Below are 68269 nucleotides of genomic sequence, written 5' to 3'. Positions count from 1 at the left end.
GCGCCAAAACACATAAGGTCTTCATACCCCATCCGGTATGAGAGACCACAATCCCGGTAGGGTTCCCTACGGACCTGATCCGTCCACCATCTCCCAGGATATCTAGTCAGGCTGACCCCATTATACAATTACCAATTTACATAATCTTTCATTCTCCTTTTCCTCAGTCAGCATCATCGATTCACATACAAATAAGCAAAACAGTAATTTATGCCAAACAGGCAACATGCAGCATCAGTATCTCAGTCATTCAATCCATAATCAATAAAACGGTCAAATATGCACACGAAATCATAAAATGAAAACATCAAACCTCATACTGCATTTAAAACTGTAAAATAGGCCAAATAACAGTTAACCGACAAACACACTAGACTCGGGCTCCATTAGCGACCTTAAGCAATTTCACACATTCGTTGATTCAAGAAATACCATTTTATAATTATTGAACTTTAATACCGTGATAGAAAATAGGGTGAGGGGTCCTTACACGTTTCGGGGTCCGAACACGGCTTCACAGTGCACCTACAGGCTGTCCCTAATTTTCCCTGAATTTTTCTCGGGGAACTGAAACGCTTGCGGCGGCGATTCGCCTCGGTTTGGCCGTTTTAGGCCGTTTCCGGCCGAATTCGGCCACACTTGCATTGGTCCTTACGATAAAACAACCCTAGGGCCCTCGGGGGGCCAAAAAATTATGGAAAATCGAAGCTTACCAGCGGCGGTGCACTCGGGTGCGGCGGCTCTCCGGTGAAGTTCGTGTTTTGGTGATTTTGCTCCGATCAACTTGTAAAAAAAAGAATGGTGATCACGGTGATATAAAAATTGCATCAAACGGAGGCCGGGAAGGGCCTCATCGGAGGCAAAAACCGAGAAGGGACGCGGCGGCGCCGCTGGGTTTCAGCCGTGTTTTCCGGCCGTTTGGCCGGGATTTTGGCTCCGATTTGGCCACAGAGGAAATCATTGTAGAAAAACGAGTCGGGGGTATGAAATTTACCTCGATCGGCGGTCGGAAATCTCCCCGGTGCGGCGGCGGGTGGCGGCGGCCGGCGTCTCCGGCGTCTGGTTCGTCTTCTCCGGCGAGGGCAGGCGGCTAGGGTTTTTGTGGTCAGGTGTGGGGGTTCTATTTATACCCTTTTGCCTTTTGATCTCAGCCGTCCATTTTGTTTTAATCTGGGCCGTCCGATCGCGCGTACGCGGATCGCCAACGTGGCCCGTTCTCGGTCGACGTGGTTTTGCCACGTGGCAGGTCCTGGTTGGCCAGGACTGCTGACTGGGTCTGCTAACGTGGTTTTTTTTTTAACCTAATTAAAATATTTAAAATAAAATAATAAATTTTCTTTTTTTTTTTTCATATTTTCCGAGTGTTACAAAAATTTTTCTATTTAAGTATTTAAAAATAAAAAAATGTCTCAAAATTTTTTTAAACATGCTACACACATAATATAATTTTAATAAATAAAAATATAAATGTTATTTATATGAGCAAATTTTTCTTTAAAAGTAAAAATAAATTTTATTAATTGAAAAAACGTGAATAGTGAACGATACAAGAACATGAAAATGATAATTCGAATAAAAATTATGTTAAAATAAAAAGTTATTACCTTTAAATTTAGTAAAATAATCTCAATACTATATATTTTGTAAAGGCCCAAAACTTTCAGAAAATGAATACATATTGTATTAGTAAAAGATTGACGGAAGCAATTAAGAATTTATGGTTTACATTTTTTACATAGTAAATCAAAATATGTAAAAATCCGAAACCTTAAAAAAAATGAAGTTATTATCTTTAATGCGGAAACGAACAATAAAGTTATGGTTTAAATTCTTTACACAGTAAATTGGGATACCCAATTGGGTTACGTAATGTCTCTTCTATATTAGTTCATAAAAAGACAAACGATAATAAAAATAAATAAATAAATATTTTAAGGGTTAACCTCCACTAGCACTTGAAGGAAGTTTGGGAGGTGAACTACTCACAATTCTTTTACTGATCGGAATCTGGATCTTGATCTTCTTGATATGAAATTATTAATAAAAATGTGAATTATATTAGCGCAGTAAGAATATCACATTAATCACTTATACAGAAAATCGAATGTTGTTAAAAGTTAAAAAATAACTAATGGAGTTCTTATTTTAAGTAAATACATTTAATTTTAAAACGTTTTATTCGATACTTACCAGTATGATTTTTTTCCAAAATCAATTTATGAAGACAAATAACCAAATTACATTTCAATTTCACGCATAGGATCAATAATTTTCTTTTTTTAACCTACTTACTTGGACCCCTGGTAGTCCATAGGGATATCTATCTACTCGTGGACTCAGTATCAAGATTTGACAAGTAACTCGGTCGTTCTCATACCCCGTCTGATAATGGGAGCCAAAAACACTATCGCCCCGATACCCCGTCTAGTTTGAGGGTGAACCATCTCTCAAAAAACCTTTCTAGTATGAGACTTCTCAACTCCATCTGACTGAGGTAATATCCACGGTAGAGTGTTCTATATATCAAGTCCGTCTACCATTTCCCATGATACCCAGTAAGCTTTCATTTATTTAGATTTTTATCATCTAAACAATTACCAAAACATACCAACATCTCATTTCATATTCACTGATCAATTTAAACAGCATTTAAGGAAGCAATATAGTTTATCATAACCAATAGTCGAGTAACTGGATAACCAAATAAACAATGCAGGAGGAATTAAATAAATCAGATAATCGAAAAGACTATAAAAATTATAAATTTAAACATGCACAATATAATAGTAAGCAATTTAGGCAGTACAGAAAAATAAACAGGGAATCAGGACAAATATGAACTATCCAATTCTGACTCCACTAGTGACTTGTAATATTTTTAAAATTTTTTTAATTTATCACAAAATACACAATTATTGATTATTAACTCTTAATTTATCATAACAGAGAATAGGGTGAGGGATCCTTATCCAGATCGGTGTTTTGAAATACCGTGCTATCTACTATGCCTCCTAATGGGTCCCGATTTCTTGAATTTTTAATGCGGGAATCAAAATACTTGTTATGTACCTAAAAATACCTCAAAAACCTAAAATCAGCGTTGAAAACTCCTTCCTGCCAATTTTATAGTTTTGGCACGGTGGCGTCGGCTCTATCGGCCACAACAGCGGTTCGCCTCGACCTGCTCGATTTTGACCAATTTTGGACAGTTTTACATAAGTCCCTGCAGAAAAATACATTAGGGGGTCTCGATTGGTTAGAAAATCAAAAGAAATCAAACCTATCGGCAAGGGGAGGGGTCTCCGGGTGCAACGACTCCATCAGTTCTCCTTCGTGGATGGGGTTTCTCATTCGGCTAACCTTCACATAAAAGGATAGTGAACACAATGGTCAGAAAATTATATGAAACAGGAAATGAAAAGGGGCTCATCGAAGGGGTTTTAAGATTTCAGCCACGGCACCTCTGTTGGACTTTGCCTGCAGTTTTTAACTCACCTGTCATCTTTTTTGTTCCGATATGGCCATAGAGAGACTCAGAATTAAATTCCGAGTATGAAGAAATTTTTTTTACCTTTTTTGGCAGTCGGTGGTGGCCCCAGTGCGACGGCAGACAGGGATCGATCTTCGTCTCTGACGGCTGGTTCTTCTTCTGCGGAAAGGGCATGTGCGGTTAGGGTTAGGGTTCTCATGTGACACGATGTTTAAATACTCATCCCGTGTCAATCTGGACCATCCGTTCGAGTACGCGTGACCCTCTCTCGTTTGTTGGATCTATCCTATTCAAGGAATGAATCTGAACCATATGATCGGATTAAATCTGACCGTTCGATCGTATTTGAAGAGAGAACACATATGGATCGTTCATGCACACAAAATTAAATCTGGGTCGTCCGATTCTTGGGCATGCGGATCGCCCATATGGCCTCCCGCATGGTGCCGATATCAACATGTTTTGCCACGCGGCATGCTTTGATTCACTGTAATTGCTGACCGGGTTATCCCACATTGTCGATTTTCCTCTTTTTGCATTTTAACCTAATGTTATTAATTTTTCTTTCAAAAACACAATCCGAACTCAAAATTTCACTAATTTCCCCTAAAATTGCTTTCAATTTCGTTTTTAATTTATTTTTCTCAAAAAATTCAATAAAACTAAATTAAAATAATATTTTTAATTATTTATATATTTTTTATAAACAAAAAAATTTATCCCAGACCAAATTCAGGAACTGGGTATTATAGGATACCCAATAAAGTTACGAAAATATCTCTTTAAGGAAATTCAAATAATGGAATAAATAAATAAAATAAAACGTAACTAAAAATTCTATACGATTAACCTCGGGTAGGCAAATCTTATGGGATTCAGGAAACAACTTTTATTCACAACCTTCATGTTATTCAGGATCAGGATCTGTGTCTTCCTCATATGAAATGGTTAAATAAGATGGATGAACTACACTAGTCTAATAAGAATATCACACTTAACATCAATACGGAAAACTAAATGTTGGTAAAAATTATCAAACAACCAATGAAGCCATTATTTCTTTTTAAATAAATTTGTTTAACTTAAAAACTGTTATTTCACACTTACTCTTATGAGTTTTCAAAATCGACCTATGAAGACAATAACCCGAATAATATTTTTATTTTAGACTTAAGGGAACAATAGCAATAAACTTACCTCCTTACATGCTTACTAGTACCTCTGGGATCTATAGGGATATTCCCATATGTGTGAACCTAATATCTAATTATCAATCAACCGGTCGTCCCCATACCCCGTCCGATAATGGGTGCCAAATCTACCACTATCTCAATACCCCGTCCTGTATGATGGTGAATCTATACCTCCCAACCCCTTCTGGTATGAGACTTTTCAGCCCCGTTTGACTGAGATACCGTTCATAGTAAGGTTTCTCTATACATCGAGTTCATAGACCCATATCCAGGGTACCCGATAAGCCCTTTAACATACATATTCACATCATTCTATTTACACAAGCAACTCATTTGATATTTACAGAATAATATAGTGATAACTACACAAACAATATAAATTAATTGTAGCAGCCCCGGTAATTCAAAAAATGGAAATTATATTATAAATATTAAATGCGGAAGCGAGATCAAAATTTCAGTTAACATCCCTTACACGAAAACCCAAAAACGTACTTAAAGTATAAAAGATTAAACTAACTAAGAGAGAAACTCGAAAATAAAACTATGAGTATGACTACAGAGTCTCTAGGCATCCCCTTCGTCGTCCTCCTGCGGAACGGGCTCGGGAACCATGTCTTCCCGATCTGAAATGGTTAAATAAGGAGTGAGCTACACTAGCCCAGTAAGAACATCACGATATCTCACCGTCACGGAGGTAAAGGTGGGTAGAAAAACACAAAAGACCAATGGAGCATGATTTACAACAAATCCTTTTTATTTATGATAAAACCTTTACCATCCACTTACCTCGGTGGAATTCATGAAGCAATATAAGAAAACAATAACATTATCACAAACACGGAATAATATAAGCTGTAAAACATAGCACTTATCACGCCTTTTATAATTCAATCATTATACAACATATCCTTTTCTCATTTACCAGCCTACTAGTATCCATGGGGGTCCATAGGGGTCCCGCTACCCGTTAACCTTTAACATTCATAATCAGTTTCCAGGGCCGTCCCCATACCCCGTCCGGTATGGGCGCCAAAACAATAAACCTCAATACCCCGTCCGATATGAGGGTGAAACGGGCCGTCCCCATACCCCGTCCGGTATGGGCGCCAAAACCATAAACCTCAATACCCCGTCCGGTATGAGGGTGAAACGGGCCGTCCCCATACCCCGTCCGGTCGGTATGGGCGCCAAAACCATAAGATCTCCATACCCCGTCCGGCATGTGAGACCACAATCCCGGTAGGGTTCCCTACGGACCCGGTCCGTCCACCATCACCAAGGATATCTAGTCAGGCTAACCCCATCATACAATTATCAGTCTACACAATCTTTCATTTTCCTTTTCCTCAATAAGCATCATCAATTCACATTTAAACAAGCAAATCGTAATTCATGCCAAACAGACAACATACAGTATCAGTTCTTCAGTCTTTCAACCCATAATTAATAAAACAGTAATATATGCACTCGAAACTATAAAATGAACACATCAAACCTCATAATGCATTTAAAGCTGTAAAACAGGCCAAATAACAGTAAATAATAAATCACACTAGACTCGGGCTCCATTAGCAACCTTAAGCAATTTCACACATGCGTTAATTCAAGAAATACCGTTTTATCATTTTGAACTTTAATACCGTGATAGGAAATAGGGTGAGGGGTCCTTACTTGTTTTTGGGATCCAAATACGATTCACAGTGCGCCTACAGGCCGTCCCTAATTTTCCCTGAATTTTTCCCGGGGAACTGAAACACACTAACGGTACCTGCACGTGTTCCAAAAAAAACCCAAATTAGGCCCAGGGCCTCTTTCGGCCCAAATCGCAACTCCGGCACGGCGGCTCCGCCCTGCTCCGGCGACGGCGGCTCCGCCGTGCTCCGGCGACGGCGGCTCCCCCGTGCTCCGGCGACGGCGGCTCCCCCGTGCTCCGGCGACGGCGGCTCCGCCGTGCTCCGGCGGCGGCGAGTCGCCTCGGGTTGGCTATTTTCGGCCGTTTTCGGCCGAATTCGGCCACACTCGCATCGGTCCCTGTGAGAAAACAACCCTAGGGCCCTCGGGGGGCAAAAAAATCACGGAAAAACGGAACTTACCGGCGGCGGCGCTCTCGGGTGCGGCAGCTCTCCGGCGAGGTTCGTGTTTTGGTGATTCGGCTCCGGTCAACCTGTAGAGAAAAGAATAGTGATCACGTTGATATAAAAATTGCATCAAACGGAGGCCGGGAAGGGCCTCGTCGGAGGCAAAAACCGAGAGGGGGCGCGGCTGCGCCGCTGGTGTCCGGCCGCGTATTCCGGCCGTTTGGCCGAGATTTTGGCTTCGATTTGGCCATAGGAGGAATCAGCGTGGAAAAACGAGTCGGGGGTATGAAATTTACCTCGATCGGCGGTCAGAAATTTCCCCGGTGCGGCGGCGGGTGGCGGCGGTTGACCTCTGGTTCGTCTTCTCCGGCGAGCGGCAGGCGGCTAGGGTTTGTGATCTGGTGTGGGGGTTCTATTTATAACCCCTTGCCCTTTGATCTCAGCCGTCCATTTTGTTTTAATATGGGCCGTCCGTTTTTGATTAAATCTGGGCCGTCCGGGCGATTAAATCTGGGCCGTCCGATTGCGCCCACGCGGATCGCCAACGTTGCCCGTTCAGGAGCGACGTGGTCTTGCCACGTGGCAGGCCCCGGTTGGCCGGGACTGCTGACCGGGCCTGCTGACGTGGCTTCTTTTTTTTTTTTTTTTTTTCCCCTCGGTCCGGGCGCTACAACTCTCCCCCCCATAAAGAAATTTGGTCCCCAAATTTGCCTCATTACTCTTGATCAAACAGATGGGGATATTGGGCCCTAAATTCTGATTTCAGTTCCCAAGTCGCCTCCCTGGGCATGTGGTTCTGCCACATGACTTTTACAAATGATATTTCCCGGTTGCGGAGTATTCTGCTTTCTCGGTCCGTGATACTGACCGGTATTTCTTCATAAGACAAGTCCTCTCGGAGTGGAAGCGGTTCGTGAGCCAAGACATGAGAAGGGTCCGGATTGTACTTACGTAGCGTAGATACATGAAACACATTATGAACCCGGGAGAGCTCAGGAGGCAGTGCAAGTCTGTAGGCAGTGGTACCAATCTTGTCTAAGATTTCAAAGGGTCCAATATATCTGGAGTTTAATTTTCCCCTCCTGCCGAACCTGCTAATTCCCTTGAAGGGGGTGACTTTAAGGAACACCCGGTCGCCTTTCTCAAAGGCCAGGTCCCTTCTCCTGGTATCGGCATAACTCTTCTGCCTACTCTGAGCTGTCTGGATGTTCTTCTTGATCTTAACTATCTTGGACGTGGTTTCTTCTACCAAATCCGGGCCAAACAATTTTCTATCGCCCACTTCCTCCCAACAGATCGGCGACCTGCACGGACGCCCGTATAGCGCCTCGTATGGGGCCATGCCGATGCTCGCTTGGTAGCTGTTGTTGTAAGCAAACTCTATCAGGGGTAGGTGGTCGTCCCAATGGCCCCCGGAGTCAAGGACACAAGCTCGGAGCATATCCTCCAGCGTACGAATTGTCCTCTCTGATTGTCCATCGGTTTGGGGGTGGAATGCAGTACTAAGAGACAGCTTTGTTCACATAGCTTGCTGGAAACTATTCCAAAACCGAGAAGTGAATCTGGGATCCCTGTCGGATACCACTGTTACTGGAACTCCATGTAGTCTGACTACCTCCCGGATATACATCCTTGCCAACTTGTCCAAGGGATCAGTCATTTTGATGGCCAGGAAGTGGGAAGACTTAGTGAGTCAGTCAACAATTACCCATATAGCATCATGTCCCGATCGTGCCTTGGGTAGTCCCGATACGAAGTCCATGGTGATATGTTCCCACTTCCACTCTGGAATCGGTAAGGGCTGAAGTAACCCGCCCGAGCGTTGATGTTCTGCTTTGACCTGCTGACATACCAAACATTTAGATACAAAGTCGGCTATATCTCTCTTCATCCCATTCCACCAGAACCGAGGTCGCATAGTTTGGTACATTTTCGTACTTCCTGGATGCATGGCGAACCTTGAACTATGGGACTCTGTCATGATGTCTCTTCTTAACTCACTGTCGTCTGGGACACACACTCTGTCCCTGAAACGAATCAATCCGTCGGTAGAGATCTGAAATTCTGAGTTCACTCCCTGTTCTGCATCCTTCTTGCGGGTTACTAGGGCGGGGTCGATTGACTGGGCTTCCTTTATTCTTTGGATTAACTCGGGTTGGACTGCTAGATGGCTCAAACATGTGGCCCTCTTCAGATCTTGCAGTCGAACCTGCTGCGTGGCCCCAATGGACCTACATTCTGAAACCATTAGATGGGCCAGGGTGCCTGCACTTTTTCTGCTGAGGGCATCGGCTACTACGTTGCCCTTACCTGGATGGTATAGGATGTCACAATCATAGTTCTTGAGGAGTTCCATCCACCTTCTCTGACGCTTGTTGAGATCCTTCTGAGTGAAGATGTGCTTCAAACTCTTATGATCGGTGTAGATCTGAAAGGTCTCTCCATACAAATAATGGCGCCAGATTTTCAGGGCGTGTATGATTGCGGCAAGCTCCAAGTCATGGGTAGGATAGTTCTTCTCATGATTCTTTAGCTGTCTAGACCCATATGCTATAACCTTTCCATGCTGCATCAGGACACAACCCAGACCCAGATAGGAGGCATCGCTATAAACTATATACCCTCCTGATCCACTCGGTAGAGCCAGCACAGGTGCAGTAGTCAGTCGATTCTTCAATTCTGAAAAACTCCTTTCGCAGTTCTCATTCCAATCAAACCTTGCATTCTTCTTTGTGAGTCGGGTTAGAGGAGCCGCTAGGCTGGAGAACCCTTCGACAAACCGGCGGTAATAACCTGCCATCCCTAGGAAACTGCGGATTTCCTTAACTGTTGTCAGCCTTTCCCAACCAAGTACCGCTTCAACCTTTTCGGGGTTCACTGACACCCCTTCCTTCGATATAACATGTCCTAGGAAGGCGGTTTGCTCGAGCCAAAATCCACATTTGCTCAACTTTGCATACAACTTCTTTTCCCTGAGTACCTGTAGGACTTGGGCAAGATGACGAGCATGTTCTTCTCTACTTTTTGAGTAGACTAAGATATCATCGATGAACACGATGACAAATTGATCCAAGAACTCTCTGAAGATTCTGTTCATTAGATCCATAAAGATGGCCGGGGCGTTGGTTAGCCCAAACGGCATAACCAGGAACTCGTAGTGTCCGTACCTGGTTTGGAATGCCGTCTTGGGGATATCCTCCGCTCTTACCTTTACCTGATGGTAACCTGATCGTAGATCTATTTTAGAAAAGATCTGTGCACCCTGCAACTGATCGAAAAGGTCATCAATCCGAGGAAGAGGATATTTGTTCTTGATTGTTACCTTGTTTATCCTTCTGTAATCAACGCACAGTCTCAACGTTCCATCTCTCTTCCTTGCAAAAGTAACCCCGGCACTGTCTTGTAGCTCAGTGATCTGTTTCCTTAGTTCTTCCATCTCGATGCGACTCATTCGGTAAGGAGCTACTGAGATGGGCTGGGTACCTGGCTGTAAGTCTATGGTGAACTCGACCTCCCTGTCCCTTGGTAGACCGGGCAGTTCATCCGGAAATACGTCTGGAAAGTCTCGGACTACTGGAATCTCTTGGATACAAACTTCTTTCTTGGGTTTACCTAGTTAGAGAAAATACAAGATTAAGGCACTGGAAATCAAGAAAAACTTGCCATTCGGGAAACCAGTACTGGATAATTTTATTAACTTGCAAAAGGCTCCTCGTTGGGAGGATTAAATACAATCTTTTTATTAAAGCAGTCTATGGTGGCGTGATACGCCGCTAGCCAATCCATTCCTAGGATTACATCAAAATCGCCTGTGTCTAACCCTATAAGGTCTACCCTCAATTTCCTATCTGCTATCTCCACGGCACATGCCCTGTAGACAACCTCTCCTAGCAATGTCTCCCCCCCAGCGGTAGATACAAGCAATAATGAATCAAGTCTATCAGGTGATACACAAATTTTGGAAGCAAGAACATGTGAAATAAAAGAATGTGATGCACCAGTATCAAACAAAATATGAGCAATGTGGCCAGAGATAGTATACATACCATGTACCACGTCCGGGTCTGCGTCGGCATCCTTCTGGGTAAGATTGTAAACTCTGCCCTGGATTGGAGGCCTCCCTTGATTCTGGTTTCTAGGGCACTCCCTCGCATAGTGCTGGGCACTGCCGCATATGCGACAGGTGTTGTTGAGGCGGTAGCAGGGTCGGTCCCCATGATCCCTGCCGCAGTACTGGCAGATCTTTCCACGTGCTGCCCCCATAGCCTGAGGAGGGGCCTGAACAGCAGGCCTGGGTCTCTTACTAGGTTGGATAGGCATGGTAGGCGCTGGCCTGCGGAGCGGGGCTGAGGGTCGGGAACTTCCTGCTAGCTGAGGGCGGGTGTCGAAGCTCCTTTCTATGATCTGCGCCTTTGTCAGGACTGCCGAATATGTCTCGAGCTCCATCACCAATAAGTGCTGTCTGATCGCCGGGCGGAGGCCCCACTGGAATTTCCTGGCCTTTCGGCCCTTCCGGTATGAGGGTGAAACGGGCCGTCCCCATACCCCGTCTGGTATGGGCGCCAAAACCATAAGATCTCCATACCCCGTCCGGCATGTGAGACCACAATTCCGGTAGGGTTCCCTACGGACCCGGTCCGTCCACCATCTCCTAGGATATCTAGTCAGGCTAGCCCCATCATACAATTATCAGTCTACACAATCTTTCATTTTCCTTTTCCTCAATAAGCATCATCAATTCACATTTAAACAAGTAAATCGTAATTCATGCCAAACAGACAACATACAGTATCAGTTTTTCAGTCTTTCAACCCATAATTAATAAAAAAGTAATATATGCACTCGAAACTATAAAATGAACACATCAAACCTCATAATGCATTTAAAGCTGTAAAACAGGCCAAATAACAGTAAATCATAAATCACACTAGACTCGGGCTCCATTAGCAACCTTAAGCAATTTCACACATGCGTTAATTCAAGAAATACTGTTTTATCATTTTGAACTTTAATACCGTGATAGGAAATAGGGTGAGGGGTCCTTACTTGTTTTTGGGATCCAAATACGATTCACAGTGCGCCTACAGGCCGTCCCTAATTTTCCCTGAATTTTTCCCGGGGAACTGAAACACACTAACGGTACCTGCACGTGTTCCAAAAAAACCCAAATTAGGCCCAGGGCCTCTTTTGGCCCAAATCGCAACTCCGGCACGGCGGCTCCGCCGTGCTCCGGCGACGGCACCGCCGCTGGCGGCGGCGAGTCGCCTCAGGTTGGATGTTTTCGGCCGTTTTCGGCCGAATTCGGCCACACTCGCATCGGTCCCTGTGAGAAAACAACCCTAGGGCCCTCGGGGGGCCAAAAAATCACGGAAAAACGGAGCTTACCGGCGGCGGCGCTCTCGGGTGCGGCGGCTCTCCGGCGAGGTTCGTGTTTTGGTGATTCGGCTCCGGTCAACCTGTAGAGAAAAGAATGGTGATCACGTTGATATAAAAATTGCATCAAACGGAGGCCGGGAAGGGCCTCGTCGGAGGCAAAAACCGAGAGGGGGCGCGGCGGCGCCGCTGGTCTTCGGCCGCGTATTCCGGCCGTTTGGCTGGGATTTTGGCTTCGATTTGGCTATAGGAGGAATCAGCGTGGAAAAACGAGTCGGGGGTATGAAATTTACCTCGATCGGCGGTCGAAAATTTCCCCGGTGCGGCGGCGGGTGGCGGCGGTCGGCCTCTGGTTCGTCTTCTCCAGCGAGCGGCAGGCGGCTAGGGTTTGTGGTCTGGTGTGGGGGTTCTATTTATAACCCCTTGCCCTTTGATCTCAGCCGTCCATTTTTTTTTAATCTGGGCCGTCCGATCGCGCCCACGCGGATCGCCAACGTGGCCCGTTCAGGAGCGACGTGGTCTTGCCACGTGGCAGGCCCCGGTTGGCCGGGACTGCTGACCGGGCCTGCTGACGTGGCTGCCGACGTGGCTTTTTTTTTTTCCCCTCGGTCCGGGCGCTACATTAATAGATTAACTGTAACGTTTCAAAACTTGAAAGGAAGTAAATTATAAAATTAAGTGCGGAAGCGAAATAATAGCGTTAGGGTTACATTCCTTAAACAATAATTCATAATACCAATAGTGCAACGAGAATGATCATTCTAAAAGAACAACTAATAATCAAATAAATAAATGAAAAGTAAACAAACTGAATGTCCTACTTGCAACCCTCATGTGGATTAGGACCTGGATTTTGGTCCTCTTAATCTGAAATGTTTAATGAAAGAGTGAGCTACACTAGCCCAGTAAGAATATCACATTACTCACCGATACAAAAATGAAGGTTAGTAAAAATCATGAAAATAACTAATGGAAATCTTATTTTAAGTAAATTCATTTATCATGAGTAAAATTATTTATTGTACATTTACCGTAGTGAAATTTTCAAAACTGACCTATAGAGGCAATGACACAAACAATCTCATAATCTCATGTACAATTAACCAGAATAACAACATTTCCTTTTTTATCTACCTACTAATATCCATGAGGGTTCATAGAGATGTCCCCACTACGTGTGAACCCTTATTCAATATTTTCAATTAACCGACTGTTCCCATATCCCGTCCGGTATGAACGTCAAATATCATCCCTTAATACCATATCCGGTATGAGGGTGAAACGAGCCATCCCTATACCTCGTCCGGTATGAGTGCCAAATTACCAATCCTCCATACCCCGTCCGGTATGAACGTTGGTTTACAGTAGGGTCTACGTACTCAGTCTATCCACCATCTCCCAGGATATCTAGTAAGGTTACCATTCATTCACTCACTTAATCAAATAATTTTCCATTTATATTTAATTTTCGGTTTCACAAGTTAATTGTAAATCACGTAAAACAAACAATACATGCATCAAGAAAATACAACTAAATCATCTTACCAACTCCTGCGCATTATCATGCATAAAAAACTATAAAATCAATCAAACAGGATAAACGGTGAATAATAACCGTTTATGACTTCATTAGTAACCTGTGATTAATTATTAAGATTTTCTAAATCATACAAAATACCACATTATTTATAATTAAACTTCAATTCCATAGCAAGTAATAGAGTGAATGATTCTTACTTGAATCGATATCCGAAATGTTAAGTTTTTAGTTGCGCCTACTGGGGTTCCCTGGTCTCCCTGAATTTTTTTCAGACATTAAAATACGCCCTAAGTACCTAGAAATACAAAAAAAAAAAACTCAAAATCGATGTTAGAAATCCTTTCTGGCCAATTTTGGGATTCCAGCACTGCGGTGTCGCCGTGCTCCGGCGATGGCATTGCCATCCGCGATGGTGGTTTGCCTTAGGTTGGGCAATTTTGGTCAGTTTAATACTCATTCTTGCAAGAAAATATATTAAGGGACATCAGTTGGCCGAAAAAAATTGAAAAACAGAAGCTTACTTGCGGCAGAGTTTTCTGGTGCGGTGGTTTTGCTGGCTCACCTTCGCGGTTGGACGTTTTTCTTCAGTCAACCTGTGAAAAACAAAATGGTGAATACAATAGTGAAAAAATTATACAACGGGAATCATAAAGGGTTTCATTGGAGGCGATTTTTAATTTTTTCTGTGGTGGCACCACCGGACTTTACATGTGGTTTCTGGCTCATCCGCCAGTCCTTTTGCTCCAATTTAGTCATGGGGGTGTTCAAAATCGAATTTCACGGGAATGAAATTTTTTTTACCTATTTTAGTGGTCGGACGATGCTCTGGCACAGCGGCTAACGTTAAAATTTGGTGTGAAGTGAGATATTTATATCTGTCTCCTTTTAATTTGGACCGTCCATCGCGTTTGATCTGAACCGTTCAATCACGTTTAAATAAGAAGTGAATTTGGACCGTTCATCGCGATTTGATATGAATCTTACGATATCTTTTCAAAAGAAGAATGGATCCGGACCATCCACACGTGCGGGAACAAATCCGGACCGTTCGATTGCGATCACATATATTGCTAGTGTGGCCTTCCGCATGGCACCACGTTAGCGTGTCTTGTCATGCGGCGTGCTCCGATTTGTCGAGACTGCTGACTGAGCGTCCTACATGACATATTTTTCTTAAATTACATTTTGACCTCCAGTTTATAATTTTTCTTTTAAAAACACTCCCAAAGACCAAATTTTCACCCCTTTTTCTATCCAAAATTGTTTTCAATTTCATCATCCACCTATTTTTTTCTCATTTTTAGATTAAATAAAAATTTAAAAATTTAAAAATAAATTTTTATACATTAATTTTAATTTTTTTAAAAAATTAATTAAGGGTATTACATTAACAATTAAGCGAGACATGATCAAGTCATTTAGTGTAAACCAATTAATATATGAGGACAAGACAAGTAGATAAACTAAATAAACGAGAAAGTAATTAAAATTAATAAATTAAAGCACACGATGTAACAGTAAATATATTAGCCATTATAGAAGAAAATAAACAATAAAGCTAGAGTAAATATCCACTGATCAATTCTGACTCCACTGGCAGCCTGTAATTAATTTAGTAATTTTTTTTTTAACAAAACACACCATTTATTAATATTAGACTTTAATTTATCGAAATGGGAGAAAATGGTGAGAGATTCTTATCCAAGATCGATGTTCAAAACATTGTTCTTTTCACTGCGCCTCCTGGCGGTTCTCTGGTTTCTTGAATTTTTCCTGCAAAAATTAAAAATATGCGTCACGTATTCAAAAATACTCCAAAAAGGCCAAAATAAGTGTTTTTAAACTTTTTCAGCCGGTTTAGGTTTCCGGCACGGCGGTGCCACTGTGCTCCGACGCCGACTCTATTGCCCACAGTGGTGGTTCCTCTCGGTCTGGCCATTTTTGGCCAGTTTTACATGGAAATTTGCAAAAAAAAAAAAGATTAGGGAGCTTCTATCGGCTGAAAAAAGAGAAAATCGAGACCCTACTAGCAGAGTGGTCTCCTGGTGCAGTGGCTCCGCCATTCCTCTTTTGCAGTCGGGATTTTTTTTTTGGCTAATCTGCACCAAAAAGAAACAAGGAACACGATGATAAAAAAATTGAGAAAAATAGATAACGGAAAAGGATTCATCGAAGGGGGTTTCGGGTTACAGCTACAGCAGCTCGGTCGAGCTCCAGTCATATTTTTCGAGTCACCCATCGACCTTTTAGCTCTGATATGGGTGTGGGGAGGTTCGGAATTCAATTCTGAGCAGAAGGGGAAAAAATTTACCTCTTCGGTGTCGGTGATGGCTCCGGTGTGGCGGCGACGATGTTCCTTTAGTAGTTGAGCTTTTCTCCGACCGCCCTTGTTCTTCTTCTCCAGTCAAGAGTGTCGGCTAGAGTTTTGGGGGTTGACTAAAGAAAAGTTTAAATACCTCTCTTCCCCTGATTTTGGTTATCTATTCGCGTCGACGTGGAGTAAGGAGAATCGTCAGATTTGAAGCTCGTTTAGGCTGATTCATTTGCAAATCTGGGTCATCCATTGCAATCAAATTCAGCCACCCGATCGCATCTAATGATGAAATAGATTTGGACCATTCGTGTGCACGAGATGCAATCTAGGCCGTTGGATATGTTGGCATTCGAATTACTCGTGTGGCCTCCGGCATGGACATGTATCCACGTGTCTGCCACATATCGCACGTAGACTAGTCGCGCTGCTAACGTTGCAGTCCATATGGCCAAACTTTTGAAAATTCTATTTTTGCATTAATTTTTTAGATTTTTTTAAATAGATCTTTCTTTATTTCTATTTTGACCATAATTTTCAAAAATATTTTTAAATGCCTCAAAAACTCAATTTTTATTAAAAATTCATGAAAAATTAAAATTAAAGTTATTTTAATTTATTTTTCTTATTAATATTAAATTATCCCGAGGTAAATTTTTGGTTCGGGTATTACACATTTGAAATGAAGTTTTTAAACAAAATTGCATATGTTATTATCTATAACCATCCAAGAAATGTTTATTGAAAAAGAATAATAATATAGTAAATTGAAAACTCACCAATTTAAAAGCATAAATTATATCTACATAGTACTATAGTAATTTTATAAAACCTTAAATTTTTTTTAGAAGATATGTAAGATGATCGAGATGCAAAGGAAAAAATAAATGACTAAGAGATTGTATATTACATAACTTAGAATTTATAATTAATTATTATCGGATTAATTTATTTTATTAGAAAACCCAAAAAGATAATTACTATTAGTTTATTAGAAATTAAATTTTATTTTTATATTTAGAAAATTTAAATTGATAATTATTTTGTATACTATTATCTTAATTTTAGTTTTATATCTAATAATATTTTATACTCAAATAAAAATTAAATGTTATTTTATATTTAAGACATTTAATAGATAACTATTATGTATATTATCATATTAATTTTATTTTAAAATCTAAAAATTATTTATTTTGCAATATGTATAACTAAAAATTAAGTTTTATTTTTTATTCAAAAAGTTCAAATGAATAACTAATATATATATATATATATGTTTACATTTTATATCTAAAAATTATCTTAAAAAATATGTTCAAATTTTATTTTAAATTAGTCTAATAAAATTTACTTAAAAAATGCCACATAATAATTTGCATTTTACTTGTATACATGCAATAGATAATAATTGGTGGTGTTAAGGTTTGAAAATATGTGATCCTCACTACTAAATAATTTAATTTTTTGGTAATAGATTAATTATGAGTGCGGTATCTAAAAAGCACTTTCCTATTTTAAAAAAGTTTAAAAATTGATCCATGTTAGCCCAAATTCTAACATAACATAACCCACGAGGGAAAAATTGGATTTTTTAAAGTTTTCAAAATAAAATTTAAAACTTTCAAAAATTAAAATTAATAAAAATGACTAATTTGTTTTAATTTAATTAATGTATGTGATAATAACAGATATTTTTATAGTTTTTGTCAAATAATTATTTTATCTTAATAAAGTAATAAGTAACTTTTTTATTTTTTAAAAAAGAAATATTAAAAAAAAAAATTCAGGAATGAATTTTATCAAAATAAATTTTTTGGATTAAATTCCTTCATGCCTAGCAGTAATAAAATACACCAACTACTAACTAATACTTTTTAATAAACCAAACGTCAAACCAGTAGTTCACCAATCCTCGGTTGCTTTCCACATCCAGTGAAGTAAGACATTCGATAAACGTTTTTCAAAGTCATCTAAATCGACGGTTTGTACTCTTTGAGTCAAATCAATACCATTCGTATGACGTCATCCAATACGTCATCATTCTGATCTAGCCCGGTATCGTGGTCCGCGAAACACATAATTGCCACCTCTCTCTTCTCCTTCCCGTACCAGACCACTTCCTTTCCAAATCTGGGTCCATTTTCGTTTTCCACGACAAAAAGCCGAAACAAGAAAAACCATTAGCAATAAATTCAGAAAAATAAAGGAAAATCTCAGTCACAATAGCTATCTAACAAGTAACCTGTCAATTTTGATCGAAATGAAGGATGATGATAATCTTCCGACTACGACGGCAACGGCGACGACAGCGGCAAATGTCAAGAAGGAAAGTGCAGATTCGAGTTTGTTCGCTAGAGGTCGATACAAATTTTGGGCGTTAGCTGCCATTTTGGTGCTCGCATTCTGGTCAATGTTCACCGGAACTGTTACTCTTCGTTGGTCCGCTGGCAATCTCAATCGTCTTTCTGACGATCTCGACACCCCCATCCACGACGACCTTGACGTTCTGGTTAGTCTCTCCTAATCCGAGCATGTTTTGACTCGTTTTGGGTAAAGATCTTGGATGATTGTTCAATTTTTTGGATGGGTTGCTCAGGAAATGGAGGAGAGGGAGAAGGTGGTGAAGCATATGTGGGATGTGTACACTAACAGCCGTCGGATCAGATTACCGAGGTTTTGGCAGGAGGCTTTTGAGGCTGCCTACGAGGATTTGACCAGTGATGTGCCTGGAGTTAGAGAAGCTGCCATCACTGAGATTGCTAAGATGTCTGTTCGCTCTTTCAATCTCGATCCGCCTCCTACCCAATCAACGGTGAGGGTTCCACGCTTTATCCTAACATTTCTGCCCTTTTTTCATCCTAGTTTAGTTTTCCCTAGTTTGAATCCAAGAAATTAATTTAGTTTTGAATAAGAAATCTACATAATTACTGTCATGGAGAAAAAGGAACCGTATGCAAAATCTGCTGATTCATTAATGCGTTACATATCCTACTAGCTACTTTAAGAGAGGCCGGGGAGCAATTAATCCACGCGGCAGGTTGTCTTTACATGTGAATTTGATGTGTTTGCCTTCATTTTTTGACTTTTGCTCGCTATGCTTTCTATTTAATTGGTTCTGAAGTTGTTATTTCTTTTGGTTACTAACCTCTGTCAACTCTCAAGGAATTTTTGGCCTACATCAGTCAAATTTTATACTAGTTCTTATGTTATTATTTTTGTTTGGTTTTTCATCTTTGCTGAATTTGAAGGCTCATGATTTGGTAATAACTTTAGTTAGATATCATTGTCTAATAATTACTATATTTTGCAATAAATGCTCGAGGACATTCTGGTTGGCTTAACTATGGATAATGATTTTCTCCTTTTCTCTCTTTCATTTTCCATTTCCGCCAGAAAAAAATTTGGTTTGTTTTTTAAAATCTTTTTCTTGCTTCCTAATGCTTCCTTTTGTGGGATGGGAACTGGGAACGAGTTTCCTGGCTAACTTTCAAGACAGTTTAAGTTCCATTTTGGTCTAGGCAGCAGTTTGTTTTACCTGAGAGACGATGCTCCCTTACTTGAAGAATTGACTGATGTATGATATCAGTGGACGCTACTCTTGCATCACTGTCTAGGAAATTTTTGGCTATCTTCTATGAGTAGTTTGAATCAATATTAGATTGTGGGCTTAAATATATAGATAAGCAGATATGGGTTAGTCTCCTAGATTGTAACTTGAGAAGGTTGTTGTTTAACTTTAAGAAGCTCCTGTTAGAATAGTTTTAACCTTTGAAATCTCCATGGTAACATGTGTGTGTAAAATTAGAACTAAGAACTTAATTTATATGATTTTTTATGCTTTTGGTGTGTATTCTTCCCACCTAACAGTTTGGCCAATTTCCAGCCGCTCAATAAGGTGAAAGTGCCATATTTGCATGAGAATCTGGGGTTTAGGTTCCTTTTTTAGTTGGGTTTCACAATACTGGGTATTGAATTAAGCAGGACTTGATTGCTCAATGGTTTTTAGGAAAAACATAGAACTTGTCAGTCTGGGGATTAAAACTGGCTATTTGTTTCCATTGTTTTGATGTTTAATTAAACACAGAAGTGTGCAGATCATCTTTTGTACATAAATATTACCAACTATAGTCATTTGATTCTTTTTCCTTTTTCCTCAAAGCAACTTTAATAATCGGATATTCTATTTGAACCTCATCAATTATATATTAGGTGCTGGTAACACAAAACATGGTGAGATAAAGATGCTTTAGGTGTGTTTTTCTCTGGAGTTAACATGATCATTATATTACAGGGTTCTCTGATGGTAAACCCTAAAGTCGAAATTTCTGTTGTGCTAAAACTGTAGGGGATCTTCTGATTCTGTGACCATCATTAGAAACCAAATATGTAGGTTTAGCATTTGGCATGTTTCCGCTGAAGAACTAATTGGAATGTAGTTTATTTTTACCAACTCGTCTTTGATAAATGAATGTTCTTGGTCTGGTTAGAGCTTATGTCAGTTTGGGCTCCTCAAATTTGCAGTTCAAACTGTTTAAATCAATCATTTGGTTTGATAGTAACTCTGTGTGCATGCCACATGCCAGCCCCCCAGAAAATATATTTTACTAATGTATATTTTTTCAACTTTTGTATAAATGGAACTGCAGATCTATGTCACTGTTTGTACAAATGAATCACGGGTTAGAATGCAGATAAGAAATAATGGAATTCAAAATACTTTCTATTCATAAATTTAAGGAACGATGATGGTCTTCATATGAAGCGGTCTTCATATGAAGCTCAGACCTCTTCTGCCTTTCCCACCCTTTAAATTTTGCATATGCCAAAGTCCTGCTAATTATTTTTATAAGATCCTTAAATGAACTGATGATCTGTCTTTTTTATTTGTTTAAAATTTAGAAAATTTTACTTTTTTTTTTTTCAAAAAATAAAATAAAAATTTTACCATCTAAGAAGTACGCATTTCTACCAGAGCAGGTTGTGATGAAGTTCTAAAAATTGATAATAAGTTATGGTTCTATTCTTTCTGCCGCTATGTTGTCAGGGTACACGGAGTTTGAGTAAGGATCTGAAGCTAGCGGAGGCACGCAGAGCTATCTTATCCTCAGCAGGCAGCAATCAATGATGGAAATGCATACCGAGGAGGATCGGAAGCTCTTTAAAGTTTAATTCTTCTGTACCTTGCTTGTGCTGTCCAAAGTTTGTGAGAGAGGTAGAAACCCATATACCTTGATGTTTTTATAACAGGGATGAAACTATATACTTATTTTAGCTTCGATTCTTCTAAATTTTGCTGTCACAGTCATATCCGGTTCATGGTGAGCTAAACGACTTTTGGACAGATAAAAATCAAGTGAGAGAATTACTTTTAAAAGTATTTTTTTTTTTTTTTTTTTTTTAAATTTTCCATATGAATGAAGTTGTTCTTTATACGATTCTGTAATTAGATCGTGGACAGGGAAGGAAGCTCACCACCCCAATTGAGTTTATTTAGATTTACAGCCCCATAATTTTTTTGGTGACTTGTTACTTGAGGTTGGGGATTGACTTTCAGAGTATTATATATAAACTAATTATATTTTTTACATGATCTAAAAAGTATAATTAAATTTAAATTAATTAATTTTAATACAGTGCATTCAAGATCTTATACTTTCTTAAATAATTTTTCCTATTGATAGTTTTGTTAATTCAAATTAAAAACTAAAAGACAATTTATTTATTTTAATTTTTTATTTAACTATTTGATCTAAAATTGTTGGTTCCGTTTATCATTACATAAAATACTAATAGAGATTCTATTAGAACATAAATATTTATGTCATCTGCATATTAAAATTTATGTTTTCATCCAAGAACATCACAAGTTAAAATAAATTGGAATTTCAAAAATTTTAAAAGTAAAATCCATACTTTTCAGAGTGTCTTTTTTTTATAATATGATCCTTAATTATTTGAAGTTAGTAAAATGTTAATTACATAAGAGAGAAACTAATACTTTTAAAAATGTGTTTAATATATTTCTAATAGAATGTATAATTTATTTCAACTGAAAAATCTGGATATTTAATTTGAATATCATATTTTAAAATATCTTCTTTAGTTTTTTTTTTTTTTTTTTTTTTTTTTTTTTTTAAATTGTTGAAAAATTTAGGTTTGTAGAAATGAAACCCACACTGATCATTTTGCGGGTAGACCGGGAAGGAAGTCTTACCAGTGGATCTGTTCTTCTACTTCGACTAGACTAGATACAATGAAGTGTACGTACTGCTCGGCGCCGCAGGGCCGGTGCGCAACCACGACCACCGGCCGCTCCATCACGGAGTGCACCTCCTGCGGCCGAGTGGTAGAAGAGCGTCAATACCAAAACCACCACCTCTTCCATATCCGAGCACAAGACAACCCTCTCTGCCTCGTCACCTCTGACCTCCCGATCCACCATGCTCTCCTCCATCAAGATGACGAAGACCCCTTCCAGCCTACGGGCTTTATCACCACCTTCTCTACTTGGTCCCTCGAGCCAAGTCCGCTCTTCCTCCGCTCCTCCCTCTCATTCTCCGGCCACCTCGCCGAGCTCGAGCGCACCCTCGAACTTTCTTCTTCTTCTTCTTCTTCGACGACGACGTCGTCGACGGTCGTGGTTGATAATCTGCGTGCCTATATGCAGATCATAGACGTGGCCTCGATTCTGGGGTTGGATTATGATATATCGGACCACGCGTTTCAGTTGTTTAGGGATTGTTGCTCGGCTACTTGCTTGAGGAACAGGAGCGTTGAAGCACTTGCAACGGCTGCTCTTGTTCAAGCAATTAGGGAGGCTCAAGAACCCAGAACCCTGCAGGTACTTGAATTTTCCCCGCTTTTTTAATATTCCTTTTCGAGACTAAAGAGCGGAATTAGCGATTGCGAAATTAGCTTGAATAGTTTGCTTGGTAAATGTGTGTCTCTATCAAGACTAATGAGCTGAATTAATGATGACTATGTCTAATCAGATTCATGCGGAGTGTTTTATGTTTGTAGGTTTTCATGATTGAGAACATCCTGCAGATGGGTATTAATGGTTCATAGTAAATTTGCTGCAAAATACTTCGCTGTATTAAGTGTATTGTTTATGTATTCTTGTTATCTTGCTGCTCAAAATCTGCATGAACAGAATTTATAACATCGGTTGTAGTCCTGGTTCTTAAGTACCTACTATAAAGAAATATTGCTCAGTTGGTTGCAGGTTTTCTCTATATATTTGTCATGTACCTTCAGTTTACTGCATGCTAGTATTGATGTCTTTTTTGGAATAACAGGAAATCTCAATTGCTGCTAATGTACCTCAAAAAGAAATTGGAAAGTACATTAAAATATTGGGAGAAGCACTGCAATTAAGTCAGCCCATTAACAGTAATTCAATATCTGTTCATATGCCAAGATTCTGCACACTTCTTCAGCTTAATAAGTCTGCTCAGGTATCTCATAGCAGCCATTGAAGCCTTTATTTTGTCCTTATATGTTCTATGCCAATTTAGATATGAGATGGGATGTTCAACCCAAACAGAAAGTAGAAATAATCTACATGAGAAGAAATTTCTTTCTAGAAATTGTCACAAACTGGTTTCCAGTCAAGGAATATTAGACCAAAAAATGAAAAAGAAGATAAATAATAAAGTCTTGCATTGACTTCCGTCCAGAAGCTGTTGCAAGGTTCCAAATGTTTTTCTAGGGATATTATTCTACTTGCTAGCAAATTGATCTCATTCTAACCAAAAGTTTTGATCATATACCTTTAGAAAGTGATTACATTTTGCAAATCGTGAAGTATCTTTGAGGTTTTGGAATAACTTCATTTATTGATTAATATAATATGCTTTCCTCCTTTGTGACGTCTCTCCTCGGAATTGAGGCATAATGGTCAGTGGTAGTGTTGAATTTATAGTTGTAAAAGAGAAACTAGTACATAAAGGAATTGCTGCCAATTTATTTATTTTGAAGTTTGGGGTACTAGTTTTTTCTTTTCTCCTTCTTTGTTGCATATTATTAGATTCTTTCACAATTGACTTGTATGAACTCTTTTAGGAGCTGGCAACACACATTGGAGAAGTGGTGATCAATAAATGTTTCTGCACTCGAAGGAACCCCATTAGCATCTCAGCTGCTGCTATATATCTGGCCTGTCAATTAGAAGACAAACGCAAGACTCAGGCAGAAATTTGTAAGGTGACAGGACTGACTGAGGTCACCCTTCGCAAAGTCTACAAAGAGCTATTAGAGAATTGGGATGATCTGCTACCTTCAAATTATACTCCCGCTGTTCCACCAGAGAAAGCATTTCCCACAACAGCAATCTCCACAAGCCGCTCTTCAGCTCCCAGAGTTGATTCAGTTGAAGTGAATTCAGTGGAAAAAAATAAGCCCCTGGAAAGCAAGACAAACAAGTCAAGTGAGGTCTATGATGCAAACCTTCAGGGCAAGGGCAAAGAGGACGTTGAAAGAAATGATAATTCTTCTGGGGCTCATACAGCTCCGAACCGGCAGCCACCTTTCAGGCAGCCCTGGCTTCAATTTGGCAGTCCTGGTGTTAGGATTGCAGGTGAGAAAACTAGAGGGGATGTAATTGAGGCACAGTCTAACCATCAAGTATTAGAACAAAAGGTAGATAAGCAGCCCAATGATAAGGACCAAAAGACTGCTGTCACTTCTTTTAAACCTAGCCAGTTTTCTAATGGTGCAGCTCCAACTACGAGTACAATCGCCTGGCCGTTCCAGCCTTCAGCTTCATCGGGGTCTTCTCCGGCTGTTCCAATCATTCATCCACCAAAGTTGCCACCAGGTTATGCCGAGATTAAAGGAACTGGGGGTCAAAATGAAAGCAAAAATGTCAATTGGCAGGGAGAAGTGCCGTAAAGAGTAAGTCCTGCCTTCTTCTGTGCAAAGTATAATATTTCAAAAGCTGCGGGGTTTCACTCTCAAATCTTTTAAGGGAGAGGGAATCTTGATGGAGGGTACAAATCTTTCTTTGTTTGGTGTTTGTTCAAGGTTTCAAGCAGGTTTTGTAAAAGGCTTTTAGATGGATGGTTAATAATTTGGGCCTCCATTAAATGAAGAGGGGAATTGAGCCTTTTCTTGGAAAACTTTTTTATTTTCTTTTTAATAAGGAATATAAGTTGACGTGATAATCCACTTTATTAGTACTGGAAAACGTTCCTCCAATGAAAATGCTACATCTAATTATCCAATAATAATCCTACTCTTGCATTTGTATTACTCGTCAATCTATAATTGGCAGGCTACCTTCTGTATGACTGTTGTGTTACTGGCCAGATGGCATTTCTGATGAGTTGAGGACCCGCTGGCCCTGGGCCTGCCCCATAGTATTAAGTCTTTAATTGTGGGTCTTGTGTTTCCTAACAGGGCATAGAGGTCATGCGTCTTCAACCTATGGTGAGGATTGAAGAAGGGTTCCCTTCAATAGTTTCAGATAAGGTGCCAATTTAATAAATTTGCTCACTTCAAACACTATATCTCCCTTTCCCTCTGATACACAGAAACTAGGCTAGATCTGCATTTGGCATTTTGCCTTGTGTATTTGAGAACTCAAAGATGCTGCTGCTCTGGCCGGTTTCCACCTCACTAGTGTCCTTGCAGCATAGCAGATTTCATGTCACCCACAACAGAAGCATACCCCACGGCCCACTCAAGGTGTTGGCCATGGCAAAAGAGAGCAGCGATAGCAGCAGCAACGGGGTTGCAGAGAAAGCAGCAATAGCAGGGGGCTTGGTGTCAACCCCAGTGATCTTATGGTCCCTCTACACGCTCAAGACAACCGGGTGTGGCCTCCCTCCGGGGCCAGGAGGTGCAATAGGTGCGCTAGAGGGCGTGAGCTACTTGGTGGTCTTTGGGATTGTGGGTTGGTCGTTGTACACCAAAATCAAAACTGGCTCCGGTCTGCCTAATGGTCCTTTTGGTTTGCTGGGAGCTGTTGAAGGATTATCATATCTGTCTTTGGCTGCCATTTTGGTTGTGTTTGGGTTGCAGTTTCTGGATAAGGGCTCTATTCCAGGGCCTCTGCCAAGTGATGAGTGCTTCGGCTGACCATTACTAATTACAACAGTCGCTTTCTCTAAAATGTAGGTATATGCATATAAGTGAATTACAATTCTATCTTCTATTTATGGCCATGATTCATCTCCAAGCTTTTTACTTGCATGTAGGAATCTTGTTTGATATTTCATGGATAATTAGGATACGCTGCTTTGAATTAATTGTGGACGATAATCCTAACTAAAACTGTACGTTATAACATTACATATATATATATATATAATAAAGGAGTTTCAAAAAGTTTGAATTTTATTTATCTATTTTTTTTGAAGTAAATAGGACGCTTTTTGAATAAAATGAATTAAATTAGGTGTTTTTTTTTTTTTTTCTTTTTTATGTGCAGTGTGTATTTTGTTTTTGTAAATTTAGTTTATGAATAATGGCATACTATTGTTATCTGTATCCAGTATGTTTATATTAAATATCTGTCTTGTAGTTCCCAGCTAACGGGTTCCATCCACATACTTTTGAATATTTACACCTTAAATTCTGCTATTTACAATAGAGTATATATATACATAAATCCTAATATTTACATCCTGAGTTCTTATATCAATTTTTTTTTTGGTTCTTTTATAATTTTTTTCAAATTTATTTATTGTATTTTTATAAGCTTTTTGATTTGTTCTCTAATTGGTAATGCACGTTAATATTAATATCAATAATGTAAGTACCGTATAAATATAAATTAAACACATGTCGTATTCTTATAGAATCATTATATATCTTATAGAATCAAAACATGTGCTAGATTTATTATTAATTTTTTTTAGAATGGCGATCTATATTATTAAAATTATATCAAAACTTTTTGATTCAACCTTAAATAAATTCGTAAGTAGTTTAATTAACAAATGTATTAGAAAAATATAAAATTAATCTAATTAAGTGACTAAAAAAATTATTTACTTTAATCATTCCGCACCTTGTTATTTAATTCTAAATAATAAAATTTTAACATTTAAGAAAACTTTGTATATTTATTTTAATATTCATAATTATTCACATAATAGAAAATTTTATATAGATAGATTTGAATTTGTATAAAAAGCGAGCGTAAATGTGATGGGGAAAAACATTATATATACATATCTATATATGTATATATATATATATATAGAGAGATAGAGAGAGATAGAGAAGAGCAAACAAATCGTGGTGACACGCCTACTTTGATTTTAAAATTTGCATGAAATTTTCTTTGAAGAAAAAGTAAAAAAAAAAAAAAAAATTAAGCAAAAAACTTGAGAAGCAAGCAACCAGAGTGTCACGACAAGTCCATTGACTTGACTTGACGACATGTTTAACCCTTCAAGGCGTTTTACGTACGCGTCTTCCTGTTTTTTATCACCAGGCGATCCAAGTTCATTTACAACGAACTCTAATCTCTCTCCCGAGTTGACTCACTCAACACACTCCGCCCAGGTTTCAAAGTTATACGGTAGTTCTTGATCTTTTCACCGTCTCCTTTCTTATCTCTCTCTTATGCTTTCTGGGTTCGTTTTATAGCTTTGTTCGTGGTCATCGTTTTAAGTTATTAACTCGATTCTTTTCGATACTTTCCAGAGATGACAAGGGTGGTGTCTTATTTTAAGCGTGTTTTCTGGGTCTGGATTGTTTTCAGGTCTTTCCTGCCGGGTTTTTATGCTTCCGGTTCTGTTTGGTTACTGGGGAAAGTAAACTAGAAAAGGGACGAGAAGTTTCCATGCATTTATCCAAGTCTTCGTTTTGATTGAGTTTTCCTTTCTCGCTCCTCTCCCTCTTTCCTTGTGTCTTCCCAATTGACTTTCAAGTTGGGATTTGGTCAACATTTCTTAATGAAAATAAAATACAGAAACGAACAGTTATCTCCCATAGAAAAAACTGATTTAGGGATGTTTTATCTTGGTTTCTGAAACAGAGAGAAGAAAATTGGTATTGCTTAACATCAGTTTATGTTCGTTTTGTTAATTGTTATGTCCTTTTTTTGTACTCCTACTCTTGATTCTTGAATTAGCATCAATGACTGTTTCAATTGTTTTTTAGTTAGTCTGATTAATGGCGGAGATTGAGGAGGACAGCCTGGAAGAAATGACTGATGCAGAGTCATACAGTGCTGATGAAGTCGAAGATTTATTTGAAAGCAAGCAGAATAATTGCTGGAAATCATCTCCGGAACTCCATGGTGCATCGTCTTCAAAATTGGAACCTGATGATGACAGTACTTCTGTGGTAATATTTATCAGATTTAGTATTAATATTATAAATAAAATATGGAACAAATAATTCACGTATATATATTAGGTCTTCCACTTACTTGCAAAACGCCGTATGGAAGTATTGTAAGAAATTTGGCTGGATTTGAAAAGTAGAAATCTACTCTGTTATGATGTTAAAGAATACAATTACATTGATCATTCTAAAACTTATCAAACTGAATGCATAATCTATTGTTTATATTCTAGTGTCTGATCTCACATGAAGACTTATCAGATTATATGCATGGATCAAACACAAAACAGTGTAAGTAGATATGACACCATATTAAGAATTTCTGATACTACATTAAATAATTGATCATGGTTAATTATCTAAAATCTTAAAGTTTATGATTCTGTTGTTGGGCTTCATATTCAATGTTCATCCCCTATTTGGTTTTTCACTCACTGTAAGCAAAATGATTTAATGTCAAACGATGCTTATGCTTGATTCTGTTAATGTTCGGTTGCAGTTCTCAGATTTCACATACACCTCTTTTGTGCAGAGAAAATCCCCATACAAGGTTCTTGCTTGTTCAAGCATGGGAGGCTCTTCTAAATTCCCGAAACACATAAAACTAAAGATTGATATGAATATAGAAGATGTTGTTAAGGAGAATGTTCTTCCTTTTCTCCCTGCTAAGTCTCTCTACAGGTACAAAACTGTATCAAGAGCTTGGAATCAGTGGATATCTTCTCCTTTCTTGGAACTCAAGCAAACAAACCAGTTCAAAGACATCTCTGGCCTTTTCAGTCAATTTCCTGGGGAAAATCCTTCTTTTATCTCTTTCAATCAAGACACTTATGGCATCCCTGTCCCCTCGCTCAACTTTCTGCCAGAGTCTGTTAATATTCGAACCACCTGCAATGGCTTAGTTTGTTGTCAAGCTCGATCCGAAGAAGGTGCATATTTCATTTGCAATCCTGTGACAGGACATTGGACAAAGCTTCCGAGCCCTAATTTATATCATGGACCTGAACCTGCTATTGTGCTTGCTTTTGACGCTTATGCACTCAATTTTGCTTCTAACTATGAGTTAGTCTGTGCTGTACTCGATTTAACAGATCATTCAATTGTTCAATTTGAGATTTACTCTTCGAGGACGAATTCATGGAGAGTCGCGGATGCTGTATGCTGTGAAGAAGGCTGGTTGAATCTGAGCGCCGGATGCTATATGAAGGGAGTTGTTTATTGGGAGACATCAAGGGGTGGGATTTTGGCATTTGATTTAAAACATGAAGAGTATGGTATTCTGTCACTCCCTCCCTCCAAAGGACCAAATGGTGCTTTGGTAGAAATAAATGGAGAATTGTCTTACATTTTGCCTAAAAAACAAGACAATTTCTGGGAAATTTATGTCTATGGGAATATGAATATGAGCTTGAAGGGCACAATAAGTCTTGATCCTGAAATTGTGGGGGAAACCTATGGAGTATGTCAGGCCTTGACATGCATTAACAGTGACTTACTAATAATCTTGCTTGGAACGAAAGTCATTACTTATCGAGTTAGAACTCGAAAACTGGAATGTTTTTACGATATGAGGATTAATGGAGTGTCGAAATATCTACCGTATGTGAACAGCCTTATTCCTGTTGCTAGACCCAGGCCTGAAATTTAGATCTTCTGCAGGGTTTGTAGCAAGGTTACTAGTGTTTCCATTTGTGAACTTATATAGATGTGCTTCGATTTGATCCAAAAATTTTTAAGTGTTTGATATTTTTATGAAGATCAGACAAGTCATGATGGTTGTAATATTTTATTACTTAAAACTATTATCGACTAATTACTAATTAATATATCTTTAATTTTGAAAATGTTACAATAAGTTTGAGTTAAGAATGTAAATACTCATCTTTAACAATTAGGTCTAGATTATTATTATTTTCTTAAAAATACAATCTCTAATAGTTAAAAAGATATTAGTACTTAATGCTAACATTTTTAACCTTTGAACTTCAAAAGAAATTAATTTCTGAGGCTATGAACCTTACAAATGGAGAGACAACCGTCTCCTTTGGAGGTAGGACGTGGAAGAAGCCACTTACATTTCAAAATTATATATATATATATGTATATATTTTTAAAAAAGAAAAGAAGCAACTGAAATTAATCATCATAAATAGGCTGTGAGTGAATCAGTGAAGAGAGACAAGCCCATCTTTGTAGGAGGACACAAAGGAAAATGGTAGGCTCCTCCAAAGTCCTCACCTTTCTAAAATGAGAAATTTACTCTCTGCAATATTCTTTTTCCTCTGTCCTTTGACGACATCCCTCCTGTCTTCTTCATTCAGGTACCTTTTTCTTCATATCTGATTCATATCCATGGCGGTCATCATGCCTGAAGCTATCAGTTTTTGCATGATTTTTAGTAATTTGTGAATACCCATTTGTTAAAAATGCTTGATTTGATAATAATAATGGTGATTTATGAACACCAATTTGTCGTTTTGCATGCATGGCTAGATGATCTTGTATTGAGTTGAAGAAAAAAGTCGTGATCTTCATCTTCATCATCATCTTCTTCTTCGTTTTCTTCTTCAGGGGTGGTCAGATTGTGAGACGACGAGTAGTTACAGGAGAGGGAGTTCTATATTGTTGAAGGAATCATATATATATATACACACACCCGGGTAGATATATATATATATATATACACACATTTAAGCTGTAAAAGACAATGGCTCCCTCTCATGTAACTGCTAGGCCGCGATTGGATTCGTTAGCATTGGCAGATGATCTATCAAGAGCTTCAAACTCGACTTGGTCGCAATTGGGATCTGTGGCGTCGTCGGAGAATTCATCAGTACCGTTGGAGATAAATTCACCGTCGCCGAGGAATGCATCAGTACCGCTGCAGATTAATTCAACAACGTCGGGGAATGCATCGTCGCCGTCGAACACACCTGCATTATCACCACCAGCACCACCACCACCGTCTTCGTCGTCACCACCTCCGGAAAGTAAGGCTCCGCCGCCGAGAGTTTCAACGTCGCCACCTCCACCCTCCCCATCTCCGCCACCACCTCTGTCTCGGGGAACTCCACCTTCGGACAGTGGCCGGAATCCTCCACCCCCACCTCACTCCGGCGTCCCCTCTCGTCCTCCTCCTCCTCCGCGTTCTCCTTCCGGGGGGAAAACACCAAAGCCCCCGAAGTCTAGTGACAGCTCATCATCACCATCGTCTTCGCCGCCGTCTTCAAGTAGTGGGAGTGATAATAATACGGTGAAAATTGCAGCAGGTTTAGCAGTGGGGGCAGTGGTTTTAATAATCATATTAATCATCATTTGTGTCAGACGTTCCAACAAGAAGAAGCGGAAGGAGCAGTTTTATGGAGATTCCATTAAAGGTGCTCCTGAACACCCTTGAATAGATCACCTCTTTTTCTACTACTCAAAAACTAGAACTCATATTTCCTTTCAATCGAAACTCTATGAAATCCATTTAAAATTTATACATATATTAAGCAGGAACATAAATTTATTGAGAAAGTATAAGAATTGAGTTGATAAAAAAAATTAAAATGGGTTGGAACAGTGCATTTCTGTGTAGATTTTCAAATGAATTTTACTAAAAATCTTAGATTTGTTCCATAAGTAGCATAAAGATTAGACTGAAATCTTGATTGGTTCTAAAGGATCCTGTTTAGTTTAGAAAATTGCTTACTTTGAATTGAATAGAGAATTAGAATACTTATTTGCATTTCAGGCTCTTCTTGTGCTTGTTGCATCCACTTAATGTCTTGAACCAATCTTGAACTAGATTTGATTAAATTTTTCACAAACAATTCTAGACTGCATGGAATGGTTTCTCTTTTCTAGTAACTTGACTCCAACATTAAATTCTCCTTTTGTCTGACTAAACTTTTATAGCAAAACAGCGAATTTGGGATTAGAAAGTCATTATTGGAGTGATTGATGTTCGATTCTGTATAGTTAGGATAATATGATATTGTTTAAATTGGGATTTGGCTGGCTGATTTGCTACTATTTCACGCAGGTGGGCAATACTATATCGATAATTCTTTCAGGAATCCTACCTGGCAAAATAATCATCAAGGATCAGTGAAGCAATCCCCAGGTGGATGGGTTCCCTCGCCTAAAACCCCATCAATGATGGCTATCAATGAAGATAGTTCGATATTCTTAGATCCACCTCGCCTTCCAATGCCACCCCCATCACCAAGTTTTAATCTAGGTTTCAACAAGAGCACCTTTACTTACGAGGAACTAGCAGTTGCCACAGGAGGTTTTGCTGAGGCCAATCTTTTGGGTCAAGGCGGGTTTGGATATGTGCATAAGGGTGTGTTGCCAAATGGGAAAGAAGTAGCTGTAAAGAGTTTAAAGTCAGGTAGTGGACAAGGAGAAAGAGAGTTCCAGGCAGAAGTTGAAATTATTAGTCGAGTTCATCATCGGTATCTTGTATCACTGGTTGGATACTGTAGTGCCGATGGACAACGGATGTTGGTTTATGAATTTATTCCTAATAAAACTCTGGAATATCATCTTCATGGTAAGTTTCATTTTCTCAATTTTCCAGCTTTTCCTTTTCTATTGTCTTGTGAGAAAATCTGACAATAAACCTGAAATGAAAAACGGAAAATAATTGGTCCCAACAATGAAGTTTATCGTAAGAGTTCAAAATTTCTGTTCCAGGAAAGGGTCTTCCTGTCATGGATTTTCCTACTAGGCTTCGGATAGCATTAGATTCTGCTAAAGGACTTGCTTATATTCATGAAGATTGTAAGACAATTCTACTTTCCTCTTAGCATTGTCTTTCTCTCACTGATGACAAGATATCTCATTTCTTCTTGGGATAAAAAATCCAGGTCATCCTCGGATTATCCATCGCGATATCAAAGCTTCTAATATTCTCCTTGACTTCAATTTTGATGCAAAGGTAAGAATTCTATGGAAGAGTTATTTTACTCTTGCTATACCAATAATAATTTTCTTATCAAACAAAATTCTGTCTCTTCAGGTGGCTGATTTCGGGTTGGCTAAGCTATCTTCTGACAATTACACTCATGTTTCTACACGAGTCATGGGGACATTTGGGTAACAAATATTAACATTTGCCTACGATGTTGAATAATGACTTCTTGCAGACTTGTCTGATATCAGGCTTCAGCAAACGGATAAGAGAGATCAATGCAATTATGAAAATTTTGCAGTGATTAATATTGTTGTTTCCTTGCCAAAATGCAGGTATTTGGCTCCGGAATATGCATCAAGTGGAAAACTAACAGAAAAGTCAGATGTTTTCTCGTTCGGGGTGATGCTATTAGAACTAATTACTGGAAAACCGCCTGTGGATGTTAGTGATACAGAGGATGATAGTTTAGTGGATTGGGTGAGTGTTTTCTCAACTTGTAAATTTTGGTATTCTGCATGTCAGACAATGGGATTCTGTATCCATTTTTTTACTAGAATATATATATAATAGATTATATATCATCTCTTATCTGATCAAATATAATTTCATATTCTTTTTTATCTTTTCACTTATAATACACTCACTTTCCTTTTCTCTTCTGGTGTGTGATGAACAGGCTCGACCTCTCCTGACTCAAGCATTGGAGGATGGGAAATTCGACGAGCTTGCAGATCCACGTTTGCAGGGAAACTACAACCAGCAGGACATGGCAAGAATGGTAGCCTGTGCAGCTGCCAGCATTCGCCATTCTGCTCGAAAACGCCCTAAAATGAGCCAGGTACTGCTGTTCGCCATTAAATTTGGTAGAAACAGGTACTTGTTTATATTGTGATTCACCATATAATCAAAGCCTATGCCATTATTTAACAATTCAAATAGCATAATTTTGAACAGTAGTCCAACTTCGTTAGAATAAAGACAGAATGATTCAAATACACTTCAAATTATGTCTTAGTGGAATCATACAGTTCAAATGGTAACGCGTTGCATCCATACAATTCGAATTATGCAATTCAAATGGTATCACAATATTACTTGTTAGCATTACATCATTTTGATATTAAATCAAATTGAATTGTAGGATACTATTTTCTTATTATGAATCTAATAGTAAAAATGGGTATCTGTGTACAAATCACGATAACTGAATCTGATACAAAACTATCATCAATTGTTAACTGTTCCCTTTTTATATATTTGTTATTGGCCAATGTAAAAGATGAGTCTAGACAATCAGTTGATTAATGATCAATTCTATCGTGTAAACTATGCAGATAGTAAGAGCACTAGAGGGAGATGTGTCGCTAGAGGACCTAAATGAGGGTGTTAAGCCTGGACACAGCTCCATCTATAGCTTAGGTGGGAGTTTTGATTGTACACAAAGCACATACGATGCAGACATGAAGAAGTTTAGACAGATAGCATTGACAAGCACAGAATTTGCAAGCAGTGAGTGTGGAACTTCAAGTACAGACTCTAGAGAGATGACCCCTTCAAGGCAGCCAAAACCCAAGTAATATTTTTGCTTTAACGAGTTGGCCCTTTTAGTGTTGGAAAGGCACATACCTCGATTTCCTTACAACCCGACTGCATTGCGAGAATATATTTTTTTTGGTTGCAAAAACTAATACGTTAATATAGTATCCTTTTCATTATTATTGGAAAAGAAAACTGAAACAATCAGTATATGCCAGTTGTACAAAATAATTAATTTTGCAGCTTTACAATCCTCTCGTCCTATTATTAGAGTCGATTTAAGAGCTCGGCCGGGTCAATGGGAAAATTGCTCAGCTGTTTGTTTTTTATGATGGAAGTTGGGTCGTTGTGTCTGATGAGATTTCTACTAGTTGTTTGCCAAGGTAACAGAGAGAGTTAAGATCACTAGGTATGAGGATGCTTGATCTTTTAACTCATGTTGATGGATATGTAAACAATACCCACAAACATGATGCTCTTCTTTAATTCTTTTTCATTTTCATTAATAATCAAATTCATTTGTGGAATTGAATATCAAAGTTTTTAAGAGTATTTATGTGATGTTTAAATACTTTATTTTTTTATTTTTTTTTAAAAAAATAAATTTATACCGTAACAAAAGACTTCTAAATCATAATTTGAATTCATATAAAAATAAAAGAAAATAAAAATAATATTTATTTTGTTCATTTGCAAAAGTTTATAAGCTCTTTAGCAGCATATAAACTAATATAATTTTCTTTTATAAATAAGTTATTGAAGTGTTTGGTTAACATGAAATTTATTAATGTATTTGCTTTGATAAAAATATACCTTACAAGTTACAAATTTTGTTAAAAATAACCAAAAAAAAAAAAAAAATTTAGAGGTGCCAGAATATATATATATATATATATATGTAAATGTCTAAGATTCCGATACTCATTATTTATAAGCTGATAAATCTATATATATATATAGAGATAGAGAGAGCCACCAGAGAGTTTTATGATTTTATCAAAACTTTTTTAAGAGTGATTATGTTTTGTTTAAGCATCACTTTTAACCAAGTCAATACAAGTAATAATCAATTATCTTTTTTAAAAAAATTAAATTAAACATGCAAAATAATCTTAAGAATAAATATATTAAAAAATTTTACATTATATTATTTAATTAAATGAAATTAAAAATTTAATTTATTAATATACTGATAAAATTATAGTAAGTAATTAAATTAAATTAAATCTCAATAAATCTATTATTTATAAATAAAATAAATATTTTATAATAATTAATTTTTTTAATTATAATAATTATAAACGAATTAAAATTTTTATTTAATATTTTACTTCTTAAAAAAAATTAAAAGATCTCATCTCTCTTTTGAGTTTTTTGTTTTTTGTTTTATTGAGAAAATAAGAATTGTTCATTTATAAAATATAATAAATTTATGTTAACAGTAAATAGATTAGGAGTCTTTTAAAGAATCCATTGAGACTGAGATAGTCGGAAAGCATCCCAAGTTAAACAATTGAGTTATCTAAAATACCATACAAATTGAAGCACAACAAACTTTTCTCACATTTTAAAAAAAAAAAAAAAAAAAAATCTTCTAGTGATAAACTAAACTTAATTTTCATGCAGATAACATTGTATTTCTTGTCACTTATCATTGCTATTACTTAAATATGTATATAACACACATTTAACTAATACTTGATAAATATTTATCATGCACAAATAATGTTGTTTTTTTTTTTTATAAAAAAAAAAGAATAGTAAATTTAGTTTAAACTAGTTTACGTCTACAATTTTAAAATTAAACTAGTTTAAATACCTTACAGTAAAAAAAAAAAGATTAGCTAAATGAGCTTTTAATTTTTCACCAAAATTAGCTCTAATCAAATTTTAATAAAGATAAAGAATTACATACTATTTTAATTTGCAAGAGTTCATTTTTCAAGGCCCAATTTGGACCAAGCAACTCAGCCCAATTTCGTCCCTTTCGAGAAAAAAAAAAAAAAAAGGTCAAACGGTACCGCTTTCATGACAATCCCGTTCTACCGCCAAAGCGGCGTCGTTGCGACGTGGTTCTCATCTCTGAAAATGTAGACCGTGGAGAACGTAGAAGCGAGAAACCCAATTTCGTAATAAAACGACTTCGTTTTCTAGGTTTCAAGCCCAACGAGCTTTCTTCGGAGTTTTTTTCTCCTCTGTTAAATAGCAAGTCGCGGCAAGCACTTTATCGTAAGATTTGCAGCCGCTTTTCCCAGTATCCATTTGCACTGCCAATCCGACTCGTGAAGATAGGGATCCGAATCCGCTCATCTCCAAATACAATCAAAATTATATCTGACCGCTAAACCGTCCTTTTTTCTCAGAATTCCTACCTCACCTCCGATCTCCTCAACATGGGAGACTACAACGATGCTTTCATGCGCAACCAAAACGCCGCCGTTCAGGCACGCACCAAGGCCCAGAACCGCGCCAATGTTCTTCAGCTTAAACTGGTTTGTTTTGTTCTCCAATTAGCTGATTTTTTTTTTTTCGATATTTAGGGTTTTTGCTAAATAAGGATTTCACAAGTTTTAACCTTAGGCTTGTTTGGTTGGATTTGTGATCTTGATGGGTAAGATAAGGTTTTCTTAGTTTAATAATTGCTGTTGTTGAAGTTTGTTTTGAGTTCGGTTACGCTTATTTGCATCGTTTCTTTTTGGCTTTAGTTCAGTTAATCTGTGCAGTCTGTTCTCGTTATTGCCTTACGTTTACCCCCTGAATCGATTTTGGGTTTAATCAGCTGAAGATCGATTTAATTTTGTTGTTTTGACTGGTTAATAATTTGTGTTGTCAATTATTGAACATGCTGCTTGATCTTTCATGGACTCATGACTGTGTTTCCTTTTGCATATTATAGTTTGGATCTCTATAATTTAGTACACAGGCCTCACGCTTGTGTAGTGTTGGATAATTTATACAACCATGGTCATCACTTGATCCATTAGTACGAATTTGTTGATTGTGCAGATTGGGCAGAGCCATCCAACTGGGTTAACAGCGAACCTTCTGAAGCTCTTTGAGCCTCGACCTCCTTTGGAGTTCAAACCACCTCCGGAGAAAAGAAAATGCCCTCCATATACAGGTCTTTTGCTCTATTTTCAGAAATGGGTTTGTCTCTCATTCTCTTTTAATAAAATGTTTATGTATTGTATGTATCTACCTTGTGCTTTCAGGTATGGCACAGTTTGTGAGTCACTTTGCTGAGCCAGGTGATCCTGAGTATGCTCCACCTGTCCCGACAGTTGAAACACCTGTAGGAGATTTGCTGCCACCTACTTTTCATTCATTATTGGTTTCATTCATTATGGAATTGATTTCTATAAGCAACATATTTATAATTTAAGAAGTTACTTTCGAGGTTGTAGAACATTTTATGCATATGTGCACTATAAGATGCATCTTACTAAATTGTTGGTAGCTTCGGCTTTTTCTATTTGGCTATTATATCTGTTGAACCTTTCAAGTTCTGTTTTGTGCAGGAAAAATTACGATTATCAAAAAAAAAAAAAAATCAGCTGAAAGTTTCTAAACCTTTTATTTGGTTCCTCTAATCACCACTGTTATTCAGTTTTTAATTTTTTTCCTATTCTGGAAACAACATGATCAGATTAGAGCTGGTTCTTGAATAATTAATGTATTTACTTTATAACAACTTATGACATATAGCTTACCCATTGTTAGTTTGAAACTATAATTGTAGGAGTAGTTGTTTTCCCGTAGCACCTTTTTTGCCTGTGTTTTTGCTTTCTAAGTCCTTTCATGCATCCAGGTGGAAAGAAGAGCAAGAATACATAGGCTACGATTGGAAAATGGTGCAGAAAAGGCTGCCGAGGAGCTCAAGAAATGTATTTAACCTTTCTTTTCCTTTACTATTTTCAAAATTATTGATAGTTCACTGTTTTTACAGTTCTGCAACTTTGAATTTACTTGTATCTTTATGCAGATGATCCAAATAATGACCCAAATATAACTGGAGATCCATTCAAGACTTTGTTCGTTGCTAGACTTGTAAGATACACCTCCCTTTTCAAAATTGATATTCGGTGATTCCTGGACTTTCAGATTGGTGTCTTACAAGTTATATTGCCTTCCTGCAGAGTTATGACGCAATTGAGAGTAAAGTTAAAAGGGATTTTGAATCTTTTGGACCAATTAAACGGGTAGGTAAATTTAAAGCATCCCCAAACAGGTTTGGTAAGAGGTTATGTGGCAGCTTGCTCTTTCAGTTCTGTGGTAAAATGTTGATTTTTTACCCAAAAAATTTTCAAATGTTTAAAGAACATACACCTCTTTAAAATTCTTATCTTTGACTCTTAACTGAGTTTATTTGTGTTAAAAAGTACCATTTGTGTGTTCCCTGATCTTTGCTGACTCTTACCTTGTATCTAATATTATAAAAAACTTTAGAAAATTGTTTTTCTCCTTGAATTTGAAATTTACTATTGAATTTCTATACAAAAAGTTGACTGTAATGCTTTAATGTCACCAACATGTGGAAATGGTAAGTTTATCTGGTGATGTGCTTTCCTCAACATCTGTGTAAATTGTAAGGGGAAATAGTTGAGTATCTCCCTGCTCTGTGATATATTATGGTGGTGTGCGAATACAAGTTGGAAATAATAACACAGGTATCATCAAAAAGGTTTCTTTCGTTCACCCTCTGATAACTTTTCTAATATAGTTGGGTTCTTTGGGACATGGGTGTTCTTCAACTTTCTAGGTATTGTTCTAGTATTTAAGGGTCATCATCTAAAGGGATCCCTGGTAAGCAGACTGATCTCCCTCTTTCAAAAAAAAGAAAAAAAACTTTTGGTTCCCCTATTCTCTTGGTATCCATACCAAAAATGATGCTTCATCCTCCATGGCAAAGCTGAAAATTTTTAATTGAGCAGAGCAATGATGCATTTTGCCTATTGGCCCTAGTTTCAAGCAACAAAAGGAGACCGACGAATGTTCTTTTTCCTGCACTGGGTAATAAATGTCGGGAGTATTAGCATCTCTTTCTCTTTGATTTGAATTCTTAGTCCATATTTCTGCTACTAAAAATGTTACTTCTGGCTTTATGGCTGTCCAAAATGGATCAGCAGTTGAGAAGATATTCTGGTATTTTTTTATATTATTTGCAACTATCTTGTCATGTTTTTAAAAATATTCCCTGGTAAGGGGTGGTTAATCTGTTCAACAAATGGTATATTTGCAACGATACATCAGTTTTTCTGCAACTCTACCAGTGGTGGTGATGCATCTCGCAATGGGAAGCCTGTAATTAAAAGGTGAGCACGGCTAATGAGGCATACTGCCTATCTGCCGTGCCATTTAGGATTTACTGCTTCTAACTCTTTTTTTTTTCAGAAATATCTTTAATTGTGGAAAATATACCACATGTATAACAGTTTTTGATTTCTCCCATAAGTATGATCCGTTCTAACTGTGGGCTACTTATTATTTTTTTTATTGGCTTTGGATGTCTCAGGTTCGGTTGGTTACTGATAAAGTGACAAAAAAACCCAAAGGCTATGCCTTCATTGAGTACTTGCACACTCGGGATATGAAAGGTCTGTATGAGCTTGGTGAACCTGTTTCTCTTGATCTGACCTTTTGCAGAATGTGTTCTAAATATCTGCTTGGTGTTGCATGTAACAGCTGCATATAAACAAGCTGATGGGAAAAAGGTTGAAAATAGAAGGGTTTTGGTGGACGTTGAGCGTGGTAGAACTGTTCCTAACTGGCGGCCTCGCAGACTCGGTGGTGGTCTTGGAACAACCCGGGTTGGAGGTGAAGACGTTAATCAGAAATATTCTGGGAGGTATGTGCCACTTTAGTAACTATCTAAATGATCTTCTACTCAGCAGTTCACTAGAATGTATATTTCTAAAATAAAATAGCTCTTTAGAATTTTGGTAATTTCTTTGTTTTTTTCTGTGTATATTAAGAATCTGAAATATTTGGATGCTGTTTTTTGTGGTCTCTAATTTCTGGACGTTTTTCTATGGCAAATTAATCTTTTACTTTTTGAAAAATAAAAAACTTGGGCTGGACTTGTTGGCTACAAATTGGCGTGTGGTCTCGAAACGCATTGGACTCTTGTGTGATTTTAGTTATAGTTCTATTAGAATATTTTTTAAAGAAGCATATATGTAGACCTGATATTTGAAACAAAAGTGGTGTTACCTCTAGATAATTTTAAGTACATATGCTTACATCTTTTATATAACAAAAGATTGGTAAATTATCATTTCGATATTGAATTATGGGCTATCTGGTAAGTCATTCACAAAAATTTTTCTGTTATAATTTAGTTATTGACTTATAAAATTATTTCAAAACCTGATTCTTTATGTAAATTTTTTGACAATAAAGCAAATTTTCTTCCTTTATTGCTCTAGTAAAATAAAAATGATGAAAGTATAACCTTTCTATTTAAGATTAAGAATTCAATTTTTTTCTTTAAATAATTATTGAAGGCCTTTATTTCTTTTTGAATGTTTGTTATTATCATTTTTACTACTTAAATAAAACAAATTAATTCTTCTTATTGAGTTTATTAATGTTTATCCTTACTTATAACTTTTATTACTCTATTGAAATTAGAATATGGACAAAACATACAAAATTTTGGTTGTTTTCTATCAAAAATTTTTACAGTTGTATGAAAAAACTATGAATTGAAACACTTTTCCAAGTTTAAGGACTAAATTGTACTTGGAGCTAATTGTAGTATGACGAATAGTTTGGTTACAAATGATAATCTATCCTAAAAAGTTTACTGTTAAGTGAATATTAGACTTTGTCTTTTTTGATTCGTGCTAAAGCTTGAAGTCAATGTCTTGTAAGGGTAGTTCACTTTTTTTTTTGGTAAGAGTAGTTCATTTGAAATGCATATACTGTAAAATTTGACAACTTCTCTTTGCTTAATGCATAACATACGTTCTGAACTTAGTTGTCCATCTACTCTTAATTGAGCATGGGATATTTGCATCCCCTGATTTGATACGCTTGAAGTCAGTAACTTGAACAGCATTCTTGTCAAGTTGTAGTTTCCTTTTTGTTCTCTTAGATGTCTTAATGCTGTTCAACTTCTCAGAGAGCAGCAGCAATCAGGACCCTCTCGATCCGAGGAACCAAGGGCGCGAGAGGAGAGGTAAGATATGAGTCTCACTAATGTGTCTTATTTATGTGAAAGCTTCATGCATGATTGATCACAAGAATGATGTTGATTTTGACAATTGTGCTAGGGACCGGGAGAAATCTCGTGAAAGGGGAAGAGAAAGGGAAAGAGAGAGGGAACGGGAGAAATCTCGTGAACGCTCCCATGATAGGCCTAGAGAACGTGATAGAGAGGATCGGCACCACAGAGATCGTGAGAGAACCAGGGACAGGGAGAGGGAGAGAGACCGAGGTCGTGACCGCGACCGTGATCGTGACCGTGACCGGGGTCGTGATAGGGATAGAGGGCGAGACCGTGGTCGGGACTATGATCGTGAGAGAGACAGAGACCGTGACCGCGAACGTGATCGTCCTCGTGAAAGGGAGAGGGATTATGAAGTTGGGGAGCATGAGGATGACCGTGGGCGCTCTGATTATGATCATGTTGAATCAAAACATGAGCGGGATCGTCATGGAGAAAGGGAGTATGATCATACTGAGCCTGAAGATGATCGGGGATGGTATGAACAGCCTGAGCACGGACAGAGGCACTCAGACCCTGACCATGACCAGCGTTATGAACATTATGAGCATCGCGGTCGAGGACAATATGATAATGTGGATGACCAAGGTGGCCAGGATCGCTATGATCAGTATCCTGATCATGATCATGATCATGATCATGATCGCTATGATAGAATGGAAGGGGAGGATGATTACCATTATGAGCGCGGGACATCTGATCGGGATTACAGGCGTTAGGAATTTCTGTATGAACCGTGAAGGTCTTTGGTGGTCGAGAGGAACCAACTTCTTGTTTTGATAAATCCGGCTTGTTCATCCCAGATTTGCTGTTAAAACTATTTAGTTTAAGTTGTGTTATTTGACTGAGGAGTGGTTTTTAACCAGGTCAGGAAATTTGTTCCATGGCTCCCACCTTTCCTGAGCCAGTTAAACTTCTAATGCGAGAAGTTTTCAGACTGTCGGAGTGTCATTAATTTTGGTTTATTGAAATGGTTGGTATTTATGCCGTTGCATGACCTTGAAGGTAGCTTATTTGCCGGTGACTTATATAAAAATTATTATTTTTTAAATTATATATACATTAGAATTATATTATGAACTGGGACAATCTGGTGTTCTAGCATCGCCAGCTCTAGGAAGCAAATCGTGGTGTCATATTCTTGTCCATGCACGACCTTACAATATTCTTCTTCTCCAATCCCTTTTTGTTTTCCCTTGTACCAAACAGAGGGACTCATCCCTTACATAAATCACTTTAATAGTATGTTATACGAAATTAACTTTTGAAGTCTGTATTTAAGTATTACCGCCCTTCATTGTCTACACCAAAAAAGGATCGAAAGATTCAGTATAGAATTTGTTTGAGTTATGTATTCTTTTCGGACAATGGCATATCCTAATTTTATTCAGCATAATAATAATTTTACATAGCTCAATGCCCAAGTCCATTGAACTAAAATTTATCCATTCTTAATCTAAACCAGAGGAACCAAAATCTGACCCCAAACAAAAGGCCCTTTTCCAAGGCCGAATGGCGCCGTTTGAAAGCCTTCTAGTCACTTAATGGCGCTGTTTCGGCAGCTTCTTCTTCGCGTTTGGGCCCTGAAAACGAACAAAAGAGGAGGGTTCTGAAAATGATTTTTTTTTTTAAAAAAAAAATTGAGTGTAGAGAGACGGCTGGAGACTGTGAGAGAAAGGGAAGGCCTAACCGAGAAAGAAAGAGAAATAGAGTAGCAAGGGACTCGACTAGAAAAAAGCAAGAAAGGGTGACCGAGCTTATTCAATTTGGGGTTCTAGTCAGGTATGTTCCTAAAATTCTGCAATCATTTGTAATTGAGGTTTGAAAGCTTTCTATGTATGAAGCTTGGAAGGTGTGTGGTACATTAGAAATGAAGTATGAATGTACTTTAATACGATTTTTCATGTGAAATTGAAACACTTGAAATGTGAAGAACACATTTTAAATGAGTGATGTTTATGGTTCCGTATGTTAGATCATAGGGTGTATTCAATTAGGTCAAAGCTCTTTTACAAATAGGATATATAGTTGATTGAGTGATTGACTTTGAATAATGGTAGTAATGTGAGAGACACGGGGTTGTCATGTGTTTTTGCTAAATGTATGCTTGTTTGGTGATAGCAGTGGGTCTAGGAGATTTGCGTCAGTAACCTGGCATAGGATCATTTACTTTTGTTAGAAATCTAAAAAGGGATCCGAGGATGCCATGGAATAATCTCCTTGGCTCCTCTTACTCTTACGGAAGATATATGTTCGGTATAATGACAAATAGTTTCTTCTAAATTATTTGAATTGTGAAATCCCTTTAAATTCAATGTATGGCCGAAGTATGACTGTAATTGGTTCAGTTTCCTTTACTGATCATAATATTTCAGTCTCTTGACTTATCCTAGGGTGCAATGTGTCTTGCTAAGAAATAAAGCTCAATGATGGCTGTGATGGGGACCCTTCTTCAATGTTTCAGGTTGTCCTTCGTTTTGTCTTAAGAAATGGTTGAATGATTTCTCTAACCTCTTCAAAATGATCCCTATTCTCTTTTAGCATTATTTAGTTCTTTTTTTCAATTTTTAAATCTGCTCATCCACGCCCTAAATATTTTGAAACTTTGGATTTGATTTCGGACTTTATTTTATTTTGTTTCTCCTCAAAATCTGGTTTTACTTCTTCAAAAGGTATTTCAAACCTGTGTTCAGATGTTAACCTTTCTAGATCATTCTCTAGATTTATTTATGCCTCTCTATAGTGCGTTTTAAGTTTCAAGAGCCCAAACTTTTCCCTTCTTCGAGCATAAATGTCTCTGACCTGGTTTTTAAGATTTATTCTTACACTTTGACTACCTGAGTCAAATCTGCCATCCCTTTTATGCATTCTTGGTGTCAAAATATCTCAAACTTAATATAGCACATTTTTTCGGTTCTGTTCTCATACTTCCAACTTCACTGTTTTGAACTCGTGTTTTTAGGATGTTTTTCTTTCCTTAATGCTTCAACCTCAAAGTCAAGGGCTGTTTTGAGTGAGTCTGCTCTTCCCTTTTTTATATGTAGCTTGCGGTCACTTAGCTGCTGATTAAGGGTTTAAAACATGACTGATTTTGCATGCTTGGCTTGTCCATTCAAAGTTTTGCTCGATATCTTTAAACTATATAATGGGTATGCTTTGCCTACTATTTGAGAATGGAGTAGATGAGGAAAATAGGAACTGCTTTTTGGCTTCTGCATTTCTTGTTTTATTGTCCACATGTAAGGTCTACTGCAATGTTGCTTAATGGATTGATACATGTTTTAGGGATGAGACAGTGGAAACCATGAACTATTTTTACTTTTTAGTTTGTGCATGTAGATGCTGTATGGTGTAGTTTGAATTAGAAAACGGACCTAGCACTTGATGTTTGGAAGTAGAATAAATTAAAGGATAAAGACTGTCTACACCTGCTGTTTCAATCTATGGAATAGTAGTTTCTGTTGTTTAAACTGGGAAAATGGTGTTGTTCAATAGGAAAAAGAGAGATTGTTTTGGGGTTATTTAGAATATGATTGATTGGTGAGGATTTTTGGACTCATAAAAGCTTAAACTATTTGTGGTGTACGGTTTCTAATGTATGACATGTTTTCCAAGAAGCTCTTTGGTTTTGCATACAGGATGTTATGAGAGTTTTTAGGTTAAGAGCTGTCGTCGGGTTTTTCCTTTGTTCATTTTGACTTCTAGCTCTATTTTCATATATTTGGTTATTCTTAGCTATCTTTTCTAAAAGCCTATGCCACTAGATGGGTGCTTAATCCCTTCCCATCTAGTTTCTTTTTCCTGACTTAGTATCTCTTTATTATACCAATGCATGTTTTGGCACCTTCCCATCTAGTTTCCTTTTCCAGACTTACTTTCTCTTTATTGTACCAATGCATGTTTTGGCATCTAATTCCATCTTAGACAGATTAGTGGCAACCATTTTTTGCATTTATTGCAAATTCTCATTTTTGCGAAGTTTTGCTCCACTTCACGGTGTAATAGGCATTATTGAGTCTTCACTGGGCTGTATATTCTATATCTATATTTCAATGCAGTTGTGCCAAATGGGTTCATATTGGTAAATTAAATGACATAGGCCGTTGCCATTGTTGGGATTCGATTTCTGCGCTTTGAGAATTGGAGTTGTGGTTATGCCTGACAAAAAATTCAGGCACATGTTTTTCTTAGTTTTTATTTTTGAAAATTTACATATATTTTATTTACAAATGTACAAGGCAGTTAACAGAAATATAGTGAAAATAATGATGAAGTTAGAAAATTTTAAAATTTTAAAATTTTATTTTTGATTTTTATAAATATTTCATTTGTATTTTGATCATTTTATGCTCTCACATACTTCTATGATTAAAAAAATGCATAAACACATTAATTTAGAAAATGAAGACTAGAAAGTATTTTACATAGCGAAAGGATCCTTATCATCTTAATCCTTGTTATCTTAAGAAATCCCATGATGAGTTGCATGTTCTTTTGCTAAAATAGGATATTGTAATTTTTATTTTTCTGTCTTTTTTTTGAAATAGAAGTATAGTATTTTGTAATTTGTGTTTGTCTATTATATCAGATATTTCTAAAGGTACATCAAAAATATTTGTAAAGCTACAAGAATTGGAAGAATTTGGGGGGTGATCTAAAGGAGGGCTTCAATGGAGTGTGTGGTTCAAGGAATTATAGAGACGCAGGTCAATTAAGTGAAAGTTTTTGTTTTCCTTTATGTGCTCTTCTATGGAGTAATATACAGATAGAAAAAGATTGCTATTTTTTGCTTAATATGCTTCATTTGCTGTATAGATGATTGAGCAAAACTTGCAAGAAGAAAACACATTATTTTTCTTTTCTTTTTTAAATATGAAAATGATAATTTATTTTTTGACCTTTCATTTTGTTTTTGTAAAGATGGGATGGAAGGAGAGTTTTTTCAGTATGCAGTTACATAATTTACTCTTTGCAGCATGTTGAGGCCCTAGAGATTCTTCTTCAAGGCCTTTGTGGGGTTCACAGAGAACGCTTGAGGGTGCATGAAATCTGCCTAAAAAGCGGGCCCAACCTTGGTAAGTACAAAATCGTAAATTGAATTCCTGTTTCATGTTCACAGTACTTGGTACAATCTAGAAGGGTGTGTAGAAGAAATTATTTTGTTCAACTGGTATATGCTAATGTGGCCCTTTTATTACTAAAAGAAAAAACTTGACTGATCAGTGTATCAATGGATTGATAATAATGAAAGAACATACGACATTACATTTACTCCTTGCACAAATCAACTCATCGTGCTTGCAGTTTGCATTGATAATGTTCATTGATTTCGTTGAAGGTCCATCTTACTATGGGATATTTTAGTCTCTCATATTGGAAAATTAAGGGCTCAACTGCCGGACAGAAGGATCGGCTACTTTCCATATGTTTTTCCATTACCATGTTGTGATAATTTGTTTTGAGAATGAATGTAATATGAAATCCACGTAGCTAATTTCACCAATTGGTATATCAGAACATGCAATTTTTGGAATCACACGCTTTTTTCTCCATTGACATACAAAACATTCTGATGTATTGTGATCCTTCTACCAATAAGGCTTTATCATCTAACATTTATTCCCATACTTTTTGTTCTCCAGGAGTTGTTTCTTCGGAGGTTAGGCTTTTGTGTGATCTTGAACAGCCTGAACCCACATGGTATGACTTGAAACTAAAGTGTTACAGGCATTTATAATTTGTCTGCTAAAGGAAATTTCTTTATATTTAGGACTGTCAAACATGTTGGAGGCGCAATGCGTGGTGCTGGTGCAGAGCAAATATCAGTTCTGGTAAGGACCATGGTTGAGAGCAAAGTGAGCAAGAATGTTCTCCGCTTATTTTATGCACTTGGCTACAAGTTGGACCATGAGCTTTTGAGAGTGGGATTCGCCTTCCATTTCCAAAGGGGTGCTCAGATCAAGGTTTCTGTGTCATCAATCAATAAGATGCTGAAACTACATGCAACAGACGAGGCTGTGCCGGTAACCCCGGGCATACAGCTAGTTGAAGTGACGGCCCCTGCAACCTCCGAGAATTATGCAGAAGTTGTAGCTGCAGTATCATCTTTTTGTGAATATCTTGCGCCGTAAGTAGTTTTACATCCCCTATAAACTAGTAGCTTTTGGTAGCATTTTACTAAGAATCTAAACATATGCATAATAAAGCTCGAGGACAGTACATAAAATACTTTATTACAGGACTAATAATGTGTATAGACCAGATTAAAAAAGTTTATTCCAAACTTTAATGGTTACAACTTTTGAAACTATTAACCATAGTTCTTTTGAAGCTTTAATGCATAATACAGCATGAAGACTATTATGATAGCTCTTTTGAAATGAAGGGGTGGTTTTCATCTTTTTTCCAGGCTCTTGCATTTGTCGAAACCAGGCATCTCAACAGGCGTTGTCCCGACTGCTGCAGCAGCTGCAGCATCTCTTATGTCCGATGGTGGAGGCACAACCTTGTAGGTAGGTTTTTGTAAATTGCGAGACTTCCAAGTTGTCTAACAGAATGAAGCAAGATGTTATTAGGTTAATTTCATGGAGGAGGAGGAGGAGGAGGAGCAATATTCTTAGTTTGTTTGGGGAGAAAAAAATGAAGAATGGAATTATTAATGAATTAAGTACTTGAATAATTATTTATAATCATTTTAAGCTTATATTCAAATTTCTAAGTTTATTTGATAGATATATGTTGACCTGCACGAACAAAAACATATTATTATTTTATGCACAAGTATTAATTATTATTATTATTATTATTATAAGCAAAGAAATTGAGGAAAATGTCACTGGTCTACGTACATTTTGGCAATATTTTATAATTTTTATTTTATAAATTAATATAAGTATGTATAGTTTAATTTAGAAATACGATTTAAAAATAACAGAAAATATATTTAAACTATATATATGTATTTTAAATTTATCCTCACATTCAATAAAAATAACTACTAAATAAATAATAATCTCCCAGATTAAATCAAATTTTCTTCCTCTCTCTAAATTTCGGCTAGTCGTTAAACTCGTTAAAACGACTCCACTGCTCAATGACCACACCAACCAACCAATGTCCGCCACATGTTACGTCTAAATTCCAACAAAACAAACACTCAAGTAAACTGACACCAAACACTCATCAATGGCGTCTTGTAATTGCATGATGATCCTCTCTCGCTCTTACCTCACCGCTCTCTCTCCTGCTCATTCTTTTTCGTCTTCTTCTCTGGTTTCCTTCAACCCTTTCTCTCGCATTGAACCGCTCCATTTCAGGCCCAGGAGAGGTCATCCTGCATCGAAGCCGCCATTGTCGGTGTCTGCTTCCTGTTCTCTGGAAGCCCTTATATTCGACTGCGACGGCGTGATATTGGAGTCAGAGCACTTGCACCGCCAAGCTTACAACGACGCCTTTTCCCATTTCAATGTTCTTTGCTCTCCTTCCTCGGGCCCTCTCTACTGGGACTCCGATTTCTACGATGTGCTCCAGAATCGAATCGGCGGCGGCAAACCCAAGATGCGATGGTCTCTTCGGTTTATTCTCACTTTTTACGGTCTTTTTTCTTGTTCCAGAATATTCTTTCGTTGATTTTGTTGGGGATATTTGATTGTTCAAAGGTACTTTAAAGAGCACGGTTGGCCGTCTTCAACAATTTTCAGTGAACCTCCTGAAAATGATGCAGACAGGGCCAAGTTAATTGACACTCTTCAGGTACTAATCCTGTTCTTCTTCATCTCAGTTTACTTAAAATTTGACTTCGATTGGTCTTCTTCTCATGTTTCTTCTTTGAGGTTCGAGGAATTTCATATATGTATTCCATGATTTTCCTCAACTTGGAAGAGAGAAATTACGGTGCATATCACATTTAAATTCTCAATTCGAAACTAATGAATATCAACATGGTCTTGTTGAGAGCCAAACTACAATTGTTTAATTTTGAAATTTAAGCATTGTATATGAAGCTCTTTATAATATGTAATTTATACCGTACTATCTGTGTTTCTGTGGTTCTGTAGGATTGGAAAACGGAAAGGTACAAAGAAATAATAAAATCTGGAACTGTAAGGAAACATCCTTTTCTGATATATACTGATTTTCTTGCCGATCTTAGAGTTGTTTATGGAATTGTCCCAATGGGTTACCATTAACAATATCGTAGACCTGTATTGTCTTCACCAGGTGGAACCAAGGCCAGGAGTTTTGAGGTTGATGGATGAGGCGAAGGCTGCTGTAAGGAATTCACTTGTTATTGCTTACCTCCGATTGCATTTTAAAAATCCCTCAAATCTGCTTCTGGTTATCATTCTTGGTACTGCTTGCTGTTACAGGGGAAAAAACTAGCTGTTTGCTCGGCAGCAACCAAGAGTTCAGTTATATTATGCCTTGAAAATCTTATAGGAATGGTAAGCCTTCCAATAGACATCTAACTGTTAAAATCATCCCTTTCTCTGTTCTCACAACATTCATTTATCTATATCTTTCATTTTCCTTTTGCTAGGACCGCTTTCAAAGTCTTGATTGCTTCCTTGCAGGTACATCAACAACTCAAAACTTGATGTTCGGTTATTTCCTTATAATTTTAGTCCTGTAATCTAACATCTCGAGCACTTGGATGTTTGTGTTTCTACCTTGTTGACCTGTACTTCCTCCTTCCTTTGCAGCAAGCATGTTTTCAATGTGTTTCTTGCATACCCGTTCAAATTTGCCTCCTTTTTTATATGATAATATGTGGTGCATTTAAACTAAATTCAGCTGCAAGTTGACTAAACACATTGCACTTACCGGTCATTTTTCTATTACGTTCTAGCTTATTTAAGTAACTTCAAGGGTGCAGCTGTTGTTGTTGATGCACCCATTTTGTTGTTGTTGTTGTTATTATATTGTCTAGCTCATAATTTCTACATAAACTTATTTATGTTTCAAATTTTTTCTCTAATCATAGGCGATGATGTGAAGGAAAAGAAGCCTGATCCTTTGATATATCTAACAGCTGCTGAGGTAGTTGATTTAATTACAATATGGACTGTACTTTTATGGAATTCCCCATTGATCTTCTCTTCGAGCTTATCCATATAAGCTTCTTGCAGAAACTAGGTGTGTCGGGGAAGGATTGTTTAGTGGTGGAGGACAGTGTTATTGGGTTACAGGTAGATATTCTATTCCATATCAGTTACGAGAGAAGATCCTTCATTCTTTTATGATGCAATGGAGGATGTTGCCATTGCTTACTTGTTTATCACACAGTCTCTCTCTCTCTCTCTCTATCTATTTTGCTCTGTATTTTTGTTTCATTTTTTATATCGTTGTTCAATAACCGAGTTTGTTACCGTAGGCAGCAACTCAGGCTGGAATGTCGTGCGTGATTACGTACACATCTTCAACTGCTGACCAGGTAAGGTCTTTGATTTATCCTTCTGTTTTATGATTAACAATTCTGTCCGCGGAATAGTTGGATGTTCTCTTCATGAGTTAAAGCTGCTAATTAAATAAATCATATTCAGGACTTCAAAGATGCTATAGCAATCTATCCGGATCTAACTGACGTGAGGTACTGTGTCTATTTGCATTACATTTCTTTTATTTGTTCCCTTAATTGCTGGACTAGTTTGAACATAGAATTATGTTATTATTTTTAGAATAAATTTTCAATCTCTACCTTAATATCTAATAACTAAATGATGATACAGTATCATAAAAGTAGAAATTGAATGAAAATTGAACCAAACCAAACTACCCCTGGCTAAATAGAGAGATGGGACATAAACCCGAGTCCACCAGGTGCCATAAAAGCGGCTACTGTGATTCAGCTGATATGCTCAGTTGGCAGTTGGTTATTCCGATTTTTCTCCCTTTTTAACAGATTGAAAGACTTGGAGACGTTGCTTCAAAGCGCTGTTACTGCCTGAATTCATAGCAGGTGTTGTAAAGTTTGGTTGGCTAATTGAATGTTGATTAAATGTAATATATTTTTAAACAATTAATTTATATTTTGAAAGATATGAGAGAGCATATCTAAATTTATTAAATGCAATGTTTATGGATAATCAAATGCCAGTTTTGGTTATTGTTCTAACCTCATCAAATTTTGATTAAATGAAAAACTCATTTATAAAAAGTAAGGCATCTGTTCATGCAGAATATTAAACGATTCTCTTTGTTTTCAATTAAGATACTTCAAAGAGCAAATCATAACTAATCATGCGTTAATGACATAGATTAGATTCATAATGTTTTTACCTAATATATCTTAAATCAAAAACTGCTCCTTTTTTGGTTTTGTATCTGAGATTAAAAATCTAGTCCAATTTTTCCGTTTTAATTATTTCTACCAAAGCTGGAATAGCTCAGTTGGCTAGAGCGTGTGGCTGTTAACCACAAGGTCGGAGGTTCAAGCCCTCCTTCTAGCGCTGCGCTTTCTTTTAACATAATTTTTACCCTCTCAGCAAACAAAATTTCCCAGTTTAGGGGATTTTATTTGCTCGGTGGAGTCTCTACAAGTGCTCTCTCTGAAAGACACACACCATGACGCCCGAAAAGTTATTCACACACATGCCTTGGCATCTACACAAATATTAAGGGTCTTTAAGCAATTCTGTAGCGCCTGGACCGAGGAGGAAAAAAAAAAAAGCCACGTCAGCAGGCCCGGTCAGCAGTCCCGGCCAACCGGGACTTGCCACGTGGCAAAACCACGTCGTGCCAAAAAGGGCCACGTTGGCGATCCGCGTGGGCGCGATCGGACGACCCAGATTTAATCAAAAACGGACGGTCCAGATTAAAACAAAATGGACGGCTGAGATCAAAAGTCAAGGGGTTATAAATAGAACCCCCACACCAGACCACAAACCCTAACCGCCTGCCACTCGCCGGAGAAGACGAACCAGAAGCCGGCCGCCGCCACCCGCCGCCGCACCGGAGGAACTTCCGACCGCCGATCGAGGTAAATTTCGTACCCCCGACTCGTTTTTCCACGCTGATTCCTCCTGTGGCCAAATCGGAGCCAAAATTCTGGCCAAACGGCCGGAATGCACGGCCGAAGCCCAGCGGCGCTGCCGCGCCCTTCTCGGTTTTTGCCTCCGATGAGGCCATTCCCGGCCTCCGTTTGATGCAATTTTTGTATCACCGTGATCACCACTCTTTTCTCTACAGGTTGACCGGAGGCGAATCACCAAAACACGAACCTCGCCGGAGAGCCGCCGCACCCGAAAGCGCCGCCGCCGGTAAGCTCCGTTTTTTCGTGATTTTTTGGCCCCCCGAGGGCCCTAGGGTTGTTTTCTCGCAGGGACCGATGCGAGTGTGGCCGAATTCGGCCGGAAACGGCCGAAAACAGCCAACCCGAGGCGAATCGCTGCTGCCAGTGGCGGCGCCGGCGCCGGAGCACGGCGGAGCCGCCGTGCCGGAGTTGCGATTAGGGCCGAAAGGGGCCCTGGGCCTAATTTGGGATTTTTTTGGAACACGTGCAGGTACCAGTAGTGCGTTTCAGTTCTCCGAGGAAAATTCAGGGAAAATTAGGGACAGCCTGCAAGCGCACTGTGAAGCCGTGTTCGGACCCCGAAACGAGTAAGAACCCCTCACCCTATTTCCTATCACGGTTTTAATGTTCAATAAATGATAAAACGGTATTTCATGAATCAACGAATGTGTGAAATTGCTTAAGGTCGCTAATGGAGCCCGAGTCTAGTGTGTTTGTCGGTTAACTGTTATTTGGCCTGTTTTACAGTTTTAAATGCAGCATGAGGTTCGATATTTTCATTTTATAATTTCGTGTGCATATTTTACTGTTTTATTGATTATGGATTAAACGACCGGGATATTGATGCTGTATGTTGTCTGCTTAGCATAAATTATCGTTTTGCTTACTTGTACGTGGATTAATGATGCTGACTGAGGAAAAAGAGAATGAACAATTATGTAAATGGATAATGGTATAATGTGGTCAGCCTTACTAGATATCCTGGGAGATGGTGGACGGACCGGGTCCGTAGGGAACCCTACCGGGATTGTGGTCTCCCATACCGGACGTGGTATGGAGATCTTATGTGTTTTGGCGCTCATACCGGACGGGTATGGGGACGACCCGTTTCACCCTCATACCGGACGGGATAATGAGGTCTATGGTTTGGCGCCCATACCGGACGGGGTATGGGGACGGCCTGGAATTTGATTTCAAGTGTTAAGGATTAACGGGTAGCGGGACCCCTATGGATCCCCATGGATACTAGTGGGCTGGTGAATTAGGAAAATATGTTGTGTAACGATTGAATTACGAAAAGTGTGATAGGTATTATGTTATACAGTTCATATATATATGTTTCCATGATGATGATGATGTTATTGCTTTCGTATATTGTTTTATGAATTTCACCGAGGTAAGTAAATGGTAAAGGTTTTATTTATCGATAAAAGGATTTGTTGTAAATTATGCTCCATTGGTTGTTTTGTGTTTTCTACCCACCTTTACCTCCGTGACGGTGAGATATCGTGATGTCTTTACTGGGCTAGTGTAGCTCATTCCTTATTTAATCATTTCAGATCAAGAGGACATCGTTCCCGAGCCGATTCCGCAGGAGGACGACGAAGGGGACGCCTAAAGACTCCATAGTCACATTCGTAGTTTTTACTTTCAAGTTTCTCCTTTAGGTAGTTTAATCCTTTATATTTTGTGAGCACGTTTCGGTTTCAGTGTAAGGGATGTTATTCAAATTTTGACATCGCTTCCGCATTTGATATTTTTGAATATAAAATTCCATTTTAAATTTCCGAGGCTGCTACAGTTGGTATCAGAGCCGCATTTCCTCGGACCCATCCCTTACACAATAGTGCCTTAGAGTAATACTCACCCATATGTCGTTACTCAATCATTCCTTGTGAAAACGAGTACACGGGAATGAGGAGAGGAAGACCCCCACTAAACCAAGTGGCCCAAGATAATTCGCTTCGGGAGGATTTAAACAGACTATTTGAGATGGTGGAGGCTCTCGTAGCTGCCCAGCAAAGGCAAGAGGAGAGAAGGGAGTTACCCGGACCTCCTTTGCTAGCACAGGTTGAGCCCCCGCTACAGCAGGCTGATCCCGAGCCACCCCGGCAGGAGCCTGTTCCTCCACAGTACCACCCGGCGCCACAGCCGCGGTACGACCCTGTACCACAGCCACGGTACCAGCAGGCGCCGCCACAGCACATTCCAGTACCCCCACCACATCAGCAGGTGCCACCACAGGGTCCCCCAGTTAACCCTCAGCTGGCCCAAGTCCCTCTACCTCGGGACCCCTCTCCTTCCTTGATCGACCCCGGCTTCATAGAGAGGTACAGAAGACTGAACCCTTCTACTTTTGCAGGGGGATCCTCTTTTGAAGAGGCCCAATACTGGCTGACAGAGACTGAAAGAGATTTCGAGACCTTGGGAGTAGTTCTTGAGCAGAGGGCTGCCATTGCCTCCTACATGCTGGTAGGGGAGACATTGCTAGGAGAGGTTATCTACAGGGCATGTGCCGTGGAGATAACATATAGGAAATTGATGGTAGACCTGATAGGGTTAGACACAGGGGATTTTGATGTAATCCTAGGAATGGATTGGCTAGCGGTGTATCATGCCACCATAGACTGCTTTAACAAAAAGATTGTATTTAATCCTCCCAACGAGGAACCATTTACAAGTTAATAAAATTATTCGGTACTGATTTCCCCTAATGGCAAATTCTTTTCTTCTTAATTCCCAATGCCTTAATATTGTATTTTCTCTAACTAGGTAAACCCAAGAAAGAAGTTGTATCCAAGAGATTCCAGTAGTCCGAGACTTTCCAGACGTATTTCCGGATGAACTGCCCGGTCTACCAAGGGACAGAGAGGTCGAGTTCACCATAGACTTACAGCCAGGAACCCAGCCCATCTCGGTAGCTCCTTACCGAATGAGCCGCATCGAGATGGAAGAGCTAAGGAAACAAATCACTGAGCTACAAAACAGTGGTTTCATTAGACACAACATTTCCCCATGGGGTGCCGGGGTTACTTTTGCAAAGAAAGGGGATGGAACGTTGAGACTGTGCATTGATTATAGAAGGATAAACAAGGTAACAATTAAGAACAAGTACCCTCTTCCCCGGATTGATGACCTTTTCGATCAGTTGCAGGGTGCACAGATCTTTTCTAAAATAGATCTACGATCAGGTTACCATCAGGTAAAAGTGAGAGCAGAAGACATCCCCAAGACGGCATTCCGAACCAGGTACGGACACTATGAGTTCCTGGTTATGCCGTTTGGGCTAACCAACCCCCCCGGCCATCTTTATGGATCTAATGAACAGAATCTTCAGAGAATTCTTGGACCAATTTGTCATCGTGTTCATCGATGATATCTTAGTCTACTCAAAAAGTAGGGAAGAGCATGCTCATCATCTTGCCCAAGTCCTACAGGTACTCAGAGAAAAGAAGTTGTATGCGAAGTTGAGCAAGTGTGGATTTTGGCTCGAACAAACCGCCTTCCTAGGACATGTTATATCGAAGGAAGGGGTGTCGGTGAACCCCGAAAAGGTTGAAGCGGTACTTGGTTGGGAAAAGCTGACAACAGTTAAGGAAATTCGCAGTTTCCTAGGGATGGCAGGTTATTACCGCCGGTTTGTCGAAGGGTTCTCTAGTCTAGCAGCTCCTCTAACCCGACTCACAAAGAAGAATGCAAGGTTTGAATGGAATGAGAACTGCGAGAAGAGTTTTTCAGAGTTGAAGAAGCGACTGACTACTGCACCAGTGCTGGCTCTACCGAGTGGATCAGGAGGGTACACAGTTTATAGTGATGCCTCCTATCTGGGCCTGGGTTGTGTCCTAATGCAGCATGGAAAGGTTATAGCATATGGATCTAGACAGCTAAAGAATCATGAGAAGAACTATCCTACCCATGACTTGGAGCTTGCCGCCATCATACACGCCTTGAAAACCTGGCGCCATTATTTGTATGGAGAGACATTTCAGATCTACACCGATCATAAAAGTTTGAAGCATATCTTCACCCAGAAGGATCTCAACATGCGTCAGAGGAGGTGGATGGAACTCCTTAAGGACTATGATTGTGACATCCTATACCATCCAGGTAAGGGCAACGTAGTGGCCGATGCCCTCAGCAGGAAAAGTGCAGGCACCCTAGCCCATCTGATGGTTTCAGAATGTAGGTCCATTGGGGCTACACAGCAGGTTCGCCTGTGAGACCTGAAGAGAGTCACATGTTTGGGCCACCTAGCAGTCCAACCCGAGTTAATCCAAAGAATAAAGGAAGCTCAGTCAGTCGACCCCGCCCTAGTAACCCGCAAGAAGATTGCATAACAGGGAGTGAGCTCAGAATTTCAGATCTCTGCCGACGGATTGATTCGTTTCAGGGATAGAGTGTGTGTCCCAGACGACAGTGAGTTAAGAAGAGACATCATGACAGAGTCCCATAGTTCAAGGTTCGCCATGCATCCAGGAAGTACGAAAATGTACCAAACTATGCGACCTCGGTTCTGGTGGAATGGGATGAAGAGAGATATAGCCGACTTTGTATCTAAGTGCTTGGTATGTCAGCAGGTCAAAGCAGAACATCAACGCCCGGGCGGGTTACTTCAGCCTTTACCGATTCCAGAGTGGAAGTGGGAACATATCACCATGAACTTCGTATCGGGACTACCCAAGGCACGATCGGGACATGATGCTATATGGGTAATTGTTGACCGACTCACTAAGTCTTCCCACTTCCTGGCCATCAGAATGACTGATCCCTTGGACAAGTTGGCAAGAATGTATATCCGGGAGGTAGTCAGACTACATGGAGTTCCAGTAACAGTGGTATCCGACAGGGATCCCAGATTCACTTCTCGGTTTTGGAATAGTTTCCAGCAAGCTATGGGAACAAAGCTGTCTCTTAGTACTGCTTTCCACCCCCAAACCGATGGACAATCAGAGAGGACAATTCGTACGCTGGAGGATATGCTCCGAGCTTGTGTCTTTGACTCCGCGGGCCATTGGGACGATCACCTACCCCTGATAGAGTTTGCTTACAACAACAGTTACCAAGCAAGCATCGACATGGCCCCATACGAGGCGCTATACGGGCGTCCGTGCAGGTCGCCGATCTGTTGGGAGGAAGTGGGCGATAGAAGATTGTTTGGGCCGGATTTGGTAGAAAAAACCACGTCCAAGATAGTTAAGATCAAGAAGAACATCCAGACAGCTCAGAGTAGGCAGAAGAGTTATGCCGATACCCGGAGAAGAGACCTGGCCTTTGAGAAAGGCGACCGGGTGTTTCTTAAAGTCACCCCCTTCAAGGGAATTAGTAGGTTCGGCAGGAGGGGAAAATTAAACCCCAGATATACTGGACCCTTTGAAATCTTAGACAAGATTGGTACCACTGCCTACAGACTTGCACTGCCTCCTGAGCTCTCCTGGGTTCATAATGTGTTTCATGTATCTATGCTACGTAAGTACAATCCGGACCCTTCTCATGTCTTGGCTCACGAACCGCTTCCACTCTGAGAGGACTTGTCTTATGAAGAAGTACCGGTCAGTATCACGGACCGAGAAAGCAGAATACTTCGCAACCGGGAAATATCATTTGTAAAAGTCATGTGGCAGAACCACACGCCCAGGGAGGCAACTTGCGAACTGGAATCAGAATTTAGGGCCCAATATCCCCATCTGTTTGATCAAGAGTAATGAGGCAAATTTGGGGACCAAATTTCTTTATGGGGGGGAGAGTTGTAGCGCTCGGACCGAGGAGGAAAAAAAAAAAGCCACGTCAGCAGGCCCGGTCAGCAGTCCCGGCCAACCGGGACCTGCCACGTGGCAAAACCACGTCGTGCCAAAAAGGGCCACGTTGGCGATCCGCGTGGGCGCGATCGGACGACCCAGATCAAGCGTGCGATCGGACGGCCCAGATTTAAACGCACGGACGGCCCAGATTTAATAAAAAACGGACGGCCCAGATTAAAACAAAATGGACGGCTGAGATCAAAAGGCAAGGGGTTATAAATAGAACCCCCACACCAGACCACAAACCCTAGCCGCCTGCCACTCGCCGGAGAAGACGAACCAGAAGCCGGCCGCCGCCACCCGCCGCCACACCGGAGGAACTTCCGACCGCCGATCGAGGTAAATTTCGTACCCCCGACTCGTTTTTCCACGCTGATTCCTCCTGTGGCCAAATCGGAGCCAAAATCCCGGCCAAACGGCCGGAATGCACGGCCGAAGCCCAGCGGCGCCGCCGCGCCCTTCTCGGTTTTTGCCTCCGATGAGGCCCTTCCCAGCCTCCGTTTGATGCAATTTTTGTATCACCGTGATCACCACTCTTTTCTCTACAGGTTGACCGGAGGCGAATCACCAAAACACGAACCTCGCCGGAGAGCCGCCGCACCCGAGAGCGCCGCCGCCGGTAAGCTCCGTTTTTCCGTGATTTTTTGGCCCCCCGAGGGCCCTAGGGTTGTTTTCTCGCAGGGACCCATGCGAGTGTGGCCGAATTCGGCCAGAAACGGCCGAAAACAGCCAACCCGAGGCGAATCGCCGCTGCCAGCGGCGGTGCCGGCGCCGGAGCACGGCGGAGCCGCCGTGCCGGAGTTGCGATTAGGGCCGAAAGGGGCCCTGGGCCTAATTTGGGATTTTTTTGGAACACGTGCAGGTACCAGTAGTGCGTTTCAGTTCTCCGAGGAAAATTCAGGAAAAATTAGGGACAGCCTGCAAGCGCACTGTGAAGCCGTGTTCGGACCCCGAAACGAGTAAGGACCCCTCATCCTATTTCCTATCACGGTTTTAAAGTTCAATAAATGATAAAACGGTATTTCATGAATCAACGAATGTGTAAAATTGCTTAAGGTCGCTAATGGAGCTCGAGTCTAGTGTGTTTGTCGGTTAACTGTTATTTGGCCTGTTTTACAGTTTTAAATGCAGTATGAGGTTCGATGTTTTCATTTTATAGTTTCGTGTGCATATTTTACTGTTTTATTGATTATGGATTAAATGACCGGGATATTGATGCTGTATGTTGTCTGCTTAGCATAAATTATCGTTTTGCTTGCTTGTACGTGGATTAATGATGCTGATTGAGAAAAAAGAGAATGAACAATTATGTAAATGGATAATGGTATAATGTGGTCAGCCTTACTAGATATCCTGGGAGATGGTGGACGGACCGGGTCCGTAGGGAACCCTACCGGGATTGTGGTCTCCCATACCGGACGGGGTATGGAGATCTTATGTGTTTTGGCGCCCATACCGGACGGGGTATGGGGACGGCCCGTTTCACCCTCATACCGGACGGGGTAATGAGGTCTATGGTTTGGCGCCCATACCGGACGGGGTATGGGGACGGCCCTGGAATTTGATTTCAAGTGTTAAGGATTAACGGGTAGCGGGACCCCTATGGATCCCCATGAATACTAGTGGGCTGGTGAATTAGGAAAATATGTTGTGTAACGATTGAATTACGAAAAGTGTGATAGGTATTATGTTATACAGTTCATATATATATGTTTCCATGATGATGATGATGTTATTGCTTTCGTATATTGTTTTATGAATTTCACCGAGGTAAGTAAATGGTAAAGGTTTTATTTATCGATAAAAGGATTTGTTGTAAATTATGCTCCATTGGTTGTTTTGTGTTTTCTACCCACCTTTACCTTCGTGACGGTGAGATATCGTGATGTCTTTACTGGGTTAGTGTAGCTCATTCCTTATTTAATCATTTCAGATCAAGAGGACATCGTTTCCGAGCCGATTCCGCAGGAGGACGACGAAGGGGACGCCTAAAGACTCCATAGTCACATTCGTAGTTTTTACTTTCAAGTTTCTCCTTTAGGTAGTTTAATTCTTTATATTTTGTGAGCACGTTTCGGTTTCAGTATAAGGGATGTTATTCAAATTTTGACATCGTTTCCGCATTTGATATTTTTGAATATAAAATTCCATTTTAAATTTCCGGGGCTGCTACAAATTCAGTAATGATAAAAAAACAATTAAATCTCTCTATATATTTCATATCATCCCTTCGTATCCATATCCATATATATATATATATATATATATATGTATAGAAACATGAAGTAACAATATTTCTGTTGGTTGATTATTATTATTTTATTTTGGGTGGGGAAGCAAGTAGAGTAGTACATCTTCCACGTTATACAAATTTGACTAATTCTAGTTTCAAACTCACATTTTATAGGTCGGGAGATTCTCCGCTTCGTTGATTCTTTTGGAGATCTGGGGGGACACCCTCCATTTGTCTATCACAAACATATGCTCAAATAGAACAAGCCTGAGATATGAAAACGTGCACCTTTTGCTTCTGCTCTTTTTCCAATTTGTGGGGCTCTGACGAATTAGTTTTTTGACGGAATACTTCGTACTTAGTTCTTGGGTGCTGCTGCAGTTGTTATGACTCTCAAATTTTTATTTTTCTTCAAGTTTAAAATGAAAATTTTCCCTAAAAGAAATAAATATTTCTTTAAAAAGTAATTGCATTTCATTAATCATTAATCATTAATCATTAATCATACTTTTAAAAAACAAATGCAGCATATAACCCACAACAATCCGAAGTAAGATCACATCTTGTAGGAGACAAAACACAGAAATCATTCAAAAAAAAAAAAAAAAAAATCAAAGCAAAGCCTCTGGTCCTTCCAAGTGCAAAGCAAAATCTCCATCAAATGAAGCCTTGCCTTGCCGTAAATACGTATAATGAATTCGAATATACGTACCCATATCTCCCTGTTGTAAGCATGTTCATCAATGTATGAAATCCATAATGAATCTATCAAGATTGTCATAAGATGATCCTCCCAAACTGGTCGATTCTTCTGCTTTCTTTTTCCATTCTTGAGCTTTCTTCCTCATTTCCTCCCCTTTCTTGCCCCCCATCATCTCCTTCACCAGCTCCTCAACTTCCTTCCTCCTCACATCTCGATCGATCTCCATGCCAATCCCCCACACGTTGCATGCAAAGTAACAGTTTGTCGGCTGTTCGTCGAAGAAAGGCCAGCATATCACCGGCGCACCACCACAAACACTTTCCAGCATCGAATTCCAGCCGGAATGCGTCAAGAAAGCCCCCGTCGACCGATGAGCGAGAACCTTGTCTTGGGGGCACCAACTCACAATCAACCCTCTCCCTTTAATCTCCTCGTAGAACTTCTCAGATAAGATTGCAGAGCCATTGCCAGTACCCTTTACAATATCCGGCCTTATCACCCACAAAAACGGGTGTTTGCTGTTGGCGAGACCCCATGCGAACTCCTGAAATTGTTGGTTGGACATGACAGTGATGCTCCCGAAACTGACAAAGAGAATGGAGTTGGGTTCCCTCTTGTCGAGCCAGTCGAGGCAGGCGGAGTCCTCTTTCCAGAGACTGGATCTCATTGACTTGGTTTGGCTGAGTGCAGGGAGCTGCTTCTCGAGCAAGGAAAAAGGACCGATGGTATAGATGTTGGGAAAGAAGTTGGTGGCGATGACGTCGAGGACTTGATGCTCGATTGCATCGAAAGTGTGGAAGATGATGGCAGAGGCTTTTATACAGCTTCGGGTCTCGTCGCCCATGAAGTTCAGCATAATATCTTCGCGATCGGCGGTTCTAATCAGGGTTGGGAAATCTTTCAGCCGGATGTTGCTCATGCCTGGGACGAAATCAATTGGTTCGTCTAGACTACCGTCGCTGATGAGGTTTTCATCTGAGAAAGAGATATTTTTAAAGTAAAAGTTTGTATATTCTTGAAACTAAATTTTACGTAAATACTAAACATAATACATCGTCACACATATCTTAGACGAGAATATATTGAAGTATAACTATGTCATGCCCACAAATTGTAGAGAAAATGAGATGATAATTATTGAGCTAATCAATGGTTCGTATCAAGGAAATATTATCGTGCCATGCATCAGAAAATTTATGTACTTAAGTCAATGTAAAATGTAAATATCCATGCCTTCTATATGTGATTAAAATTACCCAAAGAGACCTATAAAATGGTGTTTAGGAGGTATACATACGCATTGGTCCTCTTCGTGGGCTTTGGAGTATACGTAAATATCCATATATATATATATATATAAATTACGTATATGCATGTATGTATATATAGACACACACTAGATTACATGCATTTAAGGTCATTGTGAATATCACCCACGCTTAGTTTGCATAGTGGGATTGGTCCTCTTCTTGGGTTTCAAAATGCTAATTAAACTGGAGTCTTCTATGTTAGAAAGCATATAAATATACACACACACATATATATATATATAAATATATTATATATGAAAAGGTATAGTGTATATAATGTAGAAAATTTGGGAAATTAAGTACCCTTGAATGGAACAAAGCCTCTATCTATAAGTTCCTTGAAGTAAAAATACCCAATGAAGCCACAAGCGGAGGCAGTCCAAAGAGAAACCCCAGGAACACCAAGTTCATGAGCAGCTTCAATGGCGAAGTTCATGAGACCATCGGCGATAATGCAGGTGATCGGAGGTGATCCCGGCGTGGAACCCAGCTTAGCCAGCAGCTCCCTAAACGGAGCCAAGCAATTCTTGCTGATGGAAGCGGATAGAGCCCAGAGATCCTGAGTCTCATCCCGATCCGACGGGGGCAACCCATCGGTTATAGTCCTGAAACAGAAATCAGGAAGACCCTTAACAAAGTCAGGCCCTTTAGATCTGACCCAACGATTGTGATTGTATTCAGTGTTGACGAAGGTTATGTGAGTCCCACCTCTGGAGTGTAAAAGCTTGGCAAACTGCATCAAAGGGCTGATGTGCCCTTGTGAAGGGTAGGGCACAAAGACTACGTGGGGTTTGCCAAGGGAACCCATAAAGACTAGTTGGGTTATATTTCTCTTCTTGTTTTTTGAGGAAATGATTGTGTGGGTTGTGTGTATTTATAGGTGTAAGGAACGATTTAATTAGTGATGAAGGTGGCCATCGAAATTGATCGTTGAAAGGAGAAAATTGATTTCAAAATTAGTATTCATGTTGGCTTCCAATTATTATAACTCCTCCAAGAAAAAAACAATTCTTTAACAAGGGAGATAAAGAATAGGAAATCGAGAATCCAAGGATATTCTAGTGAAGTTGATCCATGGTTTTTGCTTAATTTTCTTTTTCTTTTATTGAGTGCAACTGTATGTTTGTACCAGCAGGTAGATATTTAATCACTCCAAGTATGTTTATGTATGTATGTATATATATATATATATATATATATACACGCTTCATTTCCAACTCTTTTAATTATCTATGGGTTTGGTATATGAGTACTAATTAAACTTCAAATTTAATAAAAATAAAAATAATAATTAATTACTTTTAAGAATATCAATGAATTATTTAACAGAATGTATATAATAGATTCTTCTGTGTGTGTGAATAAGGAGATTGCGTTATCATTTGTAATATTATTATATAAATATGCTAATACATTTTATATAAATATAATTGCTAATACATTTTTCATCAAAAAATATCAACCTCATTTGTGGTATTATAGTAGAGTGCCCAAATACTTTTTGATGAGTGAGAAAATAATCATATGGTTAGACATTATAATTTTTTTTGTATAAAAATTAACAGCACATACCAGCTAGGGTAGCTTTTTAAAATACATGTATATATATATATATATATATATGAGAATAATAAGAGTTTTACCAAAAAAAAAATAAACTTTGAATACAACCAAAAATAAAATATATAAAAAAAAAGAAGCAATTATACAAGTGGGTTCACTTTGAAGGGGCAAAAGACTGAAAGATTCAAAAGCCACCCACCTTGTGGATTATTAAAAAAAAAAGTAAATTTGAATCCGTGAGCTCTCACCAAAAGAAAAGAAAGTGTTATTACCATTACCGGTACATGTTTTTGTGGACAGAATGCGTATATACGCCGTGCATGATTATTGTCATTGGAAAAACCAGAAACATACTGAAAATAGCAAATGAGATTAGAGAAACCATTGGGGTTCCAGAGGTAGTACGTAATTTAATTACCATGCACGTGCATACGGTTGTCGGAAGATGTTTCTAGAAGGAATTACTTAAATTCCTAGCAGCCTACCAAACACTCTTGTTACTGGGAAGGTGTAATGTGATTTAGTCATTGGGAGGAGTTAATTTCCATGGTATATGTCATTTCTTTTCAAAATTATTGACGTGCGTTGACCTTCTTTGACTTCTGAATTTATAATTTATAATTTATAAAAATAATAAATAAATAAATAAAAACACACAATTAGATCCTTACAAGCCGCCAATTCAAAATATGAGAACATAATGTAATTGTTTTATATATATATATATAATAAAAAATAATTATATTCAAAACATCTAGTTTGGAAGCTAGTGGCTGCTGTTTTTTGTTTTTTGTTTTTCCGCCCTCAACTTCAACATGTTACTTGTAATTTAATTAAATAAAATATTTTTTAAATTTACTTCTTCCCTTAAATTAAGCATCTTTTATTAATATCAAAATATAAATTAAATTATGAATCATACATATTAAAAAATTGGTAAAAATGAATTATGATTTAATTACAAAACTAACCCTCTACTTTTAAGTATTTACACTGTGTGATCCTTTGTTTAATATTTCAATAATCATCGCAACTTGTGGAAGGAATAAAAAAATTTATTAAAAAAAAAAAAAAAATCACAAGTGTATATTTTTATTTTACATGTGCAAGAATATATATATAAAATATAATATAACCACAATATACTAGAAGTTTGATTTTTAGAAATTAGGAGTTGTGTTACAATAAATTTAATCAAAGAACGAAATCACTTAAAATGATTTTGTTTTTTCAAAAAAAAAAAAAAAGTTATATAATATAGACCTTTATATGGGTTTAAATTAATGTATTTTAAATTTTATTGGAATTACTAAAATTAAATTTTATTGTCTACTATTGTGCAAAATTCCACGTAATACAGTCTATATATATATATATATATATATCAATCTTAATTTTAAGATTTGTTTTAAACATGTATAATCCAATTTCAGTTCAAATCTTAATTTTATATATAATATGGATTAAAGTAAAATAAAAATCTTGAAGAAAATATATTGTATTTCTAAGCTAGTTCTATGTTTAGTTCAAGTTAACGATTCTCCATTCATACGTGATTAAAATGTAAATAAAATTAGTTAAGTTATGTTTGAAAATACATAAATTATGATAAAATTATAAATATTAAATAATCAATTTAGATCAACAAATAAATATTAAAATTATGTTCCAATTAATGGGAATTAGCTTGTGTAGTGTGACAAGTGAAACATCACAGCCTTGCATATGCATGTGACTAAATTATTAAATCCTAATACTTAACATTAGTTTTTGAGTTGATTTCCCATATACTAATCGTGTTTTATTCCTTCCATGTATATAATTATTATTTTAAAAAAATAAAATTTGAACCAAACTCAATATATGATAATTTTATAAGGGAATTTACATTCAAATTGTACCTAGTTTTGCATGTGAAGTTCATTGATTTTTCTGGGTTTACTTCAAATATAATCTTAAATATTTAAATTGTTAGATCAAAACTAGGTAAAGTAACATAAAAATTATTAATTATAAAACTCTTGTGCTTTAAAACTATAGATGATAACATAACTTTGGAAATCACAAATGGGTAGATTAATATTGATAAAATAATATCCTGTAACTCAGTAGATAAAATACATTATACAATCTGTTCGAAGGATTAACGAGTGGCTTTGGTAATGAACGTTCTTAAACCAAAAATTAATATTATTGAATCGAATAAATTCAATAATAAATGTCTAGATGCATTCCGGTATTTTTACCTTAAAATAAAATTAATTATTACAAATTTTTTCTTAAATTAAAGTTGCTACAAAATTAAATACAGATGAAAAAATATTTTGTCGGCGTTGACTTAAAATCCAGGCTATACTGCAGTGTGCAATGAATGATTTAGAGGGCGTCGAAGTTGGTAGTTGAAAAAGGAAAACGTGATCAGGAAAGTAGTTCCAGGTTGGTTTCATCAGCTGAGAACGTGCAACTTGGGAGTCATAGGTTTTCCTATATTATTATTATTATTATTATTATTAGCCACAAGTACTAGGTGTTTGTGTGTGTGTGTATACATATATATATATATATATATATATATACAGCACTTATATGTCTGCGCTCATAATTTTGGAAATTTAAGACTTGATTCACATCCGACTTCACTATAATTCAATATCTAATTTTGTTACTGCCGAATATTATTAATTCATAAATTGAAGCTCTAAGATTTTAATTGTAGTTAATAACGTAAATATAACTAATTTAGCATAAAATAAGACAAGTCTATACTTAATTTAAACAGTAATTAATATTAATTATGTTTGGAATAAATCGAAAAATATTACTGAATTCGTTTACACCTAAACACACACTTAATTCTGTAATAAATTACTTTGTAGTTTTTCATTATCTTAATATTAATTACTTAATTCTGTTAAAGGGCTTAGAGTTGTGGACCTCAATTACCCGAGCCCATGAGCAGTGAATGCATGACTCCATAGGTGGCACGTGTAGTCTACATGTGCATGTGTAAATATATGTGTATTAGGTCAAAATGTGTATTGGTGAGACGTACCTGAAATGTAATGTATGTACATCATTATTTTGATGGAGGTATAAATACCATATTTTAACTCTTCAAATTCTTTGAGATCATATAGATTACAAAACCATATCAGAGTTTCTCCTAAGCTCTTAGCCTCCTCCTAAAGTTCTATTGATTATTCTTGCATTTTTTTTCTTCCGATTCTTTATTTTGTTTACTCTAATTATAGGTTGTATTTTAAAGTAGATCCATGAAATTTTTTACATGGTATCAAAGCTCGGAATAGAGAACAAGAACTCAAATCGAAGAAAAGTTTGATTATCAACATCATTCTAATATGAGATTAGAAGGCACTAGATCCTTCTAATATGAGTAATCTGTATTACATCATAGTGAACAAGAGTTTCGACGTAGTCCTGGGTAATCAATTACTTGAAGTGAGCAACTACCGTTAATGGGCAAGATCCATGAAGCTTATATTACGAATAAAAAAATAAACAAGGATATATAGATGGAAATTTGAAAGAATCAATAGATCCAACAGATCCTTTGATGGAATACTGGTTGCAATGCAATGACATCATTATCACTTGAATCCATAATGCACTATATGCTAACATAAAGTGTAACACATTTTATGCTAACACAACACATCAACTATGGATTAAGTT

General features: G+C 38.2%; 9 protein-coding genes, 1 long non-coding RNA gene and 1 other non-coding gene across 22 annotated transcripts; 9 read left to right on the top strand and 2 right to left on the bottom strand.

Annotated features, from left to right (window-relative positions):
• Positions 1–6160: 6160 nt before the first annotated feature.
• On the bottom strand, positions 6161–6852 carry LOC148253303 (uncharacterized). Its single transcript, XR_015821643.1, has 2 exons — positions 6780–6852; positions 6161–6454 (listed from the first exon to the last, which is right to left on the bottom strand). It is a non-coding gene; the product is annotated as an uncharacterized LOC148253303 (long non-coding RNA).
• Positions 6853–18099: 11247 nt separating this feature from the next.
• Positions 18100–22360, top strand: LOC110820578 (polyol transporter, putative (DUF1195)). Of its 3 annotated transcripts, none has more exons than XR_015812922.1 (4): positions 18100–18500; positions 18588–18803; positions 21036–21203; positions 22146–22360. XR_015812922.1 is itself a non-coding variant. In XM_022050094.2 (3 exons), exons 1-3 carry the CDS (start codon positions 18252–18254, stop codon positions 21114–21116), a joined length of 546 nt encoding a protein of 181 aa, XP_021905786.1. In that variant the 5' UTR covers positions 18100–18251; the 3' UTR covers positions 21117–21279. The 3 variants fall into 3 exon arrangements, 1 of the variants encoding a protein (XP_021905786.1); XR_015812921.1 differs by lacking the exon at positions 22146–22360 and adding an exon at positions 21294–21578; XM_022050094.2 differs by lacking the exon at positions 22146–22360 and having other exon boundaries at positions 21036–21279.
• On the top strand, positions 22245–25532 carry PBRP (plant-specific TFIIB-related protein). Of its 2 annotated transcripts, XM_088206727.1 has the most exons (4): positions 22245–22832; positions 23290–23448; positions 24056–24886; positions 25391–25532. In XM_088206727.1, exons 1-3 carry the CDS (start codon positions 22245–22247, stop codon positions 24881–24883), a joined length of 1575 nt encoding a protein of 524 aa, XP_088062853.1. In that variant the 3' UTR covers positions 24884–24886; positions 25391–25532. The 2 variants fall into 2 exon arrangements, with proteins under 2 accessions (XP_088062853.1, XP_021905705.2); XM_022050013.2 differs by lacking the exon at positions 25391–25532 and having other exon boundaries at positions 24056–25243.
• A 47-nt stretch (positions 25533–25579) lies between these two features.
• On the top strand, positions 25580–26157 carry LOC110820589 (anti-muellerian hormone type-2 receptor). The gene has a single exon (XM_088206728.1). It carries the CDS (start codon positions 25580–25582, stop codon positions 26069–26071), a length of 492 nt encoding a protein of 163 aa, XP_088062854.1. The 3' UTR covers positions 26072–26157.
• Positions 26158–27364: 1207 nt separating this feature from the next.
• On the top strand, positions 27365–30047 carry LOC110820531 (F-box protein At5g49610-like). Of its 7 annotated transcripts, none has more exons than XM_022050087.2 (4): positions 27365–27521; positions 28106–28291; positions 28824–29220; positions 29383–30047. In XM_022050087.2, exons 2-4 carry the CDS (start codon positions 28118–28120, stop codon positions 29937–29939), a joined length of 1128 nt encoding a protein of 375 aa, XP_021905779.2. In that variant the 5' UTR covers positions 27365–27521; positions 28106–28117; the 3' UTR covers positions 29940–30047. The 7 variants fall into 7 exon arrangements, with proteins under 7 accessions (XP_021905779.2, XP_021905716.2, XP_021905741.2 ...); XM_022050049.2 differs by adding an exon at positions 27705–27994 and having other exon boundaries at positions 27377–27521; positions 28824–30047; XM_022050024.2 differs by having other exon boundaries at positions 28824–30047.
• A 166-nt stretch (positions 30048–30213) lies between these two features.
• Positions 30214–35216, top strand: PERK4 (roline-rich extensin-like receptor kinase 4). Its single transcript, XM_022049983.2, has 9 exons — positions 30214–30612; positions 30863–31668; positions 32319–32831; positions 32975–33061; positions 33148–33218; positions 33300–33376; positions 33527–33671; positions 33871–34032; positions 34529–35216. The coding sequence occupies exons 2-9, from the start codon at positions 30999–31001 to the stop codon at positions 34769–34771; spliced, it is 1968 nt and encodes a 655-aa protein (XP_021905675.2). The 5' UTR covers positions 30214–30612; positions 30863–30998; the 3' UTR covers positions 34772–35216.
• Positions 35217–36852: 1636 nt separating this feature from the next.
• Positions 36853–42896, top strand: U1-70K (U1 small nuclear ribonucleoprotein-70K). The gene is made up of 10 exons (XM_088206738.1): positions 36853–37222; positions 37737–37851; positions 37943–38022; positions 38539–38614; positions 38713–38777; positions 38867–38929; positions 40243–40324; positions 40413–40575; positions 41854–41910; positions 42005–42896. The coding sequence occupies exons 1-10, from the start codon at positions 37124–37126 to the stop codon at positions 42675–42677; spliced, it is 1473 nt and encodes a 490-aa protein (XP_088062864.1). The 5' UTR covers positions 36853–37123; the 3' UTR covers positions 42678–42896.
• Positions 42897–43164: 268 nt separating this feature from the next.
• On the top strand, positions 43165–48669 carry LOC110825869 (mediator of RNA polymerase II transcription subunit). Of its 2 annotated transcripts, XM_088206739.1 has the most exons (7): positions 43165–43740; positions 44352–44422; positions 46547–46664; positions 46934–47033; positions 47601–47658; positions 47729–48085; positions 48368–48669. In XM_088206739.1, the coding sequence occupies exons 3-7, from the start codon at positions 46629–46631 to the stop codon at positions 48468–48470; spliced, it is 654 nt and encodes a 217-aa protein (XP_088062865.1). In that variant the 5' UTR covers positions 43165–43740; positions 44352–44422; positions 46547–46628; the 3' UTR covers positions 48471–48669. The 2 variants fall into 2 exon arrangements, with proteins under 2 accessions (XP_088062865.1, XP_021912085.2); XM_022056393.2 differs by lacking the exon at positions 44352–44422 and having other exon boundaries at positions 43169–43740.
• A 432-nt stretch (positions 48670–49101) lies between these two features.
• Positions 49102–51998, top strand: LOC110825862 (Haloacid dehalogenase-like hydrolase (HAD) superfamily protein). Of its 2 annotated transcripts, none has more exons than XM_022056383.2 (11): positions 49102–49523; positions 49617–49710; positions 50016–50060; positions 50179–50229; positions 50328–50402; positions 50498–50531; positions 50942–50997; positions 51087–51146; positions 51332–51391; positions 51501–51547; positions 51687–51714. In XM_022056383.2, the coding sequence occupies exons 1-11, from the start codon at positions 49144–49146 to the stop codon at positions 51709–51711; spliced, it is 927 nt and encodes a 308-aa protein (XP_021912075.2). In that variant the 5' UTR covers positions 49102–49143; the 3' UTR covers positions 51712–51714. The 2 variants fall into 2 exon arrangements, with proteins under 2 accessions (XP_021912075.2, XP_021912074.2); XM_022056382.2 differs by lacking the exon at positions 51687–51714 and adding an exon at positions 51860–51998 and having other exon boundaries at positions 49105–49523.
• A 334-nt stretch (positions 51999–52332) lies between these two features.
• On the top strand, positions 52333–52406 carry TRNAN-GUU (transfer RNA asparagine (anticodon GUU)). Its single transcript has one exon. It is a non-coding gene; the product is annotated as a tRNA-Asn (tRNA).
• A 9110-nt stretch (positions 52407–61516) lies between these two features.
• Positions 61517–63840, bottom strand: LOC110825397 (linamarin synthase 2-like). Its single transcript, XM_022055844.2, has 2 exons — positions 63317–63840; positions 61517–62678 (listed from the first exon to the last, which is right to left on the bottom strand). Exons 1-2 carry the CDS (start codon positions 63819–63821, stop codon positions 61741–61743), a joined length of 1443 nt encoding a protein of 480 aa, XP_021911536.2. The 5' UTR covers positions 63822–63840; the 3' UTR covers positions 61517–61740.
• Between the last annotated feature and the right edge of the window lie 4429 nt (positions 63841–68269).

The sequence above is a fragment of the Carica papaya genome, chromosome 6 (assembly GCF_054855325.1).
Source record: "Carica papaya isolate Zhongbai chromosome 6, ASM5485532v1, whole genome shotgun sequence".
In the NCBI taxonomy this organism is placed as follows: Eukaryota; Viridiplantae; Streptophyta; class Magnoliopsida; order Brassicales; family Caricaceae; genus Carica; species Carica papaya.
Note: the sequence above shows the minus strand (reverse complement) of the source record. Positions and strands in the feature narration are given on the sequence as shown.

Coding starts and splice junctions, on each gene's coding strand:
- LOC110820578 (XM_022050094.2), top strand. CDS start 18,252: ATGAAGGATGATGATAATCTTCCGACTACGACGGCAACGGCGACGACA. Junction 18,501..18,587: donor ACGACGACCTTGACGTTCTG/GTTAGTCTCTCC, acceptor TGGGTTGCTCAG/GAAATGGAGGAGAGGGAGAA. Junction 18,804..21,035: donor CGCCTCCTACCCAATCAACG/GTGAGGGTTCCA, acceptor CTATGTTGTCAG/GGTACACGGAGTTTGAGTAA.
- PBRP (XM_088206727.1), top strand. CDS start 22,245: ATGAAGTGTACGTACTGCTCGGCGCCGCAGGGCCGGTGCGCAACCACG. Junction 22,833..23,289: donor AAGAACCCAGAACCCTGCAG/GTACTTGAATTT, acceptor TTGGAATAACAG/GAAATCTCAATTGCTGCTAA. Junction 23,449..24,055: donor AGCTTAATAAGTCTGCTCAG/GTATCTCATAGC, acceptor GAACTCTTTTAG/GAGCTGGCAACACACATTGG.
- LOC110820589 (XM_088206728.1), top strand. CDS start 25,580: ATGCTGCTGCTCTGGCCGGTTTCCACCTCACTAGTGTCCTTGCAGCAT.
- LOC110820531 (XM_022050024.2), top strand. CDS start 28,118: ATGGCGGAGATTGAGGAGGACAGCCTGGAAGAAATGACTGATGCAGAG. Junction 28,292..28,823: donor ATGATGACAGTACTTCTGTG/GTAATATTTATC, acceptor TCTTTTGTGCAG/AGAAAATCCCCATACAAGGT.
- PERK4 (XM_022049983.2), top strand. CDS start 30,999: ATGGCTCCCTCTCATGTAACTGCTAGGCCGCGATTGGATTCGTTAGCA. Junction 31,669..32,318: donor TTATGGAGATTCCATTAAAG/GTGCTCCTGAAC, acceptor TATTTCACGCAG/GTGGGCAATACTATATCGAT. Junction 33,672..33,870: donor ATGATAGTTTAGTGGATTGG/GTGAGTGTTTTC, acceptor TGTGATGAACAG/GCTCGACCTCTCCTGACTCA.
- U1-70K (XM_088206738.1), top strand. CDS start 37,124: ATGGGAGACTACAACGATGCTTTCATGCGCAACCAAAACGCCGCCGTT. Junction 38,930..40,242: donor CTTTTGGACCAATTAAACGG/GTAGGTAAATTT, acceptor TGGATGTCTCAG/GTTCGGTTGGTTACTGATAA. Junction 41,911..42,004: donor CCAAGGGCGCGAGAGGAGAG/GTAAGATATGAG, acceptor CAATTGTGCTAG/GGACCGGGAGAAATCTCGTG.
- LOC110825869 (XM_088206739.1), top strand. CDS start 46,629: ATGGAGTGTGTGGTTCAAGGAATTATAGAGACGCAG. Junction 47,034..47,600: donor AAAAAGCGGGCCCAACCTTG/GTAAGTACAAAA, acceptor TTTGTTCTCCAG/GAGTTGTTTCTTCGGAGGTT. Junction 47,659..47,728: donor GAACAGCCTGAACCCACATG/GTATGACTTGAA, acceptor CTTTATATTTAG/GACTGTCAAACATGTTGGAG.
- LOC110825862 (XM_022056382.2), top strand. CDS start 49,144: ATGGCGTCTTGTAATTGCATGATGATCCTCTCTCGCTCTTACCTCACC. Junction 49,711..50,015: donor AGTTAATTGACACTCTTCAG/GTACTAATCCTG, acceptor GTGGTTCTGTAG/GATTGGAAAACGGAAAGGTA. Junction 50,403..50,497: donor TTGAAAATCTTATAGGAATG/GTAAGCCTTCCA, acceptor TCCTTTTGCTAG/GACCGCTTTCAAAGTCTTGA.
- LOC110825397 (XM_022055844.2), bottom strand. CDS start 63,821: ATGGGTTCCCTTGGCAAACCCCACGTAGTCTTTGTGCCCTACCCTTCA. Junction 62,679..63,316: donor AGGCTTTGTTCCATTCAAGG/GTACTTAATTTC, acceptor TCTCTTTCTCAG/ATGAAAACCTCATCAGCGAC.